Source organism: Heloderma suspectum, chromosome 2 (assembly GCF_057233095.1).
Source record: "Heloderma suspectum isolate Gila_16-S chromosome 2, 16-S_ref, whole genome shotgun sequence".
NCBI lineage: Eukaryota > Metazoa > Chordata > Lepidosauria > Squamata > Helodermatidae > Heloderma > Heloderma suspectum.
In genome coordinates, this window is record NC_139459.1 from 339,719,963 (window position 1) to 339,776,235 (window position 56,273).

The following is a 56,273-nucleotide window of genomic DNA, read 5'->3' on the forward strand; positions in this document are numbered from 1 at the left end:
AATGGAACACAGAGATGGGGAAAAGGTGGTGTTCCTGGAGGCAAGGAGGGGAGCAGACCGGGGCGGCTGTGATATGATGTATCCTATGGCTGCCCCAGCCTCCTTCCCTTCCCCTCTGAGGCACTGTGGCTAGATTGGCAAAATTGCCCATCTAGCAGAAATGCAGAATGGCTGGAGCGCAGAGGTGAAGATCATCTCTGCTGTCCTCCAGCCCTGGATTGGATACTTGGCAGCCTCCGAGTTCGGAGGCTGCATGCATTCCACATAGGATTGCACACTTCATGAATTAAACACTAGTAGCTGGTTGTGAGTTTTACTAACAGTAAAAAAGGTAAAGGCATGAGGCTTGGATCTTCTGTTTATGCTTGGTGTACAAAGGACCTTTGATATTTATTCTTCAAACTTCCTAATATGTATTTACATGTAACTAAACCCCACATTTATAAAAACACTGAACATTTGTAAATGTTTATGTTTACATATGCAGCATATTTTGGTACACATGGTGGGGAAAATCCAATATCACTCCCGTGGAATGTGACTTCTTTTCCCATGGCACCCTAATCTGTTCTGGTGGGTGCTGAACCCTCTGGAGCAGATTTGGGGATCGGGGGAGCTGCGGGGGGGGGGCAATAGGAAGGAATCTCCCCTCTCTCCAAACCTGGGAGAGATTCCCTTCCTCTTGTCCCCCTGCAGGGAGTTGGGAAATGCTGGGAATTGTAGGACTTTTTTCTCTCTGAACATGTGCAGGATTGTACCCTAAGAGGATTTAATGGTACAGAATGCTCCAGGACTGCGTGGGAGACCAAAAGGACTAAAACCAAACACATAGGATGGAGAGAAAGCAGGGGTGGAATGCTTCTAGTGCAGCCTCCCCCAATGATTGCAGTCTAACACCTCTGGAAGCCACCAGGTTGTGGAAGGCTGCACTACTGTGTGGGGAAGAGGAGCTGTGGATGGGCGGGAAGAGAATGCCAATGAAAAACCATCAGGGTGAATAGCACTTCAATCCCAAGCATCTCCAGGAGAGCAAGTCATCAGTGCAGCAAGACTTTAAATACAAATCCTCTATAAGATGTGTATAGGTCAGGGACAGCTTGAGAGAGGAGTCCCAACTTTTGACAATTCCTCTCCTGCTGGCTGGGGCATGCTGGGAGCTGTAGTCCAGCACATCTAGAGCACACAGGTTGGAGAGGGCTGCAATAAGACATAAGAATAATGATAGGTTTCTTGGAAATCTTTCTAATGCTCCCTTCATAATCTCTAAAGGCTATTTAATTCAGTGCAGGCGTAGACGACGTGTGGCCCTCCAGATGTTTTGGCCTACAAGTTGTCCACCCCTGATTTAATGTCTCTCTCTCTCTCTCTCTCCCTCTCTCTCTATATATATATGAGATAAGCGGCTTCAACCTCCTTTCCTCCCCCTCTGCACAGCCCCAGCTAGACAGGCAAAGTCGTCCATCTAGTGAAAATGCAGGGTGAGTTCATAGAATTATCATGTGTCTCTGGGTTTGAGGACTTATAATCATCGAGGGCACAACCCATAGGACTGAGCCCTTAAACAATTAAAGCCAGCTATTCGGACCGTGGTGGCTTAGTGGTTAAGACGCTGAACTGCAGACTGGAAGGTCGGCAGGACAGCAGTTCAAGACCTGAGTGCTGCGTGACAGAGTGAGCTCCCGTCTTCAGTCCCAGCTTCTGCCAACCTAGCAGTTCGAAAGCAAGAAATTGCAAGTAGATAAATAGGTACCGCTTTGGCGGGAAAGGTAACAGCGCTCCGTGCACCTTGGTGTTCAGTCATGCCGGCCACATGACCACGGAAGCGTCTTCAGACAGCGCTGGCTCTTCGGCTTAGAAATGGAGATGAGCACCACACCCTAGAGTCGGACACGACTGGTTGGGGACACCTTTACCTTTTTTAGCAGCATATTCACAATGGTGCCCAATAAGGTCCTACCTCAGTTATAGGCCAAGGCAAACAGGTACATTTTGGGGGCCAATGAAGGCCTGTAATGATGGAGGTGGTGGACATCAAGCTGGGCCACTACCTAGAATTATATTTTATATATATAGTTGTGTTGTGATTAATTAATAAATATTAAGAAATCTAGTTAAAGTAAAGCACTTTTTAGTTGCACTGAGACTTCAGCATTCCAAAGTGTACCAAAGTGAGGGAAACTGATCATGTACATTGCCTGGGAGCTCTGTTACACAGTTTCTGGTTTTTAAAATAATAATAAATTATTTAAAATCATATTTTATAATCAAATTATGAAGGGAGCAGATTTTATTAATAATAAGTCTCACTCTCATGTACACAACCTTGATGCAACTGTTCCTGTGCGGATAGCAGCAGCATCTGGAAAGATTAGCCTGTTGAGTTCTGCACATCAAGTTGCTATCCGAGGCACAAGAGCAGGCCAAGTGTTTTCTTCTTTTCTGATCATATGGCAACCTTCATTTGGTTTGACAGAGCAAACTAAAATAATGGAAAGAGTGTGTGAAGTTACTCTGAATTGGGTGTCTAAAAGATGCCTCAAGTCTGCTTTCAGTTTGCACAGTCGTACACACCACTAAAGATTTCAAGTGGCACCATGTTGCATGTGTGTGGGGGTGGGGTTGGCCCAATGAGTTGAAACTTCATTCAGATAACCAAAAAGCCCTAAACATCTGCTGGAACATCAGAATGATAGCTTTGATAAGACCCCGATCCTAATCCCAGAACTTAAAAGTACAGTAAGCTCTATTGATTTCAGTGGGACTTCCTTATGGTGGGGGCTGAAAAGTTGAGTAGAAATTTTCTAAAATAAAAATTTAAAATATGGGAAATATTTTGTATGGGAAGGGTAGTGTTGCCAACTGTCCAGAGAAAGAATTCCACATTCTGGCCTGTTCCTATATCCTTTAAGCAGCTTAAAGGATATAGAAATCAGTAGGGGAAGCTTGCAATGGTGTACAGATAACCACTATCTCTGGAGAATATATGCAGAGCCAACTGTTATTAAAGACACAGGAGTGGGAACTGGTAGGAAAAGTTGGCAACCCTATGTGAGAGGTGAAGTATGTCCCTAATACTGCAGTCTGATGAACCTACTTTGGAAAAAACACCCTTGAAAATGATGAGACTTACTTCTGAGTAAAACCACTTAGGATCGGTCCCTCTTCCTCACCTTGGTTTTGCAATTAATTTGTTGTTGTTCAGTCATTAAGTCGTGTCCGACTCTTCGTGACCCCATGGACCACAGCACACCAGGCTTTCCTGTCCTCCGCTCTCTCCCAGAGTGTGCTCAAGTTCATATTCATTCTCTGCTTCTTACTATGCTGCCTAAGTTTGCCATAGCTTTCCTCCCAAGGAGCAAGCGTCTTTTAATTTCATGGCTACAGTCACTGTCTGCGGTGATCTTGGAGCCCATGAAAATAAAACCTGTCACTGCTTCCATTTCTTCCCCTTCTATATGCCAGGAAGTGATGGGGCCAGATGCCATGATCTTCGTTTTTTTAATGTTGAGTTTCAAACCAGCTTTTGCACTCTCCACTTTCACCCTCAACAAGAGGCTCTTTAGATCGTCTTCGCTTTCTGCTATTAGGGTGGTATTGTCTGCGTATCTGAGGTTGTTGATAATTCTCCCGCCAATCTTAATTCCGACCTGTGATTCTCTGATGTACTCTGCATATAAGTTAAATAAGCAGGGTGACAATATGCAGCCTTGTCGTACTCCTTTCCCAATTTTGAACCACTCGCTTGTTCCATGTCTGGTTCTTACTGTTGCTTCTTGACCCTCGTACAGGTTTCTCAGGAGACAGGTAAGGTGGTTTGGTACCCCCATCTCTTTAAGAATTTGCCACAGTTTGTTGTGATCCACACAATCAAAGGCTTTAGCGTAGTCAATGAAGCAGAAATAGACGTTTTTCTGGAATTCTCTTGCTTTCTCCATGATGCAGCGAATGTTGGCGATTTGATCTCTGGTTCCTCTGCCTCTTCGGAACCCAGCTTGTACTTCCAGTAGTTCTCAGTTCACATACTGCTGAAGCCTAGCTTGTAGGATTTTGAGCATCACCTTGCTGGCATGTGAAATGAGCGCAATTGTGCGGTAGTTTGAACACTCTTTGGTGTTGCCCTTCTTTGGAATTGGAATGTAAACTGACCTTTTCCAGTCTTGCGGCCACTGTTGAGTGTTCCAAATTTGTTGGCAAATTGAGTGCAGCACTTTAACAGCATCATCTTTTCAGATTTTAAATAGCTCAGCTGGAATACTGTCATCTCCGCTAGCTTTGTTGTTAGTAATGCTTCCTAAGGCCCACTTGACTTCACTCTCTAGGATGTCCGCTTAAGTTCAGTGACTGCACTATCATGGCTATCAGGGACATTCAGATCTTTCCTGTATAGTTCTTCTGTGTATTCTTGCCACCTCTTCTTAATCTCATCTGCTTCTGTTAGGTCCCTGCCTTCTTTGTCCTTTATCATGCCCGTCTTTGCACAAAATGTTCCCTTGAGATCTCCAATTTTCTTGAAAAGATCTCTAGTCTTTCCCATTCTATTGTTTTCCTCGATTTCTTTGCATTGTTCATTTAAGAAGACCTTCTTGTCTCTCCTTGCTATTTTGTGGAACTCTGCATTCAGTTGGGATAGATTGAGTTGCTGCCTCCTGAACAATGTTACGGACCTCCATCCATATTTCCTCAGGCACTCTGTCTATCAGATCTAATCCCTTAAATCTATTCCTCACCTCCACTGTACATTCATAAGGGATATGATTTAGGTCATACCTGAATGGTTTAGTGGTTTTCCCGACGTTCTTCAATTTCAGCCGAAATTTTTCAAGCAGCAGCTCATGATCTGAGCCACAGTCAGCTCCAGGTCTTGTTTTTACTGACTTCTCCATCTTTGGCTGCAAAGCACATAATCAATCTGATTTCGATATTGACCATCTGGTGATGTCCATGTGTAGAGTCGCCTCTTGTGCAGTTGGAAAAGAGTGTTTGCTATGATCAGCGTGTTCTCTTGACACAACTCTATTAGCCTTTGTCCTGCTTCATTTTGTACACCAAGGCCATGCTTGCCTGTTATCCCGGTGATTTCATGACTTCCTACTTTAGCATTCCAATCCCCTATGATGAAAAGGACATATTTTTTTGGTGTGAGTTCTAGAAGGTGTTGTAGGTCTTCATAGAACCGATCAACCTCAGCTTCTTCAGCATCAGTGGTTGGGGCATAGACTTGAATTACTGTGATGTTGAATGGTTTGCCTTAGATTCGTACTGAGATCATTCTGTCGTTTTTGAGATTGTACCCCAGTACTGCTTTTCCCACCCTTTTATTGACTATGAGTGCTACTGCATTTCTTCTAAGGGATTCTTGCCCACAGTAGTAGATATAATGGTCACCTGAATTAAATTCGCCCATGCCTGTCCATTTTAGTTCGCTGATTCCCAAGATGTCGATGTTCAATCTTGCCATCTCATGTTTGACCACCTCCAGCTTACCTTGATTCATTGATCTGACATTCCAGGTTCCTAAACAATATTGTTCTTTACAGCATCGGATTTTCTTTTCACCACCAGACACATCCACAGCTGAGTGTCCTTTCGGCTTTGGCCCAGCCGCTTCACTCTTTCTGGCGCTACTTGGAAATACCCTCTGCTCTTCCCCAGTAGCATATTGGACACCTTCCGACCTGAGGGGCTCATCTTCCGGCGTCATCTCTTTTAGCCTTGTGATACGTTCCATGGGGTTTTCTTGGCAAGAATGCTGGAGTGGGTTGCCATTTCCTTCTCCAGTGGACCACATTTTGTCAGAACTCTCCGCCATGACCTGTCCGTCTTGGGTGGCCCTGCACGGCATCGCTTATGGCTTCACTGAGTTACGCAAGCCCCTTCGCCACAACAAGGCAGTGATCCATGAAGGGGTGCAATTAAATAGCTTAATGTAAAAGAAAGGACACAGTGCTGTTTCTGATACTGGTATTTACAGGGAGAGAGGGAGAGAGGGAGAGGAAAGGTCTCCTGCTGATCCTGGTTTCCTCCTGGCTTTCTCCCTTTTAAAAAATCAAATAAAAAACATTTTATTTAGTTTATACATGAGGAGCAGACTGAATGTGCTAGTGTCACAAGCCCAGGGATGGTGGGGGCGACAGAAGGAAGCGAGCCAGTAGCAAAGGAGGATTGGCGGTGTAACACTTAGCAGTGGCACAGAAGCACCACCATTAGCCAGCTGGTGGTGGAGTGGCACATTTTGAAGGTGCTCATCTTGAGTCCCCAGAGGCCCAAGAGTGTCCAAAAATTTAGGCATCTGCCTTGAAACATAGCAACAAACTTGTCCTAGTGGTTTTCATATCTACCATGAGCAGGTCTTTTGTAAAGCAAAGGGTCTGAATTGCCTATTTGAATGGTTTTAAAAGGGGGTTGGACAAATTCCTGGAGGACAGGCTATCAATGGCTACTAGTCCTGACGGCTATTTGCTACCTCCAGTATCAGAGGCAGTATGCTTCTATACACCAGTTGCTGGGGGACATGGGCAGGAGGGTGCTGTTGCACTCATGGCCGGCTTGTGGGCTTCCCATGGGCAGCTGGTTGGCCACTGTGTGAACAGAATGCTGGGCTACATGGACCCTTGGTCTGATCCACCACGGCTCTTCGTATGTTCTTAGGCCACGATATCCCTCTCTGCCCTATTTCTGACGACTACCTAAGGGGAAAGTAAGGGCAAGGTAAGGGCTGGCGGCTTCGTTCGACGAGTCTGAGCATGCTCACGAGAATCCGAGCATGCTCAGTCACATCGAGGTATGGCTTTCTGACGGGGAGGGAGTTCGTGCGCGACACCATTGAGGGGCATCATGTGAGTACCGAGCGACGGGATGGTTTGGGTCCGGAGAGGGGGGGCGAGGGAGAGGGCGCCTTGGCCTGTGGGGCGGGAGCGGCGGCTGCGGGCTAAAGGACGGACAGACTCTCAGGGGGCGGGAAGCGGGTCGGGCAGGGCGCGGGCGGCGGTCGAGGCGCCCGCTCCCTCTTCCCTTCTCCAGCCGTGCCTCGTGGGTGACAGGACCCAGGGCGCCCTTGGGGGCGGCTGTGCGAAGAGGAGAGGGTCGCCGGCCCATTGTTGTGCCTTTTCCCTATTAAACTGCGCCCGGCCCGGCCCGGCCGTGTCGTTTTAGAGAGCGGCTGTGGTGCCGCCTTGCCCTATCTCACAATAACCAGCGACGTAGGGGCGGTAGCCTCTCGACGGCTCAAGCGAGATTCGACACAACCGGCCGCCCTCCAGATGTGTTGGGCCGTAACTCCCAGCCCGCCAGGCACTGGCCGTGTTGGCTGGGGATGATGGGAGTGTAGCCCAACACCCTTGGAGGACGCCGGGCTGACGACGGCTGGAACGGAGGTATTGGAAGTACATGTCCTGGTGCTCCCACGTTGGCTGAGGGAGGGAGATGCTGGGAGTTGTATTTAAATACTTCTGGGGGTCACCGGGTTGGGGAAGACTGGTTTTGTGGAGTGCGAGGGAAAACACACACATGCACAACAAAACGGAGTTATATCACGAGATAAGCACATGTGGAGTGGAGTCCACCTCGGCTGCATGAGCTGTAATCCTCAGTCAGTTGGCAGAGGGGGTGGGGGTGTAGACACACACATGCACGCGCACGCAATGGAAGGGGGAAATGAAAAGAGCGAGTTCAGATAGTAATGGGATGTAAAAGTACACCCTGCGACAATTCAATTAAAATTTAAATATATGCAAAATAAACACAGTGACCAGTCACAACAGCAGTAACTTGTTTCCCCAATAATAAATAGAAATGCGTCTTGTCGTCTTGAAAGAGATATCACGTTTTATTCTGTAAATAATATTGCACATAAAACATGATTTGAACAAAATAAACGTCCAAATGACGTGTGAACCTGGCTCTCAGGACATAGTACTATTTTAGCTGTCTGAGCATTTTTATATATAACCCTTGATAAGAATTAAACATTTATTTAAACTCAATATTCTTTCTAATATTAGCTCAATCATGTGAAATAAACTTAGTCCATGCCAAAGTAAATGCTTCCTATGATTTAAAATTAACCATTTCTGAAACGTACCTTGGTATATTTTACATAAAATGGGCTCATTGTGTGTGATTCTAATCATGGAAGAAATAAAATTAATGCTGAAATCCTATACCCACTTACCTGGGAGTAAGTTTCATTGAATTTACTTTAGAGGGAGCAATCCTATGTCCCCTAGACAACGTCTGGGGGGGACATAGGATTGTTCGGTTTCTGGGTTTGGAAACAGGGCTCTAACCTAAGAGCCCAGAAACCATGCTTCCCACCCCTTCCCCTTCATAGCCAGTGCAGTTCTGGCTATGTCTCCATGCTCAGAAACAGCACAGAGATGGGAAAAGGGGGCATCGGCCATATGACATTTCCTGTGGCTGCCTCAGCCTCTTTCCCTCCCCCTCCAAAGCTCTGCTGTTAGACAAGCAAAATCTCCGTCTAGCAGAAATGCAGGGTGGCTGGAGAGCGGAGGTGATGATCGCTTCCGTGCTCCAGCTGCCCTGCATTGGATACTTCACAGCTTCCAAGTTCAGAGGCTGTCGACTATCTTCATAGGATTGTGCCCTGACTAGATTTGTGTGGGATTGGCCTTCAAGCTAATCTCATGCACCAGCATGCGGTCCTTGGCAGATTATCACCAAATGAATGTGACAGAAAAAAGGTTCCCTGGCTTATGTTATACATAGTTACCTGAGAGTGAATCCTATTGCTTAATGGGATTTATTTTTGAGTAAATATGCCTAGGATTGTGCAGTAAAATTCTTGCCATCCCTATTATATAATGGTAGTATGTAATTAAGTTTTCTTTGCTGAATGAAAACATGCCAGCCATTATTCAGGCATAGAATCATAGAATAGTAGGGTTGGAAGGCACCTATGAGACCATCGAGTCCAACCCCCTGCTCACTGCAGGAATCCAAGTCAGAGCATCCCTGACAGATGGCTGTCCAGCTTCGTCTTAAATGCCTCCAGTGTGGGAGAGCCCACTACCTCCCTAGGTAATTGGTTCCATTGTCGTATTGCTCTAACAGTCAGGAAGTTTTTCCTGATGTTCAGCCGGAATCTGGCTTCCTGTAACTTGAGCCCATTCTTCCGTGTCCTGCACTCTGGGATGATTGAGAAGAGATCCTGGCCTTCCTCTCTGTGACAACCTTTCAAGTACTTGAAGAACGCTATCCTATCTCCCCTCAGTCTTCTCTTCTCAAGGCTAAACATTCCCAGTTCTTTCAGTCTCTCCTCAGGGAGCTTTGTTTCCAGACCCCTGCTCATCTTCGTTGCCCTCCTTTGAACCCTCTCCAGTTTGTCTGCATCCTTCTTAAGGCAGGCTATATAAAATATTTGGATACTACTTTCTGGTCACATGTTTTAACCATAGGTTAAATTTCTACCCATTGCTGTACTATAATTCTTTCGTTGTTAAAAATCTGCTTCTGATGGGCGAGCTTCTTTCCACTTGCTTAATCTCATTTATATCATCACCTTGGGTTGGGAATGGCCAGTTAGACCACCAGTGTGTCTTTTGGATGCTTTTGATGCAACACACCTAGCAGACCATGTAATATATAGCTCCATTATATGTATGTATGTATGTATGTATGTAAGACTCTTGGGCCAAAATACATGAAAATAACAACATGTGGAGACCATAGTATGGAGGGTCTGTGCACATGTGACACAGGTAGGAGTAGCTGTGTGTAACTGCAACCCCTGTGTCCAGTCTCTTTGTGCAGAGTCCCTTGCCACACTCTGCAATTCCTGAAGTGCAGGCTGCTCCCGCTGGCAGTGCTCTGAGGCTCTTTGGCTGTGTAGAAGGGTGGGCACTTCCAGGTCCCACAGCAGCAGTGGCTGGCCAGTAAGAAGAGGCCTTTTCTGGAGGCTGTTCATGATGTAAGAGAATGGGCAGCCTGGCCCACAGTGTCTCCAGTACCCACAAATCTTGCAGTATTGGATGATTCAATCTGGCCTCCCCCATCACCCAGGGCCTCTGACATTGTAGGCTAATGGTGCTGCTTGGTATAATGCAGCTTCATATGTTCAAGTATAGGTAGGCCTTTGTACCTGCTTTTAAATTCAGTCTGCCATTCTGCATGCAGCCAATGTTAAAAAAGAGAGGATGGTGTAATATTATGATTCCCTAGACTGGTAAGTAGATGAACTGTATTCTGAACAAACACGTAACAGGAGGTTACAGAAATAAAACCACAAATACAAATGAACTGTTGAAGCATCAGCTTGCAAAGGATGTTGGGATGTGACAAACCAGTGCATCAAAAGAATTAACGTTTAAGGAAATTGCTTGGGTTGGAAAATGGCAATATCACAAAAATCCTAGCATTTAGGGAAAGGGAGAATTTCAATGACGTTTCCCCAAATTATTCCGTGGCTTCTCTGCACCCCCTCAGCTGTTCTCTCACTTCACTTTATGTAACATCATTCCCCATCTGGTGTGCCAGAGGACAAAAGAATAACTGAAAAGGAAATACTCCATCTATAAAGAAACATTGATCTAAATTTATAGCCAAAGCCTTAAATAATTTGGCAGTGTTTATGCAGAATCATTGTATTTTTCAGCTATCAGTATTCTGGATCTCTAATGCTGTTATCCCCCGCCCCCCAGGCCTCACAGAACAGAACTATATCAAGATATCCCACCAACATGCTGGCCTATTGTGTATTCTCCAGATTACAACATTACATTTATGGGATTGGAGAAACTACATCCATTTGATGCTGGAAAATGGGGGAAAGTAATAAATTTCTTGAAAGGTAAAATAAGAACAAAATGGAGGGTTTTAAACTGTGTGAAAATGTGCTGTATCAATATTCTGTATGCAGTCATCTTGCAAGAAATAATTTCATATAGACAGCAGTTTTTTTGTTACTGATATAGGTGCCAGTTATGATTACTTTTGTATTTTGTTTATATACTTTATGAATAATTTGTATGCATTCTTATTTTGTGTATTAGATTTGCAGTTATAGTAGAATCACAAGTTAATGTAGCACTTAAATAAAAAATGTAAATATAATGGTATGTATTTGCATGCCAGACACATGTTTGTTCTTGGTTCGGTGGTATTTATGAGGGAGAGCAGTCTAGGGAAGGACAGTAGAGACCTTTGAGCTGAATTTATCTGACTGACTCTCATTTGAAGAGAATGACATATTTCTGTATAACAGTGGCATGCAATTGACTGTAATCCAGCTGGCAGAAGGTTACAAGCTGGCTTGCTTCTCATCCATGCCTTTAATAGAAGGATCTACATTAACTTTAAACAAACTCTTCATAGTTGTCTTCAGGAGGGAAAGGAAATGGCAACACCTAAGCTGCACCACTACTGTGGTTCTTGCAGTTTCCCTTTCCTTCTCTGCACAGGCATCATACCAGTCCGGGGCTTTCAGGTTAAGCCAGCTACAAGTACAGTAGTAGAAGCAAGTGAGTAAAGGGAAGGAGGTAAGGGGTCTTGGTCCCTAGATAAGCTTGCCAGACAATTTAATTGCCAACCACAGCAGTGTGCCTAGACTGAATGACTAAGACATGCAAGTACAAAAAAATATATAATCCATAGCTGACACGTTACGTTGTACAGTAGCAAAATAGTTCTCTTCCTCCCTAGCTTTCCAGATAACCAGATTCTGTTAATTTAACTAAACCAATATAATTAACACAGTGGTGTGGGGTGGAAAATTTTCCAAAATGGAAACAATTCCAGTGCTGAATTTTTCCATGAAAAATACTCCATTTTGTATGTTCGTTAACAACAATGAATGGATGCCAATTACAAATATGATATGGCAGTTTCAAACTTGTAGATGAGTGGTTTTCAGCATATCGTGCAAAGTTCTTTGTGTTCCTAAAAATTTTAGTGTGTCAACAGTTTTCAGTACCTTTGTTTTTTTTCTTAAATTTAATATAAAGGAAGTACATGCTTTTGTCTTTAAATTTTTACAAGTATTCTAAGGACACAGTTCTATCGATTGCACCCTCACTGCTTGGAAGCCTCCAAACCTGGAGGCTTCTGATATTCCTATGCCTCGCTGGGTGGAAGCCAGCAGGGTGGGAGGAGCAGTGGAGGTGATCTTCGCCTTTGTGTCCTCAGTCTTTGGCAATTTTTGCTGGCGGGGGGGCACGAGGCAGGGAGGCAGGAGGAAGCTCAGGATATCTCATACCCGGGCCTGTCCAGTCTCCTCCCCTCTCCGCCTACCGGGACCCGCCCTTTCCTCCTCATCCAAGGTCATTTTTCCAACTTTGGATGGCAGCCAGCGTGTTTCTTTCTGCGCCAGCTGCAAGGGGTCGGAGGAGGGGGGTTGGAATGCCAACTGTCCCTTTTGAGGTCGGAGCACTGTCTCCAACCTTGGAAAGGCTGCAATCCTATGGTCCTGGGACACTCTCCCAGGGACCATAGGATTGCTCTCTAATTAAAACTGTCAAGGTTGGATCGGAGCCCATAGAGCCCCAAAGCAGTTCTGATTCTGAGGAAGAGATAGAAATTGTGGGAGAGGAACCTGCGCGCTGTTCAGAGGTGCTGCCGGAGGGCGAGCCCTTCCCTGCTCACATTCCTGAGAGTCGTAGCAACGCTGGCAGGCAGGGGGAGGGACAATTGGAGCTTTGGGGCACTAGGCACCGGCACAGGGAGAAGCAGGAGATGGTGGGCACTGAGAGGAGGCGCTCAGCCCGCTTGGCACGACGTCAACAGCTGCGCCCTGATGCCCCACAGGAAAGGGGTGGACTTTCACCTCTTAGCCCTTAAGTTCAGAGGCTTCCCGCCTTTTCCCTCTAAACGGAGACCAACTGATTCGCTAAGGCTAGAAACCCCTGGTAGACGGCTCTCTTAAGTTTCCTTCATTAGGCTCATGCAATTAGCATCTGTAAGCATCATTAGGTTGAATGGAAATAAAGCCTTGGAAAAGAGCCCTATCGTCTGTGTGTTGATTCTGGCTACTTGAGGATTTCAGAAGGCAGCAAGGGTGCTCCTGACAGCTTGAGCTCCATTTAGAGGGTAAAGGCTCTAGAATAAAGAATGTGAGCAGGAAAGGGCTGTTCCTCCGGCGGCGCCTGGCGCCTCTGAACAGCACGCGGGTTCCTCTCCCACAGTTTCTATATCTTCCTCAGAACTGCTTTGGGGCTCTGTGGGCTCCAATCCAACCCTGACAAAAACTTCTACATGATATAACATTTAAAAAACATTAAGTGTGCTTCAATTTACCCCCTCAGATATTTCAGGTCAAATAATTCTGACATTTTCGGACAAAAAGTTTTTGTCCCAAAGTTATGTACTTTTCTTTTACTTTGTTGTTTACTAAGTACAAGTAAAATAAACATGCTAAATTAGATCACTCTCTAGGGCATCCTTCCCCAACCTGGTGCCTTCTAGATGAGTTGGACCTCAACTCCCATCAGCCCTAGCCACTATAGCCAATACTTAGGAATTCTGGTAGTTGTAGTCACCAGGTTAGGGAAGGCTAGGGCATCAGAAAATTTTTGCAATGTAAATTATCCTATGCAAATTTTCAATATAATTCAAAATTTTCTGGAAAACCCACATCACTAAATTAACCGCACTTCATTTTGTTTATGAGGGAGTAATTAAACAGGTCTTAAAGTAGTTGATTAAAATGTGAGGAAGAGTATTAAACACATCCTAGTGAAAGGTATTTTGTGGCTCTTGGTACTTAGTTAATGGCTGTGTTTGGACATAATGTTTAGCCATTTAACATAATTTGTTGAATGTGCCAGGATCCAACTATGGTCTCTGGTGAAACTTGTCTTACAATTTGTTGAACATTTTGCAGATTGCTGAAAGTACTCTAAAAATGTGCAAAATCTGTTTGGCCAGAGACCATAGCGAGACAAACAAAATAAAGGTACATATCTTTGGGCAATAGCTCTATTCTAATGCCTTCAAGTCTCTGAAAAAACATCATCTATACCTAGCCTAATTTCCAGGAAAGCTGTCTGTTGATCAGAAATAGGAAATGCAAGTCATAGTTATTTCCAAGCTTCTGCAAATTGAATACCAATAAAGGGTTGACAATGTAAATGGGTCCAATAAATCTTAAATGTTCACTTATTATCACACACTCTTAAGTCAGGAATGGGGAACACTTTTGTGGTTGGGGGCTGAATGGGGGAAGGCACAGCATGGGCAAAGCCATCCTGACCCAGGTGGTGGTAGGAACACTCCAGCCGCCACCTAGGCTGGGGATGTTTTATCTTTACCATGTCCCCCCAATTGGGAGGGGGAGCAGTGCGCGGGGCATCCCCCATATTATCTCCAATCTCAGATCAGAGATAACAGTGGGTAGGCTCCAGGGGCTACATGGGGAACCTCTGTGGACCGAATTAGCCCTGCAGGCCAAAGGTTCGCCGTTACTGCTCTCATTATTGTTCTTTGAATTTTGGCATTTTCTTTTCTAATTATTTAGGGTGCAATCCTATGCATGTTGAGACAGAAACAAGTCCTACAACTCCCAGTATTACCCAGCCTGCCGTGCTGGCTGGGGAATGCTGGGAGTTGTACGACTTTTTTCTGTCTCAACATGCATACGATTGTGCAGTTAGTGAATTAAATGCTAGTAGCTGGTTGTGGGTTTCGCAGAAAGTAACAAAACTGGAGCTAAAGGCATGAAGCTTGGATCTTCTATTTATGCTTGGTGTACAAAGGATGTTTGATATTTATTCTTTTCGTCAAACTTCCTAATATTGATTTACATGTAACACAAAACCTACATTTATTAAAACACTGAACATTTGTAAGTGTTTATGCATTATATTTTGGTACACATAGTGGGCAAAATCCAATTTCACCCTCACGGAATGTGAGTTTTCTTTTCCTGTGGGCCCCTAATCTCCTCTGGAGGGCCTTGAACCCTCTGGAGCAGATTTGGGGATTGTGGGGGGCTGAAGGGGGATAAGAGGAAAGGAATCTCCCTTTCCCATTCCACTGACAGAAATTCTGTTGGCAGGAAGAGTTAGTTGGATACCATCCAAAGTATTTATCTGTTTAGGGTGCAATTATGTTTAATGAAAAGCAAAAGCCTTGTTTTTGAATGAAAAGTCTTATGTGTCTGCTGTTGTAGGACAGAAGGGTGGGTCTTATTTGCACATAATTGATTGTCATGTGATTTTTTCTGATTCAGAAGCAAAACTAATTGCAGATGACATGATTGTACAAGCTCGAGAAGCAACTGAAGAAGACCTTTTGGTTGTTCACACAAGACACTACTTGAATCGATTAAAGGTATGGTACCTTCTACTTGTGTTTCAAACAAACATTTTAATTATTATTTTTTTACTACGCATCTTTCTCTCGCTCACACACACATACACAGAAAAAGAATCTCCAGCAAATGTAAGCGAGTATAAGGAAAACAATATCATCTAGGCTCAATACCTTCCTTCCTTATTTCAGGGCTCTGGTCTTCATGAGGGCATTGTTAAAATCTTGGTTAGACGTAGGTTGGATCCAGAGATGTAAAAGCAGAAGACATTCTAGCAGTGGCACCGTTCTGTAAACCATTGTCCAAAGGCTTGCAGAAGATATTGTGTGACATTTTGAGCAAGGTTTTGTGTAACAGACTGTGTAACCTTTTGAGGAAACAGACGTACACCTCTGTATTTAAGCCCTCTTATCTTTCACAAGGCTCTTGCGCGATATCAGAAAAATCCCTCTGCTCGTGGAAAAGGCTTTCTGCTGATGAAAGAGAACCTTTGGAACCAACCCACAGGGTGCTTCCAGACAGAAGGATTCTAGTGCTACTAATCAGAAGGCATTGTGCAACGATTCCATCTTTTTTCCTTAACAGATTTTCTGCAGTAAGGGAAAAAAAAACAAGAAAAGTGGTGGAAAAACACAGGGTGGCTACTATGACTGGAAGATGTTGTCATCGGGACCTCCTATAAAATTCTGTGAATGAGGCTGGGCAGTGGAAATATTGAATATTGTGTAATTTTAGAAGGGTATTTGTTTGGAGATTACTTTGTGCCAGTCTGTTGAAAAGAAAAGTTTTATATTTCAAGACACACACGTAGAAGTATATAACAACAGTGAGATGAAAGTGAGCATGCCCTGGGTGAGACAAGACTTCATTTAAATCTTGTATGCCATTTGTATTTGAAAGCTGGGAAAAAGACCTGTTGATAGATCTCTCCATATTAAAGCTGATTACTTTTAATTGGAGAGGTTTATTTCTGTTAAAATAGTGTATGGCCAATTAAGTCAGTTGATGCAGCTGTAGTTTAATGCAGAAAACTGTTCCCTTAAGACTTGAATTTGGATATTCTCAAAATATTTGTAAGCAGAGGAAGACTTACTGGAAAGTCATATTGACACTGCAGTCTAGAAGCCTCTTTGTGATCAGGAATTCTGCTTTATTACGGTTCCATATGCCATGGACATGGTCTTAGTTTTAGTAATAGCCTTCCTGTGGCAAGGTGGAAAGTGACTGTGGGCCTATGCTTTCTTGACGCCTGTGCTCCTTTAGCATATAAGTTTGATGGTTAGTTTAGGACCCTGTGCCTCCTGTAGGGTGGCCAGAGGACAGGAATCATGCACCTTGAATACAAGAGGGAATTTCAGCACAATTATTACACATTCAACAGCTGCGTCCTCTTCTGCATCTGGCCACCCTAGTGGTGAAGTTTTTAATCACTAAAATGTAATGTATGAAACAGCAAGATCATAATCAATTTTTTTTCCTATGGATTGTGAAGTGAGATTTGTTTCATGCCATTTCAGCCTCGTATCCCCCCATCACTGGAAAGAGAAACAGAGCAGGTTGTCTTATATTTCTGGCGATGGGTGGAAGAGAAGTCAGAGATGAAGAAAGAACTACAAGTCCCTAGGTTTCCTAGTTTTTGAGTAGACCAACCCTTGCTTCAGACAGTCAGCTTGCAGTTTTCCTACTGCATAAGATAGGAGAAGAAACCCATTCCTATCTCTGATCATGGTGTTGCACTTCATCTTAGGAATCCAAAATACAATTTCCTCCATAATTCCTGTCTTAGAGTTTCTCAGTATATGCCATTGGTTATCTGCTTCTAGGAACAGATGACAGGTAGGTAGTTAGCTTTCTTTAATTCTGGTAGAAGTTGTTGGAAGTGAGAAAAGAGCAAAATTTTTCATTATAGTACTTATAATGCAAAAGTTATGTTTCTGAAGTGGGATATATCATAATCATAACAGATAGTTTGCCATATAAATTTATTTTCCCCCTTAAAGATCTTGGAAAATTGAAGTTTAACATGAACCTCAAAACATTTCTGTAGAGCAATGTTTGCAACATTGGCAGGAAACCTGTTCAGTGCTCAAATTCACATTGCAAACAGCGATCACAAACAACAGAGTTTGGAGATTAGTTATGGTACAAGTTATTCAAGATGTTTGAATATATTTTCTCCAACTTTTTTTTGTACTGCTTACAGAAGCATATGCTGGAAAGCTTTGAAGAGGTATTCTAGAAATCATTTTGCGCTTTTGTTATACACTTGAAAGTGCTATGAAAATGCAGCTTAGTTATTTGTTGTATTGTCATTTTAATTGTGCTGTTTTGCTGCATTAGCTACATCCAGCACTGAAATCATTGTCATTATCCATCGTTGCTCTGTACTTTTGCCTTTGTAGTTAATGTTCTTCTGCTTTTTGATGTTTTCCTAAATTATTTTTGTATTCTCTGATGATACTTGAGCATAAGAACCCAAAATTAATATTAAAGAGCAACAAAAATGTTTTTCTTTCTGAGACCAGCGATCTGAATGTAAGATTGTATAACTGAGGATGCTTCCAGACAGAGGGTTCCTAGCACTACATGGGGAGGCATTGTGCAGCAGTTCTGTTCTTTTTTCCCTTAATGGGTTTTCCATGATAAGGAAAAAGATAAAAGAAGTGGTAGGAAAACACAGGAGGGTTATGAGTGGAAGATGTCATCATCTGGACCCCCCGTAAAATTCTGTGAATGAGGTAGGCTGATGGTGCCATCAAAACCTCATCTGGAAGCACCCATAGTCACTATGGGTTGTATCCAATTGTAGCTGTAGAGCAGGGGTTGGAAACATGTGGCCCACAGGCTGCATACAGTCCCTCATGTCTGTTTCTGCACCCTCTGTGTAATTCTCCCCTGCCACTGCCACCCTGCTCCTGAAAACAGAACCCTGGAGCATCAGCCTGTTTGGTGGGCTGGCAGGAGCCTGCTCCCACAGGGAAAGAGGGTTGACTTCTCACATGCCCTCTTTCCCTGGAGAATTGCTGAGATGGGGACAAGGTTAAAGCCTCATTGGAGGCTTTAACTTTTCTGGAGAATTCCCGTGATGGGGAAGAGGTTAAAGCCTACCACTCCCCACCTCAGTGTTCTTCAGCAGTATCATTGCGATGGGGAGAGATTTTAACCTCCCCCCTCCGCCCCAATCCCAGCAGTACTACTCACTAAGACTACGCCAGTGCTCTGCAGTAGGATTTGTGGGGGGAGTGTGTGTGGTGCGTGTGTGTGTGCGTATGTATGATATGCGTGCCCCGGCACCCACCCAACGTGGTGGTCTTTGACCTGATCTGGAGGGTTTGGGGAAGGGCCTTCCTGAACAGTGGATGCTGCAGTAGAAGGGGGAATTGCCTGAAATCACATGGAGGGATCTTGTGCTAGCACATACCCCACTGTCCAGGAAGGTCCCCTAACCCTCTGGAGAGGATTTTCTTGGGAGGGGGGGTTGGGATATCGGTTGTATTCAGTGTTAGGCCCATTGAAATGAATGGAGGATAACATTAGACTAAAATTGGATACAACCCAGGGGCTGCAGCGGAGAAGAGAAAGTTCCGTTGCATGAGTTGCCTTCTGCTCGTACATTACCATTGGATACAACTCTTAATCTGCTTCTCTTGTTCGCTCACCAACATTTTCCTGGGTGCCATTGGTGCTTTTTGTAATGATACATATTTTTTTAATTTATATGTTTTGCTGTGCATATAGTTATAATATGAATAGATACGAATCCTAAATGCACTTACTAGGGAGAAGCCCATTCAACACAGAGGGACTTACTTCTGAGTAAACATATTTAGATTGAACTGTAAATGGATCAGCTATTTAGGCTGCAATCCTATATATACACATTTACCTAGGAGAAAGCCCCATTGAACTCAGCGGGGCTTACTTTTGAATAGACACGCATAAGATTGTGCAGACAGAAAGTAATTTTAATCAAGTTTTTTCCCCCCTTCTAGTGGTCATTCGTTGTGGCTACAATTACAGAAATCCCACCTGTTCTTTTTATGCCCAATTTCCTTGTTCAGAGGAAAGTACTAAGGCCCCTAAGAACACAAACAGGAGGAACAATAATGGTAAGGAAAGTGTTTTCATTACTTTGTTTTCCTCTCATGCTGTTTCTGATTGCTTTAAGTTAAACATTTTTAAAAGGCCAGTAAATCCTGTCTGTATTACTTATAGCCCTAGTAAGTATTAAGCAAGAACAAATTTACCCTTGACCATAGGAAGCTGTCTCATAGCAAGTGAGATTATTTGTCCATGAAGACCAGTGGTAGTGGTTCTCCAGGGTCTTTACCCCTTCCATTGCTACTTGTTCCTTTAGCTGGAGATGCCAGGGATTCAACTTTCAACCTTCTGGGTGCAAGGCAAGTGATCTATCACTGAGCTAGTGTCTGTTCCTTGAAGGTACATCTCCCCTTTCCTCTCTGGCAGAGTACCTCACCAGCAGCTGCATGAGAAGGATGGTGCACCCTCTTTGGGTGCCTCCACCTGGGAAGGAAATTTTGAAGGAATCAATGTTCTGGCTTGCAGACAGGGATAAATCCTACGTCAGGCTGCCAATTCACTTAAATGTGGATATTTGTAGGGAATGTCCTCCAACTGGATGGTATAAGGCAAGATAACATTTTAGATGTGGAAGAGTGGGTAAATGTATACAATTAATTTGTAATCAGTATGTGTTCAACATCTGGTTGCTTTTTAAAAACACTTCTGTGTGAAATCTTGGGTGACTAGAGTGACTTTTAATCTACTGGTTCACTGGTGGCACATAGGGTAAATGCTACAGAATTAACCCATGATTCAGAATAGAGTAAGTGAATTCTTTCAGAGCAGATTCTGGATGATGAATATTTGAATAACATTTCTCATAGGATTTCAGGGTTTTTTTGGCCTTGTTGTGGCGAAGGGGCTTGCGTAACTCAGTGAAGCCATAAGCTATGCCGTGCAGGGCCACCCAAGACGGATAGGTCATGGCGGAGAGTTCTGACAAAATGTGGTCCACTGGAGAAGGAAATGGCAACCCACTCCAGTATTCTTGCCAAGAAAACCCCATGGAACGTATCACAAGGCTAAAAGAGATGACGCCGGAAGATGAGCCCCTCAGGTCGGAAGGTGTCCAATATGCTACTGGGGAAGAGCAGAGGGTATTTCCAAGTAGCGCCAGAAAGAGTGAAGCGGCTGGGCCAAAGCCAAAAGGACACTCAGCTGTGGATGTGTCTGGTGGTGAAAAGAAAATCCGATGCTGTAAAGAACAATATTGTTTAGGAACCTGGAATGTCAGATCAATGAATCAAGGTAAGCTGGAGGTGGTCAAACAGGAGATGGCAGGATTGAACATCGACATCTTGGGAATCAGCGAACTAAAATGGACAGGCATGGGCGAATTTAATTCAGGTGACCATCATATCTACTATTGTGGGCAAGAATCCCTTAGAAGAAATGGAGTAGCACTCATAGTCAACAAAAGGGTGGGAAAAGCAGTACTGGGGTACAATCTTAAAAATGATAGAATGATCTCAGTACGAATCCAAGGCAAACCATTCAACATCACAGTAATTCAAGTCTATGCCCCAACCACTGATGCCGAAGAAGCTGAGGTTGATCGGTTCTATGAAGACCTACAACACCTTCTAGAACTAACACCAAAAAAAGATGTCCTCTTCATCATAGGGGATTGGAATGCTAAAGTAGGAAGTCAAGAAATCACCGGGATAACAGGCAGGCATGGCCTTGGTGTACAAAATGAAGCAGGACAAAAGCTAATAGAGTTTTGCCAAGAGAACATGTTGATCATAGCAAACACTCTTTTCCAACAGCACAAGAGGCGACTCTACACATGGACGTCACCAGATGGTCAATATCGAAATCAGATTGATTATGTCCTTTGCAGCCAAAGATGGAGAAGCTCCATACAGTCAGTAAAAACAAGACCTGGAGCTGACTGTGGCTCAGATCATGAGCTGCTTCTTGCAAAATTTCGGCTTAAATTGAAGAACGTCGGGAAAACCACTAAACCGTTCACGTATGACCTAAATCATATCCCTGATGAATATACAGTGGAGGTGAGGAATAGATTTCAGGGATTAGACCTGATAGACAGAGTGCCTGAGGAACTATGGACGGAGGTCCGTAACATTGTTCAGGAGGCAGCAACTCAATCCATCCCAAAGAAAAAGAAATGCAAGAAAGCCAAGTGGCTGTCTGAAGAGGCTTTACAAGTAGCTCACGAAAGAAGGGAGGCGAAAAGCAAGGGAGAAAGGGGAAGATATACCCAACTGAATGCAGAGTTCCAGAGAATAGCAAGGAGAGACAAGAAGGCCTTCTTAAATGAACAATGCAAAGAAATCGAGGAAAACAACAGAATGGGAAAAACTAGATATCTCTTCAAGAAAATTGGAGATCTCAAGGGAACGTTATGTGCAAAGACGGGCATGATAAAGGACAAAGAAGGCAGGGACCTAACAGAAGCAGATGAGATTAAGAAGAGGTGGCAAGAATACACAGAAGAACTATACAGGAAAGATCTGAATGTCCCTGATAGCCATGATAGTGCGGTCACTGAACTTGAGCCGGACATCCTCGAGAGTGAAGTCAAGTGGGCCTTAGGAAGCATTAGTAACAACAAAGCTAGCGGAGAGGACAGTATTCCAGCCAAGCTATTTAAAATCCTACAAGATGATGCTGTTAAAGTGCTGCATTCAATATGCCAACAAATCTGGAACACTCAACAGTGGCCACAAGACTGGAAAAGGTCAGTTTACATTCCAATTCCAAAGAAGGGCAATGCCAAAGAGTGTTCAAACTACCGCACAATTGCGCTCATTTCACATGCCAGCAAGGTGATGCTCAAAATCCTACAAGCTAGGCTTCAGCAGTATGCGAACCGAGAACTACTGGAAGTACAAGCTGGGTTTAGAAGAGGCAGAGGAACTAGAGAGCAAATCGCCAACATTCGCTGCATCATGGAGAAAGCAAGAGAATTCCAGAAAAACGTCTATTTCTGCTTCATTGTCTACGCTAAAGCCTTTGATTGTGTGGATCACAACAAACTGTGGCAAATTCTGAAAGTGATGGGAGTACCAGACCACCTTACCTGTCTCCTGAGAAACCTGTACGAGGGTCAAGAAGCAACAGTAAGAATCAGACATGGAACAACCGATTGGTTCAAAATTGGGAAAGGAGTACGACAAGGCTGCATATTGTCACCCTGCTTATTTAACTTATATGCAGAGTACATCATGAGAAATGCCGGGTTGGATGAATCAGAGGTCGGAATTAAGATTGCTGGGAGAATTATCAACAACCTCCGATATGCAGACGATACCACCCTAATGGCAGAAAGCGAAGAGGATCTAAAGAGCCTCTTGTTGAGGGTGAAAGAGGAGAGTGCAAAAGCTGGTTTGAAACTCAACATTAAAAAAACGAAGATCATGGCATCTGGCCCCATCACTTCCTGGCATATAGAAGGGGAAGAAATGGAAGCAGTGACAGATTTTACTTTCTTGGGCTCCAAGATCACCGCAGACGGTGACTGTAGCCATGAAATGAAAAGACGCTTGCTCCTTGGGAGGAAAGCTATGCCAACCTAGACAGCATAGTAAGAAGCAGAGACATCACCTTGCCGACAAAGGTCTGTCTAATCAAAGCTATGGTTTTCCCAGTAGTAATGTATGGCTGTGAGAGCTGGACTATAAGGAAGGCTGAGCGCCGAAGAATTGATGCTTTCGACCCGTGGTGCTGGAGAAGACTCTTACGAGTCCCCTGGACTGCAAGGAGGTCAAATCAGTCCATCCTAAACGAAATCAACCCTGAGTGCTCATTGGAAGGACAGATAATGAAGCTGAAACTCCAATAATTTGGCCACCTAATGCGAAGAGAAAACTCCCTGGAAAAGACCCTGATGCTGGGAAAGACTGAAGGCAAAAGGAGAAGGGGACGGCAGAGGATGAGATGGCTAGATAGCATCACGGATGCAATGAATATGAACTTGAGCACGCTCCGGGAGAGAGCGCAGGACAGGAAGGCCTGGCGTGCTGTGGTCCATGGGGTCACGAAGAGTCGGACACGACTGAACGACTGAACAACAACAACCTGAACTCCTATTATCAATAACCTCAGATATGCAGATGATACCACCCTAATGGCAGAAAGCAAAGAGGATCTAAAGAGCCTCTTGTTGAGGGTGAAAGAGGAGAGTGCAAAAGCTGGTTTGAAACTCAACATTAAAAAAACGAAGATCATGGCATCTGGCCCCATCACTTCCTGGCATATGGAAGGGGAAGAAATGGAAGCAGTGACAGATTTTATTTTCTTGGGCTCCAAGATCACCGCAGACGGTGACTGTAGCCATGAAATTAAAAGACGCTTGCTCCTTGGGAGGAAAGCAATGACAACCCTAGACAGCATAGTAAGAAGCAGAGACATCACCTTGCTGACAAAGGTCCGCATAATCAAAGCTGTGGTTTTCCCAATAGTAACGTATGGCTGTGAGAGCTGGACTATAAGGAAGGCTGAGCGCCGAAGAATTGATGCTTTCGACCTGTGGTGCTGGAGAAGACTCTTAAGAGTCCCCTGGACTGCAAGGAAGTCAAATCAGTCAATCCTAAAGGAAATCAACCCTGAGTGCTCATTGAAAGGACAGAGACTGAAACTGAAGCTCAAATATTTTGGCCACCTAATGCGAAGAGAAAACTCTCTGGAAAAGACCCTGATGCTGGGAAAGACTGAAGGCAAAAGGAGAAGGGGACGGCAGAGGATGAGATGGCTAGATAGCATCACTGATGCAATAAATATGGACTTGAGCATGCTCCGGGAGAGAGCGCGGGACAGGAAGGCCTGGCGTGCTATGGTCCATGGGGTCACGAAGAGTCGGACACGACTTAATGACTGAACAACAACAACAACAACCTGAACTCCTGTAATGTCAAGGCTATGAAAATTCTTATGAACACTACCAGACACAAGGTGAAATCCAAATGAACAGCATTAGCCAGTGGAATGGATTCCCCCTCAAGAGTATGGAAAAGAGCAAATTACAACAAGCAAATGTACAGTAAGCAGAGCAAATCAAAAATACTAACTGTCAGGAAATTCGCCAAGAGAAAGCACACTAGTATGCGCTTTGGGCGGCATCCAGTGTTGCATGAATGGACTTCCACTCCTGCAATGGAAATTCCCATCTTTTGCAGAATTTGGGGGCTCATGGCAGGCTGCAGTGGGGAAAAGAAGATGGGAAAGTTCTGCTGTATCAGTGGAAGTCCACTCACATGACATTGGATGTCATGCAACGCACATACCAGTGTGCCATCATTTGTTTTCGTCCATACTTTTGAATCCAAAGCGTATTTTCTTTTTTCTAGACCTTGGTCGTTAGTGTGTTTATTCAGGAGGAAGTGCCATTAATTTCAGTGGCTCGTGCTTTCTAGTATATGCTTTTCATTGCAACAGTCCAAGTGCAAGTATACGATAGGACACCATTGTGGATTGGCTGTGTTAACATTGTAGTGTAATACCTTCAAGTACTGGCATCTCTTCTTTTTAAGCTCTTCAAAATGTTTTTTTCAAATACAGCATATATATACAATCGTATGTGTAGCTACTCAAAAGCAAGTCCCATTGGCTTTAATGGGACTACTCCAATACAAGTCTATATAGAATTGTACCTTTTGTATTATGGATCCAAAGAGCTGCTTTAGTTGTGCCCTGGGGATTAAGCATGGCCAGTGGTTTTTGACTCTGAAAAAAACAGTTGAACAACAGAGGACAGAGATTCACCTTCTCACTGCAGCTGGAAAGGCTTTCAGCCAGAATTGGGGGCGGGGGGGGCTCCTTCAATAATGGAATGACTTATAGATGGTTAAGATAACAAACAAAGATAAGGTTCACAATTACATAATACATTAATAGAAAAATTGAATATTCTTATAATGTACTGGAATATGAAGGTATAGGATTCAGTACCACTTTTTAAAATTTGGGAGCAAGAAGCTGTTTTAAGCCATGTTACAAATGATCTTTTTGTAACTGATCTATTGTTTATGTATCAGATGGTTTCATTCACTTACTGATTTTGGAATGAATGATGGTAGTTCATGGGGTTTTGTTCTGTTTTGCCTGATTTTGTCAAACTTGAACTGTGTATTATGATACTCTGTCATGTTTACGTTAGGTGTATGAAAACAATAATTAAAAAAAATTAAACAGCAGACTCCCATACCAGATCACCATTTGCTCTTGAAAGCTCCCTCAATTTCAAACATGGTTGCCACGTGACTTAGGAGGCCTACTAGCTGAGAAGCATAGGCCCTAAGCCCCTAGTACCATGGCTCTTTGGGTCCTAGGGCTAAATCCAGGATTGTGTGAGCAGACATCTGGTTGCACAACAGGAGTATCCTTCCCCCTGCAGCCCCCTGCACACTCCCAAAATATGGTCCAGAAGGTCCCTGAACCACTTGGAGCAGATTTGGGAGGTAAGTGGGGGGAGGCTGTAATGGGGAGGAGAAATTCAATTTGCAAGCTGCATCTATTCTATTCTCAGAAGAACAGCACTGGATACAACCCCATGCTGGTATTTATATTTCAGGGTTTTTTTTCACAATAGTCTTGTATTCTACATTAAGGGCACAATCCTATTAGACGTCACCCTCCAAACTCGTAGGCTGATCCCTATCCAATGCTGGGTAGACGGAGCACCTCCTCTCTCCTTCGGTTCTAGCTTCGGTTCTAGACATGCGTTTTCAGGGAGGGAAGGGGCCCGGACACCCGACAGGAAGCTGTCTACAACAGCTTCCATGGTTTCCTACCCTCCCCAGCCCTGGGAATGCCCTCTTTTCACCCTCTTGACGCTCCGTTTATGAGCATGGAGATGGCGGCGTGGAAAGAACCGCACCAGCTATGAGGGGAAGGAGGCAGGGAGTATGGTTTCTGGAAGCTGTTTCCATAAACCAGAAAATCCTATGCCCGTCTAGATAGTGTCTACTGGCCATAGGATTGCTCTCTAAGTTAATTTGAATTATACAAGTTATACATTATAGAGAGTTCATAATTGCTAATTTAGGGGCAAATGGTTTTTGCGAGTGAACGAAATCATTTTTTGACTTCCCCGTTAGGGTGTTATACTTCTTTTTTGGTTGTTCTTATTCCAACTTCTTGTGATCTTTCCTTTATTATTTCTTACAAAAGGAATAAGGACATTATAGGTATTTATATACCAAAGGAAGCAATAATTTAATTCCCCAGCACAAATTATATTTTAGGGAAAATGTCAGTTAGAAATAGTTCATTGTATCCACTATGAATTTAGGTAGATCCGTGTACTAGCCCACTGAAAGAGGATTCTTAGGTGATCTGGAGTCATCAGAATTTTACTGTAACGATGGATTCAGAGGCTTTACAACTAAATGTGTTATCAGTTTCAACCATTTTCTCAGGCTCAAACGTGCATTCTTCATTTTGGCTCTAGGGTTCACTGTGTAACTTATTTTTATTTAAAACATTTCTTGGCCACCTTTCAGGGCAGAAGCCCTCCCAAGGCAGCTTACAGCAATAAAATATGGTAAACTTAACATAGTAAATGTAATATTAATGGTGAAATAAATTATCATTGAAATAATTTCAATATTAACATTTCATGTACGTTATTCTGAAAAGTCTGGTCCAGCATGTTTTACTTTGGTAAGTGGTTTTCTTTAATGAGCTTTCAGATATAAGCCCCATTCACATGTAATGGTGGCAGATCATGGGTTAATTAATTGCTGTGGCACATGCCAGTGCAATTTTGAATATGCAGCCACCGATTGTAGACATCAGAACCCAGACACTGTGGAGCTGTTCGCATGTAACAGCATCGTTCGGCATCAAGGTTTGTTCTTGGGTTAAGTTGTAGTTCTTTAACCCACAAATGACCCTAAGCACCCAGGTTCGGACATCTGAATAACAACCTATGAATGTGGCTTTTGAAGGATGTTGCTGGAAACTAGAAGCAGCTTGCACCCAGCATGCGTCCCCACAATTCATGGGCTAATTAACCCATGAATTGCCGCTGAACGCTGCTGTTACATGCAAACAAGTTCCATGGGTTAATCATGGGTTAAACAGCCCACCGTTAACCTACAATTAGTTAGGTTAACTGTGGGCTACTTAACCCATGATTAGCCCAGAGTGTCTGGGTTTGGCCATCATGAGCAACCTTCGATCGATTCGATTGGAGGTCGCATATTTAAAACGGTGCCCACAGACACCAGGCATATGGCAAAGCAAATCATGGGTTAATTAATTAATCCACAATTTGCTGCCATTATGTGTGAACTGGTTCACTGTATAGGACCATTAGAAATGCCTAGATTGAGATGCATTGTGAATACCTTTGTTGCAGTAATTAGGGTGGCTAGTTATGCATTGCCAAAAAAGACGACAAAAGAGGGCACAGATTTTCATACAATTTGCATGTGCTAATTTATATGTATAGAGGCAAATTCTGGAACAATTACTAGAATTTAAATAGAAATACAATAATCTCATCGTAGTGGTGAAGACTGTAACCAGGTGCTCTGTGTGGTCTGCTCAGCCTAGTGTTCAGGTGCTAACTGTTGATGGACAACTTCAAGGCCCCAGAAATTCTCCCTTCCTATGGAAGGGACTTGGATTAAACTAGACATGCACTGGACAGTCCTTCAAATAGAGGACTGTCCTCTGAAAAGTAGGACACATGGCCACTCTTGCATAAATATTGAAAAACCCATTACTTAGTAAGTTATTTCTTCATTTTTTAAAGGCAGGGAAACTGGCCATTGAGAGAGGATGGGCAATTAATGTTGGTAAGTAGCAATATATTTACATACTTCCTCTTTATCCCCCTCAGCAAAAGTTCTCGTCCATGCCCCGGTCATCTCTTTCCTACAGACTACTGCCGTCTTCTCCTCTCTGGTCTGCTATTGTGTCATCTTGTTCTCCTTATGTTGAACCAGTATTGTGCTGCCAAAATCATTCAGGTCTCTCATCACATGGTGCCTGTGTTTGTATCTCTCCAGTGCCTTGGCATTGTCTCCTGGATCCAGCACGAACTCCTTGTCCTTACCTTCAAAGCCTTCCATGGCTCCCCCACCCCCCGCCCCTCACCCTTTACCTTTCCCCTCTTATATCCTTCTACATCCTCTCTGTGACCTATGCTTCTGCAGCTCCACTACCCTCACTGTATGAAGGTCTTGCACTCCTTCAAATGACTTCTCACTTTCTTCTTGCTACCCCTTATACTTGGAACTGCCTCCCATAACATCTGCATGATGCTACCTCTATTACTTCCTTCAAATCCCTCTTGAAAACCCACCTTTTACATGAAGCCTTTGGCCCAACCCTTAATTCCCATGCCCTACTGAAGCCTTCCCCAACCTGGTGCCCTCCCTATTTGTTGGACTACAACTCTCTTCATCCACAGACAGTAGTCCAACACATCCAGAGGGGACCAGGTGGAGGAAGGCTGCCCTAGTGCAAGTAAGCCTGTAATCAAGCCTTTTGGTGCTGGCTAATGGAGCATGGCTAAGGAAAAAAAATCTGTTTAGTACCTTATATCTATAGTGAAAATCATATTTTCCACAACATCTTAGCTAAATATATATTTCAAATTTACCATTTCTTTCTCTAGGTGGTGGCTTTCATCACTGTTCAAGTGAAAAAGGTGGAGGATTTTGTGCGTATGCTGATATCTCATTGGCCATAAAGGTAAGGAAAGTCCATTGTAGGCAAAAACATTGATTCTTTGTACAAATAACACAAATATTTATCATATATCTATGAAACCAATAGTCTAAATTTGTTCTTAATAGTTCACAAAATTCTGTAAGTAAAAAAATAGAATATATGAAAGCTATTGTAATCCTAGTAGAATGGGAATGTCCTAAACAGAGGATCAATTAGGAAAATGCACTTTCGCTTTCTTGGAGTACTGTTGATTTCAGTAAGGCTGAAGAAATAAGGCTTTAAGAAATAAAGAATAATAAATTGTTCTGAAGGGGCTGGAGAGAACAATACAAAAGCTCTCATCCCAAGTCCAACACAGACATAGGATGTTTCCAGATGAGGTGTTTAATGTGCAATCGTGTTGCCTCATTCACGGAATTTTATGGGGGGCCCAGACAATGTCAGCTTCCAGTTGTAACCCTCCTGTGTTTTCCCACCAATTCGTCTATCTTTTTTCTTACCATGGAAAATCTATTAAGGAAGAAAAGACAAAATAGCTGCACAATGCCTCCTGATTGTTAGTGTTAGGACCTATAGAGTCTAGAAGCACCCACAGAGTCCTGCAGATCTATAAACACAGAAGTCCAGAGGCAGGGGATCGGGCCTGTAAGGATTCAGCTGGGATGATCCAGTCTGTCTTAGGCACAAAACTACATCCTTTCTCTTCAGTGTGTTACAAAGAATGTAGGATTGAATCCCGTGTAATGGAAATACATGCATTAATTGTAATGGAAATACATGCATTGATTGGATAACTGAGAATTTGCTTTGTTACTGTGTCTCATGGATGAAACAGTACATTTGGATAAATGCTTACTCTAGTTTTAAAAACCTTTCAGTTAAGAAAAAATGTTCCAAAATGGATGGGCTTTATATGATGTTAAAATAGCTATCATATTATATGTGTTGTAATTTATTCAGTAGTGGAGAATGTCTCCCCTTCTTTTCCAACTGCCTTTTTAATTTCCTTTCTCTATATTCCAGTTTTTATTTGAAAGAATAGAAGGAGTTTCTAAGGCAACCATTATAGATCTGGATGCACATCAGGTGAATGATCAAATTAAAAACATTAATTCTAAACAGAAGTCCTGTATCATGCCACTGTAGAGCTGTACCACAGTGAAAGTTAATAATTCCGCTGGAAAGTTCTTTCTTTTGGTATATATTTAAAAAGCAAAACAAAACACACAGAAAACTTCATACAAGGTACTAGAATAGAACTTTGGGGAAATCTTAAAAGTCTACACAGACATCAAAGAAAAATGTTCTTAGAGTAATCCTGTGGGGCAGGAGAGGATGAATCCTAGGCAGAAGAGCTGCCTTTTCTTCTGCCCTGCCGGGCTCATGCCAGCAGGGCACAAGGTGTGGGCATTATCCAACTGTGCCCGAGCACTAGCACTAATGGCACTGTGCTAGCACAAACCATCACTTACACAACATGACTAGCACTTGCTAGGGCAGTGGCAAATTGTTGCTTTTCCCCATTTGCCCTAGCAAGTGTTGGTTTACACTAGCACAACATCATTAGTGCTAGTGCACAGTTAGCTACTACCGTGTGTGTGTGTGTGTGTGTGTGTGTGTGTGTGGGGCGGTGGGGATAGCTGCCTTGCAGCTATCATAGTTTTTCCTCCCTTTTTTCCTCTGTTGTGGGACTTTTTTTTTTTGTCTTTAACAGTTTCTCTCCCATTGATTCCAGTAGGAGGAAAACCTATGATAGCCGCAGGGCAGGTGTAGCTTCCCCACATATTGAGCGCTAAGTTAAAACATGGCTTTTTACCAAAGCCTTTGAGGGCTAAGTGCATTCCCTAAAGTTGTACACTGTTTTAACTGTTTTATTGTTTTAGATTTGAATTGGTCTTAGCTTGTTTAATGGTTTAGTGTCTTATACTGTTTAAATTGATCGTATCTGTACGCCGCCCTGAGATCTTAATGATATAGGGTGGGATACAAATGGTTTAAATAAATAAATAAATAAATAAATAAATAAATGTTGGGGGAATGGGAAGACTTTTGATTCCTGTGGATTCACAGCTTTCCCAGAACACTTCCTTTTTGCCCTCTCCAATGTCAGAGCATTGGCTGTGGAACTTCCCACAACCTCACAAGGTCAGATATCCCTCTCTCTTTGAGGGTAGACATCTCTCTCAACAAGTCCTATGGCTCCCAAGACTTCCTACCAGGGATCATACAATTGCAGCTTTAATTGTACATTAGAATACATTTATTATGGATATATTGCGTGTATTGGCTCGGATCCAAAGAACCACCAGTGGATGGAGAAAATGGCTTGGTTTGCACAATCACTGTGACTTAAGCGAGCCACGATGGCTTGTTTAAGCTGTGATGTGTGCTGGGTGCCATTTGCCTAATTACCTGCCCAGGTGTAGCATGACCTGTTTGAGGGGGAAACAACCCTCAAATAACCCAACAACAGCCCATGGATGCGAACTGGGTCAATGTATTAGTGCTGTTCTATGAACTACTGTGGAAGTGCTATCAAAAGATGTGCAGTACTACAATGCATTGCCAGTTGTGTTACAAAATGAGAAACATGATGAATAAGACAGATAAAGTCTGTAGCATGTAAAAGGACCATAAAAAGGTATTGAAAATATCATGTTCACTATCTTGTACAGGAGCTTGAATAAAGCATAACATGTCTGGATTTAGAGTCGCTTCTCTCATGTGGCATTCTTTCAGTGAGTGAGAAACAGCCCTTTCATGAGCAAAAGAGGCTTTTGGTTAGCAGAAGGGCAGCTTTGAATCCAAGCCATTGTGTTTCCATGGGAAGCAGTTTTTTATACAAAAAAAATATTATATACTATGTTCAAAATATAGCAGGCAAATTGAGAACATTTTATGGAAAATAAACAAATCTACATAGGATAATTTGTTGCAATTGTTTAAAAAATGTATCTGCACCAGGCTCCTTTTTGAAGGCTACCGCTGACTAAAGAATCATAATTGGTGTAATCACATGGGTTTTAGTGGTTTGATTGATTGACTGATGAAATAGTAAGTCTTCATAAATTTGGATATGAGAAACAATAGCTCCAATGGGAAACCATAATGTATTTTTAGACGATACAAGCAAAAGAAAATGCCTCTTGAGATGCTGCTCGCCATCTGAAATTTTTATGAGTAGTTGTATTTTTAAAAGGTAATTTAAAAATCTTGCTCTGCGGTTAACTGGGACACCTTTCTATTCCATTAGATGTTGTACCCCTGATAAATTCCCTTTTTGATTTGGGTATACCCAAATATTTCAAAAGTTTATTTTGAACCAAGTTTTATAGGGATATCCTCAGAAGTATAGAAGTACTGGTGGCTAAAAGAGACATCGGAAAACACATCGCGGTATAAAGATAACTACTTATCCTTATACACTGGAGTATAATCATAAACGTTTGTGTGTATGGGCAGCATCCAGAGCTGCCGCTGTGCCTCCATGTTTGTGTTGCCCCAGTGGGACCCACCACTAGCACAACAATGAGAGCAATCTCAGAAATGAGCTGAAATGCTAGATTCTGGAATGGGTCAGGTCAGTGGAGCTCCCTTCTACTACCTCCGCTGACCTGTTCCGTTCTGGAAACTAGCATTTCAGCTAATTTCCACTTGCTTTAGGAAGCGCTATGGGGCTAGTGATGGCTCCTACTGGAGCTCAGCTAAAATTGGATACTGCTCTCTGTGTGTGTATATATGTGTGTGTATACTGTTATTTTACATTGCAATAAGCTACCATGTGGGCAGGATAAAAATACAAAAAGAAATGGAATTGTATTAGCTTATGTTAATCATTAATCTGGCTTGATTTGTATTAATTGGTTGTAATGATCATATAGGGAAATGGCCATGAAAGAGACTTCATGGAGGATAGAAGAGTGTATATTATGGATGTGTACAACAGATACATTTATCCAGGAGATGGGTTTGCTAAACGTAAGTAGATTATATTTTCAAAACTGATATGACCTTAACTTAAAACAAAATTTAAGAGAAATTTCCTAATATAGAATTACCACACTCATGAAATATTGCTCCCTGATAAATGAAATGCAGCACTGTTTTCCTTCCCTGATTGCACTGTTCAGATGTTTGAAATCTTCCCAGTATTGGGCAGCCCGGGGACACAGGTGTGTGGAGGAGGTGGTAAGGTGCTAGGGGCCTTGAACCAAGGACTCTAGAAGCAGAGCCCAGACACCTTAGTTAGGGCTGTCCACAGATGTCCCCCCTCCCCCACTGCCTTTGTTGGAACTCCCTTCCCTTCAACAGTGGGGGTGAGAAGTTTGGGGACGTTTGACTGTGTGGGGCAGATGTTTGAAGCAGTGCCAAGACTAGTATTATGGTTAGCAAAATTCAACCATAGGAATTTATTATTTATCTTACAGTACTACTATCCTTGGACATCCTTTGCTGATTTATTTCTATAGTTTCATAGTGTTGGACTAGAGACCATTGTTCAAATCCCCACTCAGCCATGAAACTCACTTGGATAACTTTGGATCAGTCACTATCTCTCAGCCTAATTTATCACGCAGGGTTGTTGTGATTATAAAATGGGGGTGGCAGAATAACCATGTACACCACCAAGTTCCTCAAAGGAAGGGCAGAACATAAATTTAATTAAAAAAAGAGAAATGTTTGTTGTCATGCATGTACCCTTACTTTCGTCTTCTACCAAATTCTATTGGAGATCATCATTCAAAGATCCAGTGGGCCAGTTTGCATGATAGCCTTAGTGGGTTGCAGCATGTGTCAGAGGCCATTTTGAATATTAAAGCCATGGCAGGCAGTTGCCATGGCTTATCGTGATGCCTGAATCCAGCAAGGGTGGGTTGTTGGCATGGATAACATGGGCTGTTTTAGGGTTGTGGGTGATTTGTTAACCATGACAATAACCCACCCTCACTGGGTTTGGACATCATGATAACCCATGGTGACTGCCCACTGAGGCTTGTATATTCAAGATGGCCACTGGCGTGCATCATAATGTGGATGACACGCAGCTCTACCTCTCGTTCAAATCTTCACAAAGGTTGGCCGTAGAACCCCTGTCCAAATGTCTGGAGATGATGAGTGGCTGGATGGGGAGGAATAAGCTGAAGCTGAACCCTGACAAGACCGAAGTACTTTTTGTGGGAGACAAGAGGAGGCTGGGGGATGTTGACCTGGTGTTGAATGGGGTACAGCTACCCTTGAAAGACCAGGTCTGCAGCCTGGGGGTCATTTTGGACTCCCAGCAGTCCATGGAGGCTCAGGTGTCAGCTGTGAGCCGGACAGCACTGTATCAACTCCATCTGATACAGCGGCTGCGCCCCTTCCTTCCCAACCATCTGCTCCCATCGGTAGTACGTGCCCTGGTCTCCTCTCATTTAGACTACTGTAATGCGCTCTTCGTGGGGTTACCCTTGAAGACGGTTCGGAAGCTGCAGCTGGTACAGAATGCGGCGGCTCGCCTGATTAAAGGCAGCTGCCGGTGAGATCACATCACTCCAGTGCTGAAGGAGTTGCACTGGTTACCAGTTGTTTTCCGGGCCAAATTCAAGGTGTTGGTTTTGTCCTTTAAAACCCTATATGGTTCCGATCCAGCCTATCTTAAGGAGCGCCTCCAGCAACACCAGACAGGCCACTTAACAAGATCAGCCTCGGATGGCCTTCTCTCTGTCCCATCAGCCAGGACAGCTGGACTGGTGGGGACGAGGGAGATGGCCTTTTCTGTGGTGGCCCCCACTTTGTAGAACTCCCTCCCTAGGGAACTCCGCCATGCCCCCTCTTTAATGAGCTTCCGCCGTGCATTAAAACGTGGTTGTTCAGGCAGACAATTGGGGTGGGTTAGGGTATTGTAGAAAATGTTTTTATTGTAGAATTTTATTATTTTAAACCGTTTTATTATATATTCTGTACATCGCCCAGAGTGGCTGGGTGACCTGCCAGATGGGTGACCAATAAATTTAATAAATAATAAATAATAAGCCACCGTGGCTTAAATAAGCCACAGTGATTATGTGAACTGGGCCAGTGTTTGATATAGCTTATTTACTTTAAGAAACATTTTCTAGCAAATGTTTACTAGAATAATTTAAAGCTTAAGATGTACATTTGACAGACAGCACAATCCTATGCATATCTACTCAGAAGTACATCTGACTGAGTTCAGTGGAGCTTAGGTATGTGAGCATAGGATTGCAGCCTAAATATAATAAACTATTTTTATGCTTATTCCCCCTCTCTCCAACTTCTCATTATGCATAATTTTTATAATAACTTTTAGGTGCCATAAGGCGAAAAATTGAATTGGACTGGGGCACAGAAGACACAGAATACCTCCAAAAAGTAAAGATTCATGTAGATGGTGCACTGAATGAAGTGAAATCAGACATAATTATTTATAATGCTGGAACTGATATTTTGGATGGTGATCCCTTGGGAGGCCTGGCTATTTCACCTCAGGTTTGTATAGCACAGAGTATACATGTCCCTGTAAATGAAAATATGATACTGAAATCTGCTCTAATCACCAAGCAATGCACACGTATTTGCACAATCCTATTTTATCTCCTGAGCTGGATTTCAACTCTTTTTTAAATCCTTCATTTTCCTTGTTTTTAGTCCCAGCAAGCTGTGCTTGCGTTTTCCTTGAACCAAATACTACATGTCAAGCCAACTAATCCCACTCAACTCAATTCTGAAGTTGTTTTCAGAAATTACAATGATTCTCTCTTGCCTTCCCTACAATCTAAGCAGCAACTATAACAAACACATATGTACATGCTCCTCCTTTTCTTGTCTGACAATTTTATTGATACGTTTGTTAAACTAACAAACTTAGTTTAGGGAGTGATCCTATGCTCCCAAGATGGCATGGGGGGGCATAGGATAGTTCAGTTTCCTGCATGGGGGGCATAGGATAGTTCAGTCGGAGGCAGGAAATGGCACTCCCCTCCCCCTTGTAGCCGGCATGGAGGAAACTGTGCTGGCTACCTTTCTGTGCTCAGAAAACGGAGCGTTCCTGGGGTGCGGAGGAGACAAGTGGCTGCAATAGGACATATTGTATGGCCCCCCAGCCTCCTTCCCTCCCCCTCCGAGGCGCCGCTGCTAGATGGGCGAAATCGCCCATCTAGCAGAAATGCAGGGTGGCTGCAGTATGGAGGTGAGGATCGCCTCTGCTGTCCTCCCACCCTGCATTGGATACCAGCCTCCGCGTTCGGAGGCTGCTGGCAATCCACATAGGATTGTGCTCTTAATGTTTGTTAAACTAAGCTGGAAAGAGTGCAGAAAGGGACAACCAGAATGATCAAGGGGCTGGAGTAACTTCCTTATGAGGAAAGGTTACAAAGTTTGGGGTTATATAGCTTAGAACAAAGGTAAGACGAGACATGATAGAGGTGTATAAAATTATGTAGGGTGTGGAGAAAGTGGATAAGGAGCTTTTTTCTCCCTCATACTACCAGAACCCAGGGTCATCCCATGAAACTGATTGCTGGGAGATTCAGGAAAGACAAAAGGAAGTACTGCTTCACACAGCACATAGTTAAATGATGGAATTCACTATCACTAGATGTAGTGATGTCCACCAACTTAAACAATTAAGCTGGGATTAAACAAATTGTGGAGGAGAAGTCTATCCGTGGCTAAGAGTCCTAATGGCTATATGCTGCCTTCAGTATCAGAGGGTGGTGTGCCTCTGTATGCCAGTTGCTGAGAACTGGAGTGGGAGGGGGCTCATGTCCTATTTGTGGGCTTCCCATTGGCCACTGTGCAAACAGAATGCTAGAGAAGATCGACCGTTGGTCTGATCCAGCTTGGCTCTTCTTATATTCGTAAGGAAACGTCCCTCCCAGGTCTGTTAGCAGCATTGGGTTATGTGTGTGTGGTTTTTGTCAGAACCGTGACACGGGGGGAGGTAGAACCCCCTACGCTGTAGTCCTGGTTCTGCTCTTCTACCAGCACCTGGTGGCTGTTTAAAATTAAAAGAACAGTGCACAGTAATTGCTTCCATGCAATTAATGTGAACTGCAGTTTGTCCCTCAGGTATGCAGCACTAAAGGCAAAAGGCAGTCAGACAGAAGTACACTTTCTTCATGGAAAAAGGGCTCTTTCAGAAAGAGGGTCCAGTGATATCCTGTCGCATGTGACTTCGATCCAGTCAAAAGTACTTTTGGTTACATTACACTTTCAACTAAAAAATGATTCTGGATCATTTTTCTCTGATGTGATTTTAATGATTAAACCACGGAATGATCACTGACAAGCAGTGCCTGCTTTGCATCTTTATTGTGGTAATAGAACATTTTTTGTGGGCTGGTCATGGTTTGGAAGATTTTGTCTGAGGCATTTTGTGCTGCAAATCAAGGATTCAGACCCTGATGTATACTGCAGTGGGTAAAATAAATGTCTGACAGGTAACCCAGTTTTCTACTAACCCTACACTGCAATCCACTTCATTGATTTTAATTAAACTACTCCAGAGTTAATGGATGCTGGATTGCAGTTTAAGTCAAGTGAGGAGCATTCCTATGGCCTCTAGACAGCATCTGGGGGCCATAGGATACTTTGGATTACTGAATGCAAAGTTGGAGACAGTGCTCCCACCTTGGAGGGGGAATCCAGACACCAGCCCCGTTCCCCCTCACAACTGGTGTAGAAAGAACTGTGCCGGCTGCCTCTCCAAGGTCAGGAATGCAGCCGGGGGGGGGGGGGATTCCAGTGGGTGGGGGAAAGACTAGAGAGGCCAGGATACGAGCTCTCCCAAGGTATCCCCAGCCTCCTTCCCTCCCCCTCCAAAACGCCCCAGCTAGATGGGCAAAAAAGACCATGGAGCGAAAATGAAGAACAAGAGGACAGGGCGGTGAAGATCACCTTCGCTGTGTCTCCCACTCTGCACTGGATGATCGTAAGGCTCCAAGACTAGAGGTTTACAATCATCAAGGGCAGAAGTAATAGGATTGTGCCCTTACTGTAGTACATAAATTGTAAAAAGCTTAATGCATAACATGCAGGTGTTTTATTTTAGGTATTTAATACTTATTTTAGTTTCTATTAATACATGATATGTACTTTTCTCCAGCATACAGTATGATGAAACTATAAGGTTAATAAAGTACAATGTAGTTCAATATTTACATTATTATATCTCCTTTTTGTTGTTGACAAAAATATGCAGGGAATTATTGAAAGAGATGAAATTGTATTCAGAGCTGCTCGAAAACACCGAATTCCTATTTTGATGGTGACATCTGGAGGCTACCAGAAGAGAACAGCGCGGATTATTGCAGATTCTCTTCTTAATTTGCACAACCTAAGGCTTATTGGCAAGGAGCTTTGGTGAAGCTGGAATGGTAGAAATAATGGCTAGAGAACATAAGGAATATCAGCCAACTTGTCCGTAAAGTAGGAGAATTTTGGGATTATTGTGTAATGATAAGGCAACTCTAATTGTTTAATATTTAAACCAAGAGACAAGGAATATCCCCAGTTCTCATAGAAATAGTGTACACTAACAGAGAGCAATTTTAAAGTTGCCTGTATTTACCAGTGACTGTCCCTGAAGGAATACCAATTGATGATGTTTCTCACAGCCTCTTCCAACGCTTTTGAATGTTGCTTTGTTAGCTTAATATGGACATAAAACCTGGGGTTGGTTGTTCTTCTGTCGTCAGATTATAAAAGCATTAATACCCCTTTTTTACTTCACAGTGGTCTATTCCTTTGCTAAAAGGAGAATCAGGTAGTGTCTGAAGAATACACCATTTAAAGGGTAAAATAATTTCTGCAGGTGGATAGAGAAACTTTTAAAAGCCTATAAAGAGGACTTCCAGGATAATGCAAACATAAGAAAAGGAAGTAGTGTGTGCATGTGTGGAATTGCAACATTTCAACCATTTCTAAATAGATTTCTGGCAGGAAAGCAGCAACCCTTGTTTGAGTGTAAGGATCAAAATAAATAAATCCTAACAATTTTCCTTTACCATTAACTGATTATACTTCACTGGGGGCAGGTGTTTATTATACCCACAAACTTTTAATCACAAGGTGATCAATAGTGTTCTTGAACAATAGAACTCCTTATTCATCTGATATGATAATATAGTCAAAAATTGCATGTAAGGATCTGTGCTTATGCACCTGCCAGATCAATGTCTTTCCTCCCCATAATGGTATAATGAAACGTTGCTATCTTTTTATTATTTTTTGTTATTTGCAACTGAGAATTTAGGATTACGTTAAAGACTTTTGATCTGTTTCAAAGTGACACAGTGGATATTATCATGTTAGTAAAAGTTAGAACTAGCTATGTAACTAAAGTGCACAGTTAAAGTACCATTTAAGTTCCAGGAAATCTGTGGGACACGCTAAAATAATCCAATTAATTGCATTTAGGGGGTGGGGGAAACAGACTTTCTGGATTGTTCCCAAGAACACATGGTAAGATTATGGTAACATCTGATTCTGATTATATTGTTAACAAGTTACATTAAGTGTTCCTATATATTATTATGAATATTCGTGAAGCCCTGAAACATATATAGAATAATAAATTAAATTAATGTAAGGGAAATACCAGTTTAAATTTTATAATTTATATTCACTAGTTTTTTTAGAAATGTGTACAGAGATATTTGTTTCTGTTGTCAAAGGGCATACGCAAAGTTTCCTTTGCGTTTCTTTATGAATGAAGCTATACAGTACAAAAGGGAATGGCTTTTTAAAGGTTTCAGTACTTTCTAATGAACTAAAGCTTATTATTTTATGAGAAATAATGTAATCTATAAAACTGAACTCTGAATCAATTTGAGGGTGGACCCTTAAGTTTTGTCAACTTTGTAGCTGAAGGCAATTGATACAATTTAGTTTGCCATGCTAATGTTGTGATAAACATCAAATAGATCTAACTGAATTGCTGAAATAAACTTCCAGTCCCCCCTCTCTAAAGGAATGCTTGGAGATGCTAAGGCTGCAATCTTATACCCACTTACCTGGGAGTAAGCCCCATTGAACTCAGCAGTACTTCTCAGTAAACGCATATAGCAGGGCAAGAGTGCCCCACATGTGGCCTGCCAGCCCCTGCCTGCAGCTGTTCCACTGCTGCTCAGCTGATTGGGGTTGGGGGAAGAGATTGAATGTGGGGGGAAGATTCAACCTCCCCTTCCAGCAATCTGCCGCTGTGCTTCTCAGCTGAACAGTGGGAAAACAGCTGGGGGGGGGGGAGTGAGCTGTGGAGTTCCCCTTTTCTCACTTGTAAACTGTTTTCTAGTGATCAGCTGAGCAGTGGGGAGGGGACATGAGGTTTAAATATCCCCCCGCTGCTCAGGTGATGGCTGAAAAACAGCTGAGCAGGACCAGGGTTGGATTGATTGTGTGTACACACCTTTGGCTTTGGCCCTGCCCAACACCGGATCTGGCCCTCCCCACCACCACTGTGCAGCTGTCAACCACTTTCCCCTGAGGGAATGTGGCCCTTGAGCAGAGGGAAGAAGGTTTCCCACCCCTGGTATGTAGGATTGCACTGTAAATATTGTAAACAAATATATAAGCCAAATCAAATACAGTTGATAAGTTTTGGAAACCTTGTCAGTGCATTCAGTTTAATAGGAGTTTTGCTACTGATGTCAGGGGTTGCTGTAAAATGGCTGTTTTGCACAAAATGCTGTTCTTGGAATTCAAAAACCATATAGATACCACAGGAGAGGCCATTGTTTGGCTCCTAGATGTATAGTGCTAGTTTATGACAAGGCTAAAGGAAGTCAGCATATCTCAGTGATTGAATAAGCTTCCCATGGTACTTGAGTAATGTTAGGATGTAATAGAAACACTTAAGCTCAATGAATAGTAGTTCTCAGCTTGAGCCAGATAGTTGTAGAAAAATTCCTAACTTGCTTTGAATGTTTTTCTTTTAAGTGAATTTAATTAATAATGTATGGCAATACTGTCTTCAGAAAGCACTTTCCTCTAATGAGAACATTTAAAGCACTATTAAAATATTGAGATGTAATGTTTACGTTGTCTAATGTGTTATTTAGCATTCTTATCATTTGAAATAATTTTTAAAATGTTTATATTTGTATTGAGTTTAAACACTATAATGTCATGTAACTAAAAGTTCTGATCATGTTAATGTTCTTATTTATGGATAAAATTAAAACAATGCTAATTTTTTCCCTGGTGCATTTCACTTCTTCCTTAACTGTTCCTAGAGACGATATCACTGTCATCTCATAAAAATAGCAGAGTGCCAGACATAAGAGTCCAGGAGATAATTACTTAAAGCTGTGCCACTCATTTTTAAACTGAGGGCTTGATCCTTAGGCTGAAATCCTATGCAGACATACCTGGGAGTAAGTCCCATTGAACTCAATAGGACTTACTTCTAAGAAGAATTGTATAGGATTGTACAGATAGTCATGTAAAATTGTCATTAATAGCGCAATTATATGCATTTTTACCCAGAAGTTCCATTTAATTCAATGGGACTTACTCCTAAGTCAGCATGCAGCCTGAAGTATTTCGGCCTAGAGATGTAACATTTCCAGAAATTTTGAAGCCATGGAAACAATACAGTCGTCCCCCCCCCCCCGGAAAAAATGGTAATTTGGGGGGGGAAATGAAAAATAAGCGGTACTTATTTTTTTACTGCTCATTACAGTTCTAAATTCACTTTGTTGCTTTAGGACAGCTTTCTCCCACTTGGTGCTCTTCAGCTTTTTGGACTTCAGCTCCCAGCCTCAGGCAGTATGGCCAATGGTAGTCTAAAACATCTGGAGGACACCAGATTGGGGAGGGCTGCTTTGGGAACATAAAGCAGCCTTTATGTTCCTAAAATTATATTATTATGTATATATCTTGGTCTGCTCATAAAATTATTATACTTAAAAAACTTTAAAAGTAAAATTGTAATTGTTGTCTGAATAAACTATACATTTACATTTTATGAGCAAACAAGTTATACATAACCTTTTAGGTTCCTATTTAATGTTTGACCAGAGGGAACATCATTTGTAAGAAAGTTTAGTAAAATCCCTACAGCTGTTCCTGTTTGTGGCGTGAATCTTAGAGATCTGATCTGAAGGAAAAGCCATTGAGATTTAGCTGAGAAAGATTCAGCTTAGGAATGGCAAGCATCCACATTTAATTTAAGAACCTTTAAGCAATTTCAACCTATTACTTGAAGAGTGATGTTTTACTCACTTTTGCAAATAATTTCTGGTAATGAACATCTTATCATTTTGAAAGGTGGTCTCTAGAGGTGGTGTCACTCCCACACATACACCATAAGAACCAGGCTACTGAGTTTCTTTTAGGTAGAGAAGGTTTATGCTAGTAGCAGCAGTTAAAAGGTTTTATGAGAACTTGATTAAAAACTGTGGCAGTGAGTTCTATAGACCCAACTCAAAGTTAATTTTTTTTAAAGAAAAGAAACATAGGTGGGATAACCCACATGCTGTTCCATTGCATCTGATGACAGTGGCGGGATAATATTCAGTGTTTTTTTTAATGTGTGGGTTTTAGATTAGAACTGTAACAGCAATAGAACTGTAACAGCTACAGCATCCAACCAGAACAAGCCCAGAAACTCAGAATTCTGTGGAACAAAACCCAAACTGTCAAGAACGCACATTTCCACATGTAGGGAAACAGAGGACGACTTGGAGCATCCCTAAATGTCAATCAGTAAAAGGTTTGTTGTTGTTGCTCAGTCGTTCAGTCGTGTCTGACTCTTCGTGACCCCATGGACCATAGCATGCCAGGCCTTCTTGTCCTCTGCTCTCTCCCAGAGTGTGCTCAAGTTTCAGTAAAAGGTACATTCTATCAATAATTTTAATATGGAATGGAAGAAACAACTATGCTGGCTTCATTATTTCCAGACATTTTACATCTCCGGCCTTTCTATAAAAGTGTTCTTATTATATAGTTTTTAGAAATCATTTTGTGGGGAGTAAAGGCTGGGTAACAATATATAAACACATTGTCTTAAATTCTAAAAGAAAGTATTTAATAATCCAAAGCTGTTCAATTTTTTGGAAAAAAAACAGGCCTTGGAAAAGGAACTGGGTTTTCTCTGAATTTTTTCCATTTTTCCCCCTGGGCCTTCACATCTCTTCAGTCGTTGAGGTATTTGACACAGACCCATTGCAATACCTTGTCTGCAGTAAGATTGTCTTGAGATTACTTAGTTGCAAGTTGACAATTGAAACAGAAAAACTAACATAGGAAAGTAGCTTTGGGCAGCATATGATTGCATTTAATTTTAAGAATGGGCACAGGCTTTGAGTCTGAGCTTGAAGTTTGGGTCTCACTGCACCCTTCTCTTCCTGGCTTATATTTATCTTGGCATCACGCCCAGTTCAAACCCTTAAAGCAATGGGTTCGATCCAGGATCTGCCTTCTATGGACGTAAGGGCTCTCAACTTACAGAAGTGCTTCCACCTGATTTCCTACTCACAGAACATGCCACAGCTCACCCTATTTAGCAGGGTCCCCTGACCCTCTATGTACAATTTTGAGGGCTACCAAGTGGGGGGGGGATCAGTTTCCAAATGAAAAATGCAATGATGGAGTCAGCAATGCTCACCAGGTCTTTTTAAAGATCCCAAGTAAGATTGCCCATATGCTTTGCTGGTGGATGGATCAGAAAAATTTGCTTCAAGGCTTTCCTTTATTCAACTGCCTCCTGCATCCTAGTCACAGATGCATCCTTGTTGGGTTGAGGAGTGCATTGCGGCTGACTGAGAGTGCAGGGTTTATGGTCTGGGGACGAAAAGCGTCGACATAAACTTTCTGGAGCTACTTGCTATATAGAAAGCACTCAGAGCTTTTGAGATCGACCTTCAGGATCATCAGGTCCAGATACGGACAATGCCACAGTAGTGTGGCACCTGAACAAGCAGGGTGGTATGCATTCAACTCGTCTGATTGCTTTGACTATAGCCATCTTCAATAGGGCAATCTCATGACAGATCTTGTTGACAGCTCTCCACATTGCAAAGACAATCTGCTGGCAGACACCTTGAGTCTAAGCTTTCTGTCGACCCACAAGTGGCAGGTGTCCTGGCCCGTCCTCAAACGACTTTTTCTTCGATTGGGTTTTCCATCGGCGGATCTCTTTGTATCTGAAACAAACACTGTGTGCCCCAACTTCTGCACAAGGGTAGGTCTTGGCAGGGACTCCCTATGGGATGCGTTTCTTCAGTCATGGACAGGAGACTTCTTTTACCTTTTTCCTCTGTTTCACCTTCTCACAAAAGGTGATTGTAAAAATCGGAGAGGAACAGACAAATTGCATTCTCATAACTCCATGGTGACCAAGACAGCCCTGGTTTACAACCCTCCTCAAACTAGCCTGATACTTCATCTACCATTGACACCGAATCTCTTAACAAAAGACAAAGGGAGGGTTCAACACCCAGACATCTTGATACTCAAGCTAACAGCATGGAGGATCTGTGGAGAGAGGACCTGTTGTCCCTCCCTCAAGAACGAAAGACTATTTTAGAGGCTGCTAGGAAACAAGCAACAAGGAAGTCATACTCTACTAAGTGGAAGGCATTTGTCACTTTCGCTTTAGCCTCTAGCATCCACCCAGTTAAAGGGCCGATTGATAGTATCCTTTCTTTTTCAAACTCTTGTCTTCAAGAAAGGCCTAAAACCTGTGTCCATTAAAGTATACTTGGTGGCCATTTCTGCTTATCAGCAGAGAATACAAGGTTTCTCTACTTTTACCCAACCACTGGTGAAACGATGCATGACAGGACTACAAAACTCAGCTCCACCATCGCGTCCTCCAGTCCCATAGTGGAGTCTCTCAGTTGTACTCAAGGCTCTCATATCGAAGCTGTTTGAACCACTTCCTACCATTGACCTTAGGTTGTTGTCTCTAAAGGTAGCCCTTTTAGTGGCAGTCATATCAGCAAGGAGGTAATCGGAACTGTGTGCCCGATGTGTTGATCCGCCTTACTGGTCTTCCATAAAGATAAGGCAGTGCTTTATCCAGACTTGGCATTTCTACTGAAGGTAGTCTCAGACTTCCATATTAATCAGGATATTATTCTGCCTACATATTTTCAGTCTCCTTCATGGAATAGACCCTCCATACCCTGGATGTACAGAGGGCCCTCACTTTTTATAGATTAAGAACGGAGAGTTTTCATAAGATTCAAAATCTTTTTATCTGCTTTGGAGGTGTGAAAAAAGGCTTGCCAATTTCACCCCCAGAGGCTATTGTCCTGGACAGTGGACACCATTAAATTAGCATATGAAAATAGTGAGACTCGAGTTGTTTAGCTCAATTAGATATCAGAACTTTGTAGGGCTGCAACCTGGTCAAAGCCCTCTACATTCATCTTGCATTACAGACTGGATGTCTGGTCCTGGCAAGATCGCAGCTTCGGTTGGGCAGTTTTGTTAGCACTGCTACAATAGAGATGACATGCACCTACCTTCCCCTGGTAAGTGAGCTTGTTAATTGCCCGTATGTGTGATGCACAGAGAACATGAAGAGAGGCAGGTTGCTTACTGGTAACTGTAGTTCTTCGCGTGGTCATCTGTTGGGAATTCAGGCATGGAGTCCTCACTGAGAAATCTTTCTCTCTGCCAAGGACCTAACTGCTCTTGCCACACACTGCAAAGTAGAACTGAAGCCTGGAGAAGTTGAAGTCGCTAGATGTTATATAGCCCGTAAACATCCAGATGTCACAAATCTGGAGAGCCAGATCTGTTGAAGGAAGGAGCCCTCTCCACGGTAACCTGGAAAGCAAGCAAGAGGAAGGTCTGTCAAAGGAAGCCAGGTCTGCCGAAGGAAGGAGCCCTATGGACAGAAGAAATACGTTGATCCCCATGAGTGAAACAATAATATGAAAGTTAAACGGAGTGTAGGAGTGTTACTCTGATAGCTCTTGCTTGCTTTTAGGACAGAACAGAGAGGACTCTTCACCATTATGAAAGATGGACGCACTGGGCTCTCCATAGACAGGATGGACCAGAAGATGAGGCTAGAATATATATAAGATAAGTACACACACTTGTTATTCATTCATAGGGTATCCACTTCCCAATGATGAGCTAGGTCTCTAGCATCTCAGAAAGATCTAGGGAGATTCTAGCCCATTCCTCTCATATAAGAGGGGGTTAGAAAGCTCTGAGGGACTGCAGAACCCTGATTTAACTGTCTGGCGCAAGATGGTTGATAGCTTGCTTTCAGAACAGAACAGAGAGGACTCTTCTTCTCCATTATGACAGATGGACAGACCGGGCTCTCCAGAGACAGACCAAAAACATCCTAGAGACAACGACAGACTAGGTTAGAATACTTCAGTTTACTATAACGTGTGTAATTTAGAATAGAAATTAATTAGCTTGCTTAGCTATAATTGGCTTTATAAGACGTACATTATAATAACTTTAATTTGCATATGCCAGTTTTGGACATCCTTTGTGTCCTATGGGCCTGGAACCTTTACTTATCTAGCAATGTCCCTGCTTAGAAGTAACAGTTCCATTGCATTCAGTAGGGCTTACTCCAAGATTAGTGTACACAAGACTAGTTTAAGGTCAGCTATCTCAAGGCTACAGACATTTGGGGGTGGGGGAAGCAGAATTTTCTACATTCGTTAAGAAGAGGTGTCTACATCCGTTACATGTAGAAATGTAAGGAAATATATACCATCAGTATTCTACCCAGTTGCTCAGTAAAGAATAAAACCTGATCCTGCCTTCCAACGCCCTGCCCAGTGAGTGCAAAGCCACTGGACAACTGACAGAAACTTATTTTTAAATGTTATAGAATTATTTTATTGTATTAATATTTAACTGAAATATACTATTATTTATATCCCTATTTATATCCCTGGGCTCCTTTCTCACAAAACAGCTAGCTGGTTGGTGTCTCCAAGACTGCAGTGCTATACCCACTTAACTGAGAGTAAGTTCCATTAAACTCAATGAGACTTAGAGCTTCTCTACACGAGGCATTTATTGTGCGCTCGTGATTGTTCACTCACGGAAGTTCGCGGGTCCTTTTCACAACTTTGTCAACCTCCAATACCTCTCCCATTGTTTTCAAGCGAGAATCCCCCATTTTATAAACCACCAAAAATGCGGTAATATATAAATCGTGCAATATGGCAGTGCCATCTACCAGTGGTACAAATGAAACATATAGAAAGGACCTAGCAAAAACAAAGGGGTGGGGAAAGTGCATGTATTGTGCCAATGATAAACCCACAAAGACTCTGGAGGACAAAGCTCTGGTAAGCTTGCAAATTTTTGCTTAATGTAGCCTTTTCTTCTGCACAGCTATGTATAACATTAAATTATCTACAGCTTGAGTCCTCAGTCAGTCCTTGGACTTCAGTTCCTGCACAGCAGAAGAGATGCTTTAGCCTCTTTGCAAATTTTGCACAAATTTCAGGGCTACCAGTGGGGAGGGGCTTGTGGGGAGAGATTCTTTAGCATGAGCTCCAAATTGCCCCTCTGTGGCATATGCAGAACACAACTTCCAGGAGTGTTTCATCATAGAGAACATACACACCACAGGAAAACGTGTCTCAGTTGCTAGGCGAAAGCTCTGAGGAAGGGGGGACAACTAAAGGAGAGAGGAAAGTGAACACCTCTTTAAGACCCCTGGAGTTTCCGTCCTACCCTTTCCTCTCCAAACCACTTGCAGGGATTGGCAGGGAACTAGAAAATGAGATAAAAGCAGCAAGGCAGGCCTTTGTTTCACTATTTGAAAAAGAGCAGAGAATGAGAACAAGCTCGCCTATGCTTCTTCTTCTTCTAAAAGGGCTTTAGGACCCTGGAGACGGTCTTCCACTTGCAGCTCAAATCTCAAGAGAAGGGAAGAAAGAGAAAGAGGAGGGGACATTGAAAGAAGGAGCTCACTGCAAAGTTGCTGCCCTGCTTTCTGCCCTGTGGGTGCAGGTGCTGTTCTACATGTGTGGGGAGCGGCTTTCTGCTCCCCCTCTGAGTCCTCCTCCCTCTCTCCTGGAGGAGCAGTTAGAAGTGCCACAGCCCCAAGCACTGTTACAAGGAGAGTGCAAAGGCCATGCCCCACTCTTTTCAGCGGATGCCTCACTTTGCATAAGGGAAGGGTCAGCAGTAGTTCAGGTCGCTGCTAAAGAGAAGGGGCTGAAGTTTGCCCTGGCCTGTCCTTTCCTCTGCAGCAGCATGCTGGAGTCTGGCTGGGAAGGGAGAAACAGGCAGGCAAGGGAGCATAGCAGCGGCTACTTGATGACCCTCCCCCCCACACACACACAGGGAACTGTGTAAGAGTCACTGTGTGACTGGTGTGGTAGTGGGGGCAGCAGTTGTAGCAGGCAGGCACCGAGCGGGCAGAGTGGGGGGAACCTGGTGCTCAGGCAATGAGTGGCAGCAGGTGGAGCAGCGGAGGAGCAGTTAGCAGCGTGCTGTAGCACAAACCATGGATCTCATGGATACTCATGATTCCTTGGATATTTGTGGAGGTGGCTCCAAAATCATCATGAAATCACAGATCATGTCTGGGACCAGGGGCTGAACCATAAAAATGGCTGATGCAGAACTTCATGGTGCAACATTAGTGAAAAGTTTGGGCCCAAGTTACAGATCCTCATGGATGTTCTGGAATTTTACATGGGATTCCCCTCCAACACACACACACACACACACCATCAAATCGCAGATCACATCTATGTCTGTGAACCTCACCATAAAATTCATGGATCTTTTGTTTCATGGCTCTGCCATAACGCAAAAATATGGAGTCACACACTTAACACAGGCTCACAAACTCACCATATAATTATTGGGTACATCAGTATTAAAAGATTGTATTGAAAAAAATTATGGATACACTACTTCAGTTTGGTGTACGGACTCATGATTTTTATACATACACCACAAAAATATTTTCTAATCCATCTCCTTAAATTACGCCATAAAATTTGCAGCTCTCCATTCTCTTTCTTCACTGTCTTCTCATTCATAAAACCTCTACTCAGTTACCATTGTGTTTTATCTATTGCCTAAAGCCTCCCCACACTTCCATAATTCACAACCATTTCTCTTGCCTGGAACATCGTGCATGTTCTATGCAATATGATATGCAACGATATCGACATCAATGCCTGCTAGTGCTGGTGGCAGGGAAACAGAGTGTGATGACTTGACTTTGGGACATTGGTAAACATTACAAAGGAGGAGAATTTAATACAGGATAATCTTTCCCCTCTTCACTTATTATCATGACTGGTTCTGATCAACACTTTCAGATCTGGTTGCTGAGATATAGTGCTTGAAGTGGGGTGGGGTGGGATGGAATGCCATTAAATGCATACAAAGGCCTATGCCATAGGGACCAAGCTATTTCTTTTTGTGAATAATAGTAAACCAATTGGCACAACTGTACCTGTAATTATTATTATGAATTTGGTAACCAAGTGGCCCAGTGCTGTGTTGTAGGTCTCTTACACCAGGAGTGTTTATATTGATACTGCTATTTAGGGACTTTGTCCTTTTTGTTTTGTTTAGTTATTGGTAGACATTATGGCACAACGGGCACAAGGCATTTGCCTATATGGACGCTGACATACAATTGTTGTTGCGGGGCAAACCCCCTGCTCTCTGATGATAGCAATTCTAACCAAACTACTGTTTGGAGTGAGTTTGAGAATGTAAAAAAAGGAAAATCAGATATGAATTACATACCTCCACTTTTATCAAGTATTGTAAAAATCAATTTATCCCTCAAGGACTTTAGTCTTAAATGTGTTCCAGGGTTATTCAGGGATGATGAGGCTTTTAAGAATAAATAGGCTGTCACTGCCTTGTTGTGGCGAAGGGGCTTGTGTAACTCAGTGAAGCCATAAGCTACGCCGTGGAGGGCCACCCAAGACGGACAGGTCATGGCGGAGAGTTCTGACAAAATGTGGTCCGCTGGAGAAGGAAATGGCAACCCACTCCAGTATTCTTGCCAAGAAAACCCCATGGAACGTATCACAAGACTAAAATGAACTTGAGCACACTCCGGGAGAGAGCGAAAGACAGGAAGGCCTGGCGTGCTATGGTCCACGGGGTCACAAAGAGTCGGACACAACTTAAAGACTGAACAACAGCAACAACATCCTTAATATGTGTTCTCTTGATCTTATTTTGCTTCTTATAGAAAGAACCAATTGAGATACTATGGGATCTAAGATGGAGAAATTGTTAACCTCATTCAAATCCTTTATGGAACCCGAGGCTTTGAATGCCTGTTTGATAACATTAGAATCTCAAACCAACAGTTTATATAATGAATTAAAAACTATTAAAATTAAGAAATTTAGGAGACATTAGGGGGATTATAAAAAGCAATGGTATATCCTTGGCTACATAATAAGATGACCAAGCATGTTTCCTTCTTGGACAATTATTCCACAGACAATTATAGCAGTGAATACCAGGAATCTGGCTTGTCTTCAGAAAAGGAAGAAGAACCCTCTCTGGCTTTTTTACGACCACATGTACGTCAGCAGCATCCAGTATACAGCCATCCTTGGACTTGCGGACGTTGCAACAACAGGACATGGACATAGTCATGAACTTGTCATTTAGAAACCTTTCCAGTGAGGTACTGAATTTGGGGTTAAGTTTTGTACCTACACCGAAATACAAAGCCTTTAGAACCAGAATTGATTTATTTAAGTTAACCTGCTTGATCAGACTTAGGGGTAAGTCCTCTTTTGTTCCCTCTACTAGCAACAGTAACATTTTAGCTTTTGAGAAAGTAGTCCATCGGGATTTGATTAAATTAGAAAATACATTTTCGAACTATTGGTATAATTTATCTAGGAAAGATCGTGACATTTTGAATAGTCTCACTGAAGATAAATCAGTTGTGACAAAAAACAGTGCATAAGGTGGGGCTGATAGACAGAGTGCCTGAGGAACTATGGACGGAGGTCTGTAACATTGTTCAGGAGGCAGCAACGAAATCCGTCCCAAAGAAAAAGAAATGCAAGAAAGCCAGGTGGCTGTCTGATGAGGCTTTACAAGTAGCTGAGGAAAGAAGGGAAGCGAAAAGCAAAGGAGAAAGGGGAAGATATACCCAACTGAATGCAGAGTTCCAGAGAATAGCAAGGAGAGACAAGAAGGCCTTCTTAAATGAACAATGCAAAGAAATTGAGGAAAACAACAGAATGGGAAAGACTAGAGATCTCTTCAAGAAAATTGGAGATCTCAAGGGAACGTTTTGTGCAAAGACGGGCATGATAAAGGACAAAGAAGGCAGGGACCTAACAGAAGCAGATGAGATTAAGAAGAGGTGGCAAGAATACACAGAAGAACTATACAGGAAAAATCTGAATGTCCCTGATAGCCATGATAGTGCGGTCACTGAACTTGAGCCGGACATCCTCGAGAGTGAAGTCAAGTGGGCCTTAGGAAGCATTAGTAACAACAAAGCTAGCGGAGATGACAGTATTCCAGCTGAGCTATTTAAAATCCTAAAAGATGATGCTGTTAAAGTGCTGCATTCAATATGCCAACAAATCTGGAACACTCAACAGTGGCCACAAGACTGGAAAAGGTCAGTTTACATTCCAATTCCAAAGAAGGGCAACGCCAAAGAGTGTTCAAACTACCGCACAATTGCGCTCATTTCACATGCCAGCAAGGTGATGCTCAAAATCCTACAAGCTAGGCTTCAGCAGTATGCGAACCGAGAACTACCGGAAGTACAAGCTGGGTTTCGAAGAGGCAGAGGAACTAGAGATCAAATCGCCAACATTCGCTGCATCATGGAGAAAGCAAGAGAATTCCAGAAAAACGTCTATTTCTGCTTCATTGACTACGCTAAAGCCTTTGATTGTGTGGATCACAACAAACTGTGGCAAATTCTTAAAGAGATGGGAGTACCAGACCACCTTACCTGTCTCCTGAGAAACCTGTACGAGGGTCAAGAAGCAACAGTAAGAACCAGACATGGAACAACCGATTGGTTCAAAATTGGGAAAGGAGTACGACAAGGCTGCATATTGTCACCCTGCTTATTTAATTTATATGCAGAGTACATCATGAGAAATGCCGGGTTGGATGAATCAGAGGTCGGAATTAAGATTGCCGGGAGAATTATCAACAACCTCCGATATGCAGACGATACCACCCTAATGGCAGAAAGCGAAGAGGATCTCAAGAGCCTCTTGTTGAGGGTGAAAGAGGAGAGTGCAAAAGCTGGTTTGAAACTCAACATTAAAAAAACTAAGATCATGTCATCTGGCCCTATCACTTCCTGGCATATAGAAGGGGAAGAAATGGAAGCAGTGACAGATTTTACTTTCTTGGGCTCCAAGATCACCGCAGACGGTGACTGTAGCCATGAAATTAAAAGACGCTTGCTCCTTGGGAGGAAAGCTATGGCCAACCTAGACAGCATAGTAAGAAGCAGAGACATCACCTTGCCGACAAAGGTCCGTCTAATCAAAGCTATGGTTTTCCCAGTAGTAATGTATGGCTGTGAGAGCTGGACTGTAAGGAAGGCTGAGCGCCGAAGAATTGATGCTTTCGAACTGTGGTGCTAGAGAAGACTCTTACGAGTCCCCTGGACTGCAAGGAGGTCAAATCAGTCCATCCTAAAGGAAATCAACCCTGAGTGCTCATTGGAAGGACAGATACTGAAGCTGAAGCTCCAATATTTTGGCCACCTAATGCGAAGAGAAAACTCCCTGGAAAAGACCCTGATGCTGGGAAAGACTGAAGGCAAAAGGAGAAGGGGACGGCAGAGGATGAGATGGCTAGATGGCATCACGGATGCAATGAATATGAACTTGAGCACGCTCCGGGAGAGAGCGCAGGACAGGAAGGCCTGGCGTGCTATGGTCCATGGGGTCACGAAGAGTCGGACACGACTGAACGACTGAACAACAACAACAAATTGCTGTATTGGATGTGGCAGATTACTGTACTGAAATTCAGAGAGAACTCAGTGATCAGAACTTTTATAGGAAGATCTCCCATGACCCCACCAGTCGTATCTTATCTATTATTAAGATTGTTGTATATGAAGCTCAGGCTTTAGGTCATATAGAGGATTCAGCAGCCTGTTGTTTGATTAACTCCTACCCTAGGGTACCTGTATTATAAATGTTACCTAAAATACACAAACCAGAGAGACCACCTCCAGGTAGACCAATCTTGTCTGGTTCAAATTCAGTACTGGAACCTTTGGTCAAATATGTAGATTATTTCTTGAGTCCCTTTGTGCCAGTGACCCATTCCTTTGTTAGGGATACCTCTTATTTCATCTTAAAAATAGAAGGCTTTAAGACTGAGAAAGATGACATTGTTTGTACATTGGATATTGCATCCTTGTATACCAACATACCTCACGAGGAGGCACGAGAATTTGCTGATGTATTTTTGAGGACATGTAAAGTGCTGTCACCCCCTACCCATCTCTACTGAATTTTCTCAACATTGTTCTACAGAAGAATTACTTCAGGTTCAATGAGGACTTTTGTTTTCAGATTCAAGGGGTGGCGACGGGGAACAGTATAGCACCTACAATTGCTAGTTTATTTATGGAAACTTTGGAAGATAAACATGTCTTCCATCAATCCAATCATTTTTTTGAACATGTAGTTCTTTGTCTATGATACATTGATTATGTTTTTATATTTTTTAGAGGGGCATCTCTATTTCCAAACTTTGTCTCTTGGATTAATGATTTGCACCTTCCTGTTAAATTTACCAGGCACCATTTGTTGTTGTTCAGTCGTTCAGTCGTGTCCGACTCTTCGTGACCCCATGGACCATAGCACGCCAGGCCTTCCTGTCCTGCGCACTCTCCCGGAGTGTGCTCAGGTTCATAGTACCTTTCAAATTCCTTTTTTGGACACTATGGTGTATATAAATAGAGGACAATTGGCTGCAAGGCTGTTTTCTAAACCCACAGGTAGGAGCATGATGCTGCATTATTCCAGCCATCATCCACCACACATGTTGCAGAATTTACCATATGGTCAATTTTTACGCATTAAGCGGAATTCTACATCATATGATGATTATAAATTTCATTTAAGATCCCTCGCTACAAAACTATGAAACAGAGGTTACCCAATTCGGATAATCCATGAGGCAAGAGAGAGAGTAGATACAATTCCACATGAACAACTGTTTAACAAACAACCTGGTCACTCTACATCAAGGATATTTTTTCCATGCTATATTCTCCATTACCCTTTTTGATCAATAAGATTATTAGAAAACACTGCATCTTGTCAGTGATCTACCTGGTTATTCCAATGTACCGTTGGTAAATTATTGCAGAACTACATCTTTTAAAGACGTTCTAGTACAATCGGATTCTTCTGGTAAGTTACTGCAGAACTACTTCTTTTAAAGACGTTCTAGTACATTCTGATTTTTCGCCCACAAGTTCTTACAATGCAGAGATTAGAGGCCACTATAGATGTGGACATTGCATTAATTGCCCTCAGTCTCTTCAAATTCAAGAATTTATACATCCTGTGAACAGCTGGCATTTCAAATTATGACATATGTCCACTTAGAATACTGCTCATGTGATCTATGTAGCAATATGCACTTGCCGATACATATATATGTGGGAAAAACGGGTCTTTAAAAATTAGGATGTCTGAACTTCATAGTAAGATCAAGAGTAAGGTTATAGATGCTCCCTTGGTGTCCCAGGCTATTGATAAATCACACAAATGGGGTGATTTTCTCTCTTTATTTGTGATTGAGCAGTTAAGACCACACTTGTATAACAGAACTGATGTAGATAGAGTTTTATTACAGAGGGAAGCATTCTGGACTTTTACTCTTAAATCTTTAGCTCCTGCAGGTTTAAGTGCATGTATTGACCTGTCAGCATTCTTGTAAACTTTCTTTAATGAGTGCTGTACCTTTAATCTGTGAATGGCATTTTTGTATATAATTGTAAATCAGTTGGCACAACTGTAATTGTAATTATTATTATAAATTTGGTACCCAAATAGCCCAGTGCTGTGTTGTAGGTTACACCAGGAGTGTTTATATTGATATGGGAAATTGAACGTGACATGGAGAATCCCTGAATGTCTATCAGTAGAAGACACACAAGATCAATAATTTTAATAAGGAATGGAAGCAAGAACTATGCTGGGATTCTTACAGAGAGGTTTAAAAAAACATTCCCCAGAAATTTATCAGTGTTAATTAACCCATGATTTACCACCATTACGTGTAAATAGGGCCATAGAGATATAAAAGTTCAGGAAGAAAGGATCTTTTTTGTTTTTTCCAAACAACTGAATGATTTTCGATTATGAAATATGTTCTTCTAAAGTGATTAATAAAATGTTTAAGACAAGGTATTCACATATTGCTCAGCCCTTACTCACCCAGAATGATTTGCCACAGCAAATGACTTACCACCATTTAGAATATGCAATTTCCAATCGGCCTGATCAGGGGGCACTCTGTGATGTCCAAACCAGAACACTATGGGGTAGTCATGGGTTAAACAACCCACAGTTAACCAAACAACTAACTGTAGGTTAACTGTGGCTTGATTAATCCACAATTAACCTATATTGTGCTATATAGTACTAAGTAACCCATAATTTGCTGCTGTTATGTGCAAACTGGGTCTATGTGTCCACCTGATGTATAAATGTCCAAAGACAATAAATAAAAATGGAATGCTTATGTGACTACTCTTGTTATGTCCAAAAATATAAAACTTTGGGAGAATATACAGTTATATTAAGAAATATCTTAATTACAAGCACGTAATGTGCAGTTTTTCCATTGACATAGCAAACATTATGATTTCCCCTCTATATTGAGGGTTTGCTAACTTGCTTGAAACCTTGAATATTAAGACTTGCATAGGAACCAATGCAATCAATCAATTTCTCTTCTTCCCATACACAGCAGACTTGAGGATTTATGTTAATAGGCAAGAAATATAATGTGTAGTTTTGATCTTTGTTAAATATGTACACTAGTCTGTTCTGGATCAAGCCTCTGGTCTCTGCTTCTATATACTTTTATGGAGCTGTTCGTCTAACTGGTGACTGTGGAAGGTGAAACTAGAAAGGTATTTGTGTATTGTTTCTTTAAGGTGTTGCAGAATTGGATGAAACAGGGCAGGTTCCTGTGCTTGGAAACTTTCCAAGCTTAAGGTGCAGAACTGATGAGGCAGATATTCACTTGAAATCTATTTGCATGATATTTCTCTATCTTTCCATACTGTGGCTGAGGAGACCAACTCACCAAGAATGTCATTCTT

At 42.6% G+C, this 56,273-nt stretch overlaps 1 protein-coding gene across 3 annotated transcripts; it reads left to right on the forward strand.

The window, feature by feature from the left end:
* The first annotated feature begins 6,733 nt into the window (after nucleotides 1–6,733).
* On the forward strand, nucleotides 6,734–41,185 carry HDAC11 (histone deacetylase 11). Of its 3 annotated transcripts, XM_084840753.1 has the most exons (10): nucleotides 6,734–6,836; nucleotides 10,656–10,804; nucleotides 15,179–15,279; nucleotides 19,252–19,368; nucleotides 28,068–28,110; nucleotides 28,935–29,011; nucleotides 30,014–30,076; nucleotides 32,872–32,968; nucleotides 35,301–35,479; nucleotides 38,193–41,185. In XM_084840753.1, coding segments are annotated over exons 1-10 (993 nt in total). In that variant the 5' UTR covers nucleotides 6,734–6,834; the 3' UTR covers nucleotides 38,358–41,185. The 3 variants fall into 3 exon arrangements, with proteins under 3 accessions (XP_084696879.1, XP_084696878.1, XP_084696880.1); XM_084840752.1 differs by lacking the exon at nucleotides 30,014–30,076 and having other exon boundaries at nucleotides 6,750–6,836; XM_084840754.1 differs by lacking the exon at nucleotides 19,252–19,368 and having other exon boundaries at nucleotides 6,750–6,836.
* Nucleotides 41,186–56,273: the final 15,088 nt, after the last annotated feature.

Bases quoted from the DNA above. Each gene is read 5' to 3' on its own strand.
- HDAC11 (XM_084840753.1), top strand. The intron at 15,280-19,251 runs GTATGGTACCTT...CCCCCCTTCTAG, and splicing joins ACTACTTGAATCGATTAAAG to TGGTCATTCGTTGTGGCTAC. The intron at 35,480-38,192 runs GTTTGTATAGCA...AAAAATATGCAG, and splicing joins GCCTGGCTATTTCACCTCAG to GGAATTATTGAAAGAGATGA.